Source organism: Homalodisca vitripennis, unplaced genomic scaffold (assembly GCF_021130785.1).
Source record: "Homalodisca vitripennis isolate AUS2020 unplaced genomic scaffold, UT_GWSS_2.1 ScUCBcl_385;HRSCAF=2256, whole genome shotgun sequence".
In the NCBI taxonomy this organism is placed as follows: Eukaryota; Metazoa; Arthropoda; class Insecta; order Hemiptera; family Cicadellidae; genus Homalodisca; species Homalodisca vitripennis.
The window spans coordinates 1,527-73,615 of record NW_025776500.1 but is presented as its reverse complement, the minus strand read 5'-3'; the positions used below and the strand labels follow the sequence as shown (position 1 = coordinate 73,615).

General features: G+C 35.7%; 1 protein-coding gene across 1 annotated transcript; it reads left to right on the top strand.

Annotated features, from left to right (window-relative positions):
* Positions 1-43,745: 43,745 nt before the first annotated feature.
* LOC124370640 (SH3 domain-containing protein C23A1.17-like) lies at positions 43,746-69,331 on the top strand (the record flags this gene model as incomplete). Its single annotated transcript, XM_046828927.1, has 5 exons — positions 43,746-44,072; positions 44,281-44,416; positions 44,481-44,763; positions 57,237-57,435; positions 69,136-69,331. Coding segments are annotated over exons 1-5 (1,099 nt in total), but the record flags the coding sequence as incomplete, so codon positions are not given.
* Positions 69,332-72,089: the final 2,758 nt, after the last annotated feature.

Here is a 72,089-nt window from a genome sequence, read left to right as displayed (position 1 = left end):
TAGCATTACTTCAATCCAGTCCGTGCTGCGTCTCACGACGCCTACTCCTGGCTACTAGTCCCTTTCTGCAATTTTGTCTTTTAGAAGCTACTGCGCGTAGGCTGCAACGGCTGACCAGTTTTCCTCTTTTGCAATCATATAGGTCACCAGGCTTGAGGGGGATAGCCTGGTGCCTATGATCTCTTCGATGCTGCTCCTATAGTCCTTCCACCGAACACACTCGAAGAACGTGTGTTCGGCATCGTCGATCTTGTCTGGGCAGTATTTACACGTTTGCGTGATGCACAAACCCATCTTAAAAAGATAGGTATTAAACTGTCCGTGTCCCGTTAGTAGCTGGGTCAGGAAGAAATCCGTATACCCGTGTTTTCGAGAGATCCAGACATTGATGTTAGGAATCAGGCGCTCCGTCCATCTGCCCGTCTGCCCCAGCGTCCATCTGCCCTGCCACTCACGCAGCGTTTCCTTTTTTGCTGCCGTTCTTGCCTCCTCAGAGTTGTCACCATTTACTTTGGCGTCGTAGAGCTTCGCCCTTTCGAATGCCAGCAAGTCGATTGGCGTGGTTCCCGCCAATACCAGTACAGCCGCCTCCGAAACGGTGCGGTAGGCACAGGTGACTCTGAGCGCACCTCGTCGTTGCACCGCTGCTATCTTGCGCCGGTAGGTCTTCTGTTTAAGGATATCCGCCCATATCTCCGCTCCGTATAGCAATATGGAGTGGACTACCTGTAAGAGCACCCTCCTTTTTCTGGTTCGCGGTCCTATCGTGTTGGCCATGATCCTCGACAAGCTGGACACTACCCTGTTTGCTTTTGTGCACGCGTTTTCGAGGTGTTCTCGGAAAGACAGCTTCTCGTCGAATACCACTCCCAAATAACGCAGCGCCCTTGTAGATGTCAATGTTGTTCCGCTTAAGTCGACGGTCAATGGCTTAGGGAACCATTTTTGTCGAGTCAAGACGACGATCTCAGTCTTCTGCTTGGCTAGCTTCAGGTGGTGTTTCTCAAGCCAGTTTTCCACGGCGTCGATGGTTTCCCGCACGAGTAGTTCTGCCTCCTCGGCACTGTCAACCACTATCGTAGCCGCTACGTCGTCCGCAAAACCCGTGAGCTTCACTTGTTTTGGTAACGGTATTTCAAGAAGCTCATCATAGTTGGCGTTCCAAAGATCGGGCCCCATGATTGAGCCTTGCGGCACACCGGATGTTATGTTGTATTCCTGCAGGCCTTCCGTTGTTTCCGCTATCAGCGTTCTTTCGTCAAGATAGTCCTCAACTATTGCCAGATTTTCCGGCTTCGCGTCAAACTTGTGCTCCAGAGCATCTAAAATGTCGCCCCAATTCGGACTGTTGAGGGCGTTTTTTATGTCCAGTGTGAGGACAAGACACACCTTGCGTGCTTTAAGGGTACCAGACGAAGCTTCTCTCTCTGTCCCTATAACTTCCTGGATCGCACCGACAGTCGATCGTCCCTTTCGGAAGCCATGTTGGTTTAAGGCAAAGCCTCCAACACGATCGTCGTCGCTGCGGAGTCTTCCTTGTATGAGCTTTTCAAGCAGTTTACCGGCTATGTCTAGCATGCAAAGTGGTCTAAACGGCGATGGTGTTTTAGGGGTTCCCTTCCCTTTATCTAATAGGACCAGTCTCTGCCGCTTCCAGACCGTAGGACACGTGCCGGTTGCCAGGCACGCATTGTAAGCGCTCAGTAGGATGTGTGGATATTCCAGGCCTACAATCTTGATCACCGAGGCTGGAATGCCATCCGGGCCTGGTGCCTTTCCAATCTTAATGGTTTTTGCTGCGTCTTGCAGTTCCTTGACTGTAAAGGGTGTTATTTCGCCGGTTTTCATATATTGTCTCTTTCTTTGCGGTGGGTGTTCGGGAAACAACTCCGCTACGATGTTATTCATTAAGGCCGGAGACTTCGGCACTTCTGGAGGGGCCTTCCCAAGTCGCTTAGTGACGATTTGGTATGCTTTACCCTAGAGGTCATTGTTGAGGTCATTACAGATCTCTTTCCACAGCATCGCTTTACTCGCTTTGATGGCTTTGTTTAAGGCTTTCTTGGCCTGTTTGTACTCAATCGAATATACCTCTTGGTCAGGGGAACATTTCGCTGCTCTCGTTGCTCTTCGACGCAGACCATGGCATTTTTTCCGAAGATCTGCTATCTCTTGAGTCCACCAATACGCTGGCCTATATGAGCCTCGCCTATTCATCCGTGGCATAGACGCTCCCATTATTTTTTAAAAATTTATTTTAACGATCTCCAGAACTCAGTTACAGGTCACATTGTCCAATATGCCGACGATACAAGAGTCGTTGTACATGCTAAATCAGAAACTGCACTCTACCAGAACATTCCTCAGTCCTAAATAACCTTAGCATTTGGTCCCGAAAAAAATCCTTGTTTTAGAATATCGATAAAACAAAAATAGTGTTTTTTCGTCTAAGGACCAAGTCTGATGATGCCGCTATCCCGAATATCAATTCCATGATGAAATCAAATGTCGTCAGTTTCTTGAGAACGTAAACGTTCTCTGCTCCAAACTCAGAAGCTGTCTAAATTCTTTGAGTTACTAATCCACATCCTTGACCAAAACATTTTGCTGGTAGTATACTTCAGTTACTATTACTCTCTTTTAAGGTAGTACGGCATTATGTTCTGGGAAACCGCTGCTGTCTTCACTTGAGAGAGTGTTTAAATTATTGATGGGAGAATCGAATACTTTAAAGAATCGAATACAGTGAATTCGAATTCACCCCTGTATTCGAATATGAATTCGAATACTTGTATTCGAATACTTTTGCTCAGCTGAGCGTTTTTAACAGACAGGTCTAGACCTGTCTTACTTGTTTGTCACGAATTCATCACTGTATTCGAATATGTATTCGAATACTTTGGCTTTTGGTGCCTCGTATAAACAAGTCATACCCATGATGTACGAACTTCAGAAGAAATATCTTTGTTTACCTGCTACTTCAGTTCCGTCTGAAAGACTATTTTCCACAGCAGGTCCTGTCACTAATTACCGTAGAAATAAACTGAAGCCAGAAAACCTCAATAATATTTTGTTTTTACACAACTATATAAAATAAATATTCATATTTGTTTTTATCGCTTAGAACTGTAACTCAGTTATAATATATAATATATATATATAATATATATATATATATATATATATATATATATATATATAATATATATATATATATATATGATATATAAAATGTATTTTTAAATTTAATAATTATACAATTAATTATACTTTTTTTAAAGTATTAAAATTTGTAATTATTTTTTCAAATTATGAATCTCCCCTAAATTATTCATTTCAAAGTCTCCATATATGTATTCATTTTAAACCTCATATGAATACGAATACAGCTCTTGGATATTTTATTTGAATACTATTTGTCAGAACAAACGAATACTCCAGGTTTGAATTCAATTCTTCCAGAGAAATTGTATTCATTTCAAAAGTATTCGAATCCATTTTGATGTATTCGAATATGTGAATACTCTGGCTGTATTCGAATACTATTCGATTCTCCCATCACTAGTTTAAATTACAGAAGCGGACAATACGAATCATCTGTGGGCTGGGATGTCGTGACAGCTGTCGAGATGTTTTCCCTGTCGAGGGTCTGTTGACTATTTTCATATACGGTATTCAGTCTGTTTGTTCACTTTTAATAATCTTTCAAATTTTCCAACTCTAGACCTAGATTCTAAAATAGGCATTAGAGTAATCTTGTAACACCTGTGTTTCGAACTAGCACACTTTAAAAAATCAATATCATGGACCCAAATTGTTCAACAGCTTTCCAGACACAATAAGAGAATGTGAAAGTGCAACGTCGTTAAAAACATCTCATGTTATCTTTATTGATATCTTAAAAATCTTATGATGCGTTATTTTAATTCTATTCTGATGAAACAGAAATACTCGGTGCTACTGAGAAAGCGAATCGGTTGTTAGTTCTACCGTTCATTAACAGAGTTTGCGGCCTATGACGACGAGCCCATCGTAGAGCGCTACTGGTAGTGAAAAACTGAACTAGCACTGCCAGTTGGAAACAGTATACCACGCTTGCTAACGGATATATCATAGAAAGACCGGACTCACAATAAACGTTTAACTTATCCTAATCACAAATTTGTTTTCGTTGTTATACACTTCAGTTCCAATCGAAAAGTTATAACTTTTATTATTTCGTGTTCATATATAATTGAACTATATATAAGCCACCTAGTTTCTAAAACAAGTGGGAGAATTAGTATAACAACAAAATAATTACAGATTAGTTCTTTCTTATAATATGTGTTATTACATAGATAATTATATACTGTAATTAAATTTTACAATAAAAGCCGTTACTGTCATATAACTGTGTTTTTAAACCATTTTTATCTTTAAAGTGAAGCAAAATATCGATATTCAGACGATTTCTTTCATCTCTGAATCTGATTACTTAATAATTTTTATTAAAAATTTTATTTTATAATAAAATAAAAATAGTAGTATTATTTCATGATATGTGAATTTCCTAACTTGAATAAAGAAATATGTGTAAATTATTGTTCATAAATGGACCATTTAGTTTATTACAGACCATTGCAACTAAAACAAACTATAACTTGCATCATACGAATTTGTGACTCAATTGGCTGTACTGTACGGATACTTTACATGCTATTGTTTTCCCTATATGTTTAATATCTCTTCCCTGGAGAGGTAATTTGATATTAAACCTATAACTATTGCTAACTAACTTGCTCTACGTACGGTATGTAATGATCTATCAGTCATATTGATTGATTTTTGTCATATTATGAGAATTGAACATATTTACGGATATTTAATTCTGTTCTAACTACCTATTGAAAAAAAGTACTGTCTTTTCCAATGTTAATAAAACAAATAAGCAGAATACTGGGTTTTTTCTCAGAGTACAAATAATGTAGAACTTTTAAACCGCTAAATAAGAAAAAAAAAGACAAACGAACACCCAGATGGCACAACTTACTTTAAATCATTTATTGGAGCATGATAATGAAATAAAAAGTGCTATTGATTTATTAATGACATTTAAAATGCTCACAGACAATTTTAAATGTATTTTTGGTTTAACATATTTGATAAATATGTGTTGACTTTAGCGACCTTTTTGCAAACTAATTATAATTCCTAAAATATAAAGTAAGAAATAATTAGGATACACAATTTGGTTATTTTTTATGGTTTAGTAAAAAATGTAATTAATGCATTTTATTGGATGGATGAATTTTTGAACTTCAGTATTAATGATTTAACACGAATTTGGTTTAACTCCGTTATTTGTTCCTAAAACAAAAAAACTGATTCTGAAACTGACCTATTCTAAAATCAATTTTAAATACTGATTTTGATATGCATACCAAGAAAAATAGTCTTAATAGTTGAACAGGGTTAGGAAGTATTTCTGTTTCCGAACTGTTATTCTATGGAATCATAATTCACATGGGACTGATACTGATACCTCCACGTTGATGGCAGACGAAATAACCTTTGAGATAATGCCGATAACATAACAGAGTCTAGTTACGAATAGTTTCCGAACTGTTAAAAAATTCAGTTTTGGATACGGATAAGATTCAAGGATAATAGGTGTTTTCTAAATAAACTAGAATTTACTGTCAACAAAATTTATTCATTTTAACCAAGTAAACAATTTCAGCTTTCAACAGATTAGTATATCACTATACGAACTGCTTAATTATAAAGTTTAAATGCGAATCTATTGAAAAGGTAAATTTATGAAGTAACCGGGGCTTATACTAGGTGAGGATTTTGATTCAGGAAAATCATTTGATTGATTGCACTTAATAATAAAATAAAATCGGCAATCAGATCCTTTTATTGTTCAAAAATCTTTTGCTACTCTAATTTATTAAAAACATTATATTACGCCCTAATTCACTCTAGACTTCATTATTGTATACGATGTTGAGGTGAAACTTTTAAATTACACATAGTCAAGTTAAGAATTTCACAAAAGCATTTTATTACACTAATGCTTATTCATCACAGAGGTGAATATGCTCATTTCCTTTATTTTGTCATTTAAAAATATAGCCTGTCCCAAATTTATTCGCCTGCAATATATTACAGTTTTTTTTATATATATATAGCAAAAGTGGTACCAGTGGTCTTTTCTATAAAACAAGAAGTAATAATTAAGGAGTATACAGACTACCAACTGTGCGTAAAATTGTTTCTAAACAATCATCTCCCTTTCTTATATTCGTGACGTAAATAATTAATTATGAGGCTCTGATTGTAATTTGCAATGCGGTGTAATAAAAAAAGTTAAACAAATTAATTAATGACAAGCTATCCTGATCAAAAAGGCAAAAAGGGAATCTCATGACCGACGCGGATACCACACCAGGAACAGTTTTTGGTGGGTGAAGAGAAGATCGAAGAAGGAGACGAAAACATCGCCTTGTGAGGCGAGAACGGTACCACTGAGCCACTTTGACTCCCCACCAGACATCGTTACTTTGTAGCTCATAGCGTGCCAAAGGCGTAGGTTCGATTCTTTGCCGGGACAAACACTTTTTGCTTCAAGTTGGCCCTCATTTTATTGGCTAGAAAATTATTAAAATATTAAAATTTCTGTTGTTGTTTATTTATGCGTTTAGATATATAAACAAGTTACAAACAATAACTTCAGGTTTTTATGAGGTTAAGAACGAAAGGAATATTGTTTTTTTGGCGCTTTTCAACCAAACTGCAAAGTTGAAACTCATAACTTATGTAGTTTGTTTACAAGTGTACTGTTTTATGATTGTGTGATTTTAGATTAATCAGTGTATTTATATCTTAACTTTCTCAACAGTAGATTAAGATATTCGACTTTGCCCTCGTTATGGAGCTCTTATATCAATCTTGGGCGAGTAATGTTCCAAACCACTACTACAAACGTCTGACATTTAACACAGAATTTATCAAGCAGCTTTTGTTAACGTGCCAGCTCGTTTGGTTTTAACGTGCCAACAACCGCCATACTGGCAAGTCGTTTGTAAATTATTTGCTGTATATGTCTAAACGTAGAAATAAAAAGCTTAGACAAGTTTTCATGTACGGTAACTCGCGTTATTGTAGCTTTACTATTTATTTTGTAGTCACCTTTCAAATTTTGGTATCTAAGTGCGTTTTGATCCGAGAAGAGGAGCCAAGACCAGCCCAGAACACAACATATCTTACCTAAAACCATTGTCAATTGAGAATTAATTAACTATTAATTATAGTGGTTCCTAAAGTATGCACAGTGTACCGATTGAATTAAATAGTAATTTTGGGATAACTGGATTACCGGTGGAAGGAGTAGGCCCAGAAGAATGATAAGGACTGGACAGTACAAAAAAGCCTATCAGCGAGGCGCGCATCGCAGATGGGAGAGTTTGATAACGAAATTGAGAGGTGGGGTGAGGTAGACGTGCCGTACCTCCCGTCTCAGTTGATCTGTAGTAGTGGTAACGATATAAAGCATTTGAAAGTGTTTAGAGTTGTTTCTTGCTAATCGTTATCGAACCTGCGGGTAAGTAACCTTTTTAACTGGAGTCCAGTCAATATTCATTCTTAGTTATTTTGAATAATCTTGGGGAAAGAAATATTGTGAAAATTAAATTTAATGGGAATTTAGGAACTTGTCCTTTTGATCTGTGCAATATAAAACTTGTTGGTGCAGTAAGCACATGTATATACAATTTTATGTAAAAAAACTAAAAGAGTTTTGTGGTTGTTACTGATGCTTTCAGGAATTTAATTCTCTAACACTGAAGAAGGGAATTTTAATTCTCTAACACTGAAAAGAAGTAATTTTAATTCTCTAACACTGAAGAATATCTTTAATATTCTCTAACACTGAAGAATATCTAATATTCTCTAACACAGACGAACTTTTATAATACAACTATTGTTGATATTTAAAGTAAAGTAAAGAAATTAGTAACAGAATAAAATTCAATTTTGAAGATAAATTAAAGTGAAGAATTGCCAGATCAGATTAGAGTGTGAAAGTTTTGAATTTTGAAAATTGATAAAAGACAAGCTGTGAGAACTGTGTACTTTTTTTGAGTGACGAATATATTGCAAGTTTGAACTTAAAATCATCAAGAAGTTTTTATTATAATTTTAAATCCAGTGATTATTTTCAAGAAGAAATTTTATTTTAGTTTGAACTTTATTAATTTCAGAAGATTTTTGTTTCCTTTTTGAACCTTCACAAAATTAAATTTCAAAGCTAACCCCTCATGTGCCAGTAAAACGGTACAACAGCATATCATAAAACATGGCCATCTCGCTGAAAACACACGAAACATTATTATTTGAATTATCACAATTATTATGCATACTTTTAAAATGTTAGTACAATATATACCAATTAGTTAAAATAATATTTTTATTGGATTATTTTAATTTAAATCTCTAAATTGCGTGTACTATTTGCGCCGATGGTCACAATTTTAATTAGGGCAGTTTTATGGTCAACCCGACCGATACAGCAGACGGCGCACTGAGATGTCAGTTTCTATTGATATAACAATAGGCCGGCGAAAACCCGCCGTTAAAATTAAATAGTTTATAACTATAACCATACTAAAGTGCAGAGTAAACTTCATACTGAAGGTCAACAATGTATGTTTAGTAATATAGATCCTTTAACCTCCTGGCGTTTTAATAAGTTAAAATACGTCATCAATTTTTAAGTATAAATTATAATATATCTTGTGTTGTTATTTTTGAAACTGTTTTTTTTTTCAAAAATAAACAAGTCGAGACGATTTTTTAAGTATAAATAATAATAAAACTTGTGTTGTTATTTTTGAAATGTTATAAGACATCACGATTTAGGCGCATTATTAGGAGTTTAAACAGTGCGAATTTACTATGACATTTTAATAGCATATATATATATTGCTAGTAATTCCTGAGTTAAAAATATCAAAATTAATCGTTGTGGTTGATTTAATACTTATGGTTGTTATAACAGAATGTACTTGGGCCTATGCGTAAAACAAAAAGGAGGCACATTGACTGTCCCTGAAAAGCGGTCAGAACCACAATTATGTGTATGTAATTTGGGAAGGGACTCTGACCACCGGTGCACATTGACTGTCCCTGAAAAGCGGTCAGAACCACAATTATTTGTATGTAATTTGGGAAGGGACTCTGACCACCGGTGCACATTGACTGTCTCTGAAAAGCGGTCAGTACAAAAATTTGTATGTAATTTGGGAAGGGACTCTGACCACCGGTGCACATTGACTACTCCCAAGGCGGCTTGCCATGAAGGTTCAAAGTAATATCCTCATCCTCTTACATGAGCACTGCATCGTCATAAACTGATAGAGCACTTCAGCAGTGGGATATAACCTACTATAACTTGTTCGTTGGCTCTCCAAGACGATCCGGCAATATGAAATTATGGATTCAAGTTTTGTATATATAAATACAGTACATGCATTTTTTCATATAAAACCATACAAAAACTAAACAACGCGAGAGGATATATGTAAAATATGCACTTAGTAACAAATTAGTTTAATTTATAAAAGAGCCACAAAATTTGGTTTAATAATTAAGGAGTACTTTTTCAATACGGTGATCCCTGTATTGCCAAATGCTTCAAGTTGGCCCTCATTTTATTGGCTAGAAAATTATTAAAATATTAAAATTTCTGTTGTTGTTTATTTATGCGTTTTAGATATATAAACAAGTTACAAACAATAACTTCAGGTTTTTATGAGGTTAAGAACGAAAGGAATATTGTTTTTTGGCGCTTTTCAACCAAACTGCAAAGTTGAAACTCATAACTTATGTAGTTTGTTTACAAGTGTACTGTTTTATGATTGTGTGATTTTAGATTAATCAGTGTATTTATATCTTAAATTTCTCAACAGTAGATTAAGATATTCGACTTTGGCCACAAACTCTGGTTTAATAATTAAGGAGTACTTTTTTAATAAGATTATCCCTGTATTGCCAAATCCAGGGAACTTATGAGGGAAATTGTACATTTTGCTTACGTTCTTCTAAGCAAAATTTCTGTTCAGTCAAATGGGATCATAAACATATGGTTTTGTTGTGAATATATATTTTTTTATTTATACATTCAAGACATAAGTTGATAAAATTGTTATGAAGTTCATAAATATGTAGAGCCATAAGTTAATATAAACTCAACAATAAAATTGTGAAACGTTTAAGTATTGTTGGATAAAAACCAAATTAAAAAAATCCTAATTCTGGAAGCTATAAACAATCTTTACAATTAGTGTATATTAAACAATATTTACTATATAAAACTTTATTAAATTACAATCAATATTATTTAATTTACTATTTCACTATCAATAAGTTTAATAGATATTTTAGATCTGAATTGTGCCTTGTATTTCTTTAATCTTTTAATCCTTAATATACTCCAAAGATAAATTAACATCAAGTTTATTCAGTTTATACAATCATTTTTAATCCAAATTTATAATTAATTTGGATAAAATTTAAAATTTTTAAATTTATAACCTAATAAATAAATTAACCTCTTTATACTTTTTAATCTTAATTATTTTACATTAATTGACTGTTTAAAAATTCTTTTTATAGAAACCCGTGTTAAAAAACAAATCTTATATAAATCTGAAAAATTCATAATGTTTTCACAATACAATTTTAAGTACATGAATGCTGAGTATTTTAGGATTTTAAAAAACATCACAACTTTAATGTTTAGCTCAAGAGTGCATTTAATTAAATCAATTAAATGTAACAACAGCATAACAGTTGTAGTATATTTCAGATAGGTATTCTGTCAAATGAAAGGCATTTTACATAAACATACATGAAGAGTAATTTGCTGAATGATGCATTTGGATAAAAATACAAAATAATTACTAACGTAATTAATTTTCTTCTACGTTTAATTATTTTTTATTTTGTTATAATTATGAAATAAATTATAGTAAAAAGTTACTTTAGTATAAATTATTTTATCCGTTAAGTTAGGAAATAATATTGTTCTATCTTCAAGATCAAGTGAAAAAGATTCTACATAACTTTTGTATACATTAGATCAGTAAAAATAGGGAGCGGTTATCTAAGACGTAGGGGTTACTCATACGGTCTAAAAAATTGCATAAGGAATCTCTCTATGGCCGTTGCCATTTTTTCGTCAATACTATCGACCTTGTACTGACCGATTTTCCTCTTTATTCTGTTTGATATCCTCGTACAGAAATGAAGCTAAAAATGGAATCAGTTCCTCCTTAAAAAGGAAAATAGAGCTGGAGCATTAGACTAAACAGCGCTCTGGAAAGGTCTCACGTAACTTGAATTCTCTCGATCCCAATATTCGATATTCCAGGAGCCCATTTGCATCGTATAAGCACACAACTTAGTTTATCGTAAAATCGGTAGAGTAATCTCATCAGACACAAAAATTGAAGTTAAATGACATTTAGCCAACTCTATAGAAAGAGAATTTGTCATTGAAAGTGGTGACTTTTATTCTCTTTGTCTCATAATCTGACGCGGGTATAATTATTATTTGTGTGACGGTTAGTTTACTTACAAATTTGAAGCTAAGAAATATTTTCGTGAATATTTTCCCTTTCGATACCTTCTTATTTAGACTAAAACTAGTGTGGCTGACGAATTATCTCTTTCTTAAGTTAAATCTCTCTGTCGATTTAACAAAATACCATGTCGTGTGCTTGGAAAATGAAAATTGGCTCTCCACCGTGGACGGAATTGTACTGGTACTGATACCACTATTTGAACTAAAGATTTATATTTTAAAATTACCACTTTTGATGAAGTTTTTATACTTGCAAAATAACGTCTGAAGATTTATTCTCACACGCCCATTCGATTTTACAAGAGTTGGCGCCGGTGTCATCGTTGAATTCGAGGATTGGTGAAGTGTAGTTAGAAGAACGAAAAATGTCATAGTAAAAATACTAATACTCTACCTACAAACTAAACCTGTGTACAGCTCTGAGGAAAACTGTCCTCTTACACATGCTATTTATTTTTGTAATTAATAGGCAACATGTCATTTTAAATAGTTAAAACATTGGTAACAATCATGTACAGGTTTTACTTTTAAGGAACAAAAACTACTTTCAGGGCGTATTTCAAATAGTCAACAGTTTGTTTAAAACGAAAAGACTGTCTGTTAATAAAAACTATATCTTACAATCTTGTATTTGAACTGCAGAGCAACAATAAGATAACAAATGTAGCTATGCAATCTTATCTCCCAAGGACTGTTTTCCTGATCTTCGACATATCTGTAAACAAAATATCAACTTGTCTCATGTTTACAATCCGGTTTTGGTTCTGAGGTAATGGTCTCTATTGGGTGCGAAGTGGCGGGGTCTTCATACCCCAACACATGTGCCAAGCCAGAGCGTCCACGAAGCACACGCACAGCCACCTACTCTCTTCTTCAGTGCTGTACTTTTCGTGCGCGTGCACCTGGGAACTGCCTGATCCAACTCTTGTCTTCTTTTTACAATTCCGATCAGGCTGAGCTGATCTGGCGGGCTTTCTATAAACTATCCCACAATTTTTAATTTTCTTTTCCTACTACTCTCACCTGTCGGGTAATCTTCCCAACAATCTATCTTAAACTATTCTAATTCTAGTTTCCTTCTGTATCCAAGCCAAGGTGGAACAGCATATGCCGAGGGCTGCGTGATCAAGGGAGAGCTTGGTCGTAAATATGCGAACTCTGGATACCTGGCGACCTCCAGTGTAAACCTAGCCTTCCCCAAGTAGAGCGGGACAATGCTTGGGGTGACCTTTAGATCTCCGCTACTCGTGGGAACACAATGAGTACAGAAATTAAAGACAACCAAACAAAACCAGAGAGCTCTTGTAGCACTCAAAAAGTGAATGAAAATTCACGAAACAAAGAGGGATTGATGATGGGCTCTGACCCTAGCAATCCTGAACAAACCCAAAAAAACAGGCGGACTTCCTAGTAGAAGTACAAAAGCCTCCGACTCGTTCAGAGTCGAAACCGATGAAGAAGATGCTATACTGGAGGGCGATCACCAGAAGGAAGAGGGAGCAAAAGTCGAGAGACAGCTCCCAGTACTGCCTAAGCTATGTGGAGCCGCCAGGAAACGCATGGTCTGGTTTCGGAAAAGGGGGTACTCCCAAGAAGAAGCCAGGGAATTGGCCTTAAAACCAATCCCATAAAAAAGAAATAAAAAATTAAACAAACAAAAGGAGGGAAAAGAAACCGAGGAAGAAGGAAGAGGAAGAAAACAAAGAACGAAGGAAATCAAGGGGAACACAAGGAGCAATCTGGAAAACCCCAGAAACCTTCCTACAAACAAGCGGTAGCTGGTATAAGGGTGGGGGTTTTGCACTCCAACTTTCCCGAGACCCTACTCACAACAGAACAGATGGAGAAGATCCAGAGCTTCATCCTGGAAGCTATCGTGGAAGAACAGGAGGGTCCCTACTCTCCAAGATTCTACGGTATCAACAGGAGACAAGGGGTTCTAATCTTCACCTGCGAAAATACCGAAACAGCTGAATGGCTTAAAGGAAAGCAAAACTCCCTCAAGCCTTGGGAAGAGGCCATTCTAAGGATTGTACCAGAGGAAGAAATCCCTCGTGCGAGAATTGCGACTGTCTATCTTCCTGATAGTACACACGATACTACCGACAAGATGATGAAGCTCCTAAAAGGACAAAACAAAGAGCTATCAGTCGGAGAATGGAACGTTCTGCGGAGAAGCGACGAGGGGAAGTCTGTCCTACTCACCCTGGCAGTCGACTGCGCTACAGCGAACAAGCTTGAAAAGGAAGGTCCATGGATCGGCTACAAGTTTGGAAAAGTTCAGCTTAGACTGAAAAAGAAACACCAAGGAAACATAGAACAACCCACAAGGGAAGAGGGGACTTCAGAGAAATCTGAGACGGTCACCACAGGAAAAAGCACCGCTGAAGAGATGGAAGTGGAGGAGGCCACGAAGGTGTCAGAGCAATCTGTACATACCTTACCAGAAAGGTCTACTCCACAAGCCAGTGCAGCGGTCGAAGATGAAAGACCAACCTGTTCTCTCTTCTTGAAGAGGGGACCTTCTCTCAAAGGACCATCCGTTTCGGCTCGAGGAAGAAAAGGGGATAAAGTCTCCAAGCAATCCAAAAGAAGAGACGGGGATGGACCACCTGGGGGAGGTGGAAAAAAGGCGTAAGTATGCGCCTAATACAGATAAACCTACACCATGCAAAGGGCGCAACTGACATCTTGGGAAGAAGGTTTATCTCAACAGGCCTGGATATCGCCCTAATCCAGGAGCCTTGGATCAATAGAGGTTGCATCAGAGGACTGAAAACTCAGGTAGGTAATCTCATTTATGATCGAACAATTGAAAACCCCAGAACTTGTATTCTAACTTCAAAACTAATAACAGCCTTTCCGATTACAGATCTAATAACAAGAGATCTGGTGGCGGCTACAGTGAAGGTGGCTTCACTGCAAGGGGACAGAGAGGTTACTGTAGCCTCAGCCTACTTCCCCAACCCGTCAACAAGCTGCCCACCGAAAGAAATAGAAAGACTATTGCAGAGACAGAGGCTCGGCCCTCATTCTCAGCTGCGACTGCAATGCTCACCATACGTATTGGGGAAGCACAAACATAAACAAGAGAGGTGAGGAACTTCTACAGTTTATGTTCAGCAATGACCTAGTGTTAGAGAATAGAGGGTCAAGCCCAACCTTTATAACTAGAAATAGGAAAGAAGTCCTAGATATAACCCTATCTACAGGACTCAAAAACATAAATATTGTAAGGTGGCACGTCTCCAAGGAGGCCTCACTATCGGACCACTGTCCAATTAGGTTCGACATAGAGGAGATAGGGGAAAGATACGTGACCCACAGGGTTCCTAAATCTACCAACTGGAGAGGTTACAGAGAGTCCCTAGCAAAAGAGTTGGAAGAAATAGGACCATTTCAGAAAAATGAATTTGAATTAGAAAGGTCAGCACAAATAGTAGAGCAAGCTATAATAAAGGCCTATGAGAAAAACTGTCCTCCCAGGCAAAACCGGTTGAAGAGGGATGTGCCGTGGTGGACTGGGAGGTTGGAAACATTAAGAAACAAAACGAGGAAACTATTAAAATGGGTAAAAAGGACAGACGATTGGCTCCCTTATCTACAGGCCCAAAATGAATATAAAAAAGAACTTAGAACGAATAAAAGAAGAAACTGGAGGAATTTCTGTAAAAATATTAACAGTCTTCCCGAGGCATCCAGGCTTCAAAAAACTCTCCAAACGGAGCATACTAATCCAATGGGGACTCTAGTAAAGGACAATGGAGACCTATCAATGAACAGGAAGTAGACCTTAGAACTACTTCTGGAGACACACTTCCCGGGGGTCAGCTAACTCGTAATGAGGATACTTATTCTCTATATGGGGGGGATCCAGTCGGGAGGTGGCAATAGCCAGACAGTTGTCTAACAGACTATTTACACACGAAAGAATTAAATGGGCGATAAGATCGTTCAAGCCATTTAAATCTCCTGGGGCGGATGGAGTTTTTCCAGCCCTTCTTCAAGAGGGGCTGGATATTCTATTAAATACCCTTAGCATTCTGTGAAGCAGTTTCGCCTTAGGATATATACCAAAGAACTGGAGGATAGCACTAGTGGTGTTCTTGCGAAAAAATGACAGGGATCCAACAAAACCCAGTTCGTACAGACCCATAAGCCTAACCTCCTTCATGGTGAAAACTATGGAAAAAATAATAAATAGACACATAAGGGACGTGATATTACTGGAACACCCACTTAGTCCCACACAACACGCATACATAGAAGGAAAATCAACCACCACTGCTCTCCACAGTTTAGTGAGAGAGGTGGAGAATACCTTCGAAAAAAAGGAAGCCCTAGTCAGCGTCTTTATGGACATTGAAGGAGCTTTCGACCGAGTAGCATATCAATCCATGAGGACTGCGATGGAACGTTTTGGAGTTTCCCCAGACGTAGTCAAATGGATAGTAGCCCTCCTAAAAAGCAGACAGGTGAAAGCCAAGTACGGGGACGAATCGGCTGCGATCACGGCCCAAAGAGGCTGCCCCCAGGGGGGAGTCTTATCTCCTCTCCCTGTGGGCGATGGTAGTGGATGATCTCCTAAGAAAAGCAGAGAAGAGGGGAATAAGGCTACTATGTTATGCGGACGACCTAGTGCTTATGATTAAAGGGAAAAACATAGGCAGGCTGGAACGCCTAATACAAACAGAACTGAACTTCATAAGCAACTGGTGTCATGGGGAAGGTCTGCGGATCAACCCATCAAAAACTAATATGATTACCTTTACCAGGAAAAGGAAAATTCCAGCTAGCAAAACCGGTCCTGGAGGGAATCAGCATTAACCAAACAAAGGAAGTGAAGTATCTGGGTTTAATCCTGGATGAGAAGCTCACTTGGAACTCCCATATTAGAAACAAGACATCCAAAGCAATAATGGCCCTCGGGGCCTGTAAGAGACTCTTTGGATTTAAATGGGGACTTAAACCCAAAATGATATATTGGATCTACGAAACCATAGTAAAACCAATGGTCACATATGCTGCTCTAGTGTGGTGGCCGAAGGTCGAACAAACAACAGCTGCAAAAAGGCTACAGAGTCTTCAAAGGTTAGCTTGCTTAAGCATCACGGGAGCAATGAGCTCCTGCCCAACACTTGCAATGGAAGCGGTTCTGGGTTACACTCCTCTTGGCCAGGAAGTGATGAGAACAGCCGCGATGAGCGCAATGAAGCTACTAGGAACAAAGGTAATAAATGCTACCTCCCTAGAAGGCCACACGAAGATATTGGAAAATTTTCCTGAGGCTGAAATGCTAACCAAAGTATCTGATACTATGGTTAAGAAATACTCCTTTGAAAAAACCATATACGGTCTCTATCGGAAGTAGGGAGGAATGGATTAAAAGGGAGGCCTACCCTAAAAAAGGAGTCCTGAAGTTTTTCACTGATGGTTCACTCCTAGACTCTAGGGCAGGATATGGAATACATGGACCTGGAGTTGACATGGCTGTGCCCCTAGGAAGACATGCCTCAGTTTTTCAGGCGGAGGTCATGGCAGTAGATTCGTGTTCCAGAAGACTCACACAGTTGAGGACAAAAGGATTATCATACCTAATACTCTCTGATAGTCAGGCTGCACTGAAGGCACTAGATACCTGTTCGATTGATTCGAGAGCGGTCTGGGAATGCAGAAATGCTCTAGCAGAGCTAGCAACAAATAACAGAGTAACACTCGGTTGGGTGCCGGGTCATGAAGGAATTCATGGGAATGAAAAAGTGGACATCCTCACCAAAAAGGGAGCAGAATCCATATTGGTGGGGCCTGAGCCAGGTTGTGGGATAGCCTTCTCCAACATTAAAGCTCTGGTTAAAAGATTGGGAAAAGAGGACAAGATACAAGAATTGGAGCAGAGCCTCGGGTTTAAAGAATATCTAAAATGTTTATCTCTCCTTATGCAAAAGGGTGGATAGCTCTCCTAGACCAGAATAAGGAGGATATAAGACTGATATTGGGAATGTTGACAGGACATGGCCCACTGAGGAAGCACCTTTTGAAGGTAGGCCTTAGTCGGAGCAGCGAATTTAGACTATGTGGAGAAGAGGAGGAGTCAGCAGAGCACATTTGGTTGGATTGTACTGCCATCGTAGAGACTAGGAAAAGATACTTGGGAGCATATCTCCTCAGCCCCAAGGACATCAGAGAACAGGAGCCCTTAAATCTAATTGGTTTTTGCAAAAGCCTCGGTTTTCGAGGGCACAAATTAAAGTAAGGGAGGCGCAAAGGTCCTTTTAGGACTAAGTGCGGGGACAAAGTGTCCTCTTCCCTCAGAAGGAAAAAAAATGTTCTCTATTATAAAATTATAATTAACATGCCTTTGTTGTTTAGTTGGGAACTCTTAGGGACAATTTTTAAATAAGCTGGTGCTATTACCTAAATACTCGCCAGATGAAGGAATGGACACAGCGAACCAAGAACAGAAGATGTATTTGTTACACCGAAATTTTTACCGTAATTATGACATTTATCGGAATAAAAATCGAAACTGAGCTACATATTTACTATTTGGTAATGTTTCCTTCGTTGGAACAATATAACTAACTCATCCTTGACTTCAGTGAAAGGATGAATTGACAACATCCAGGATGAGTATATTCCAATCGATTTATGGTGGTAGTTATTTTATTCCAGCTTTTCTAAAGCCATAGCCCTTTAATATATTATCCTTGAAAGCAGAGAAAGTAGAAAGTTTTTTTATCAAGTCCGAATAGAATTACGGTAATTCATTGCAGGACATTTCATCAATTTTGTAATAAGGGGCAAATAAAGAGTCGAACGTATCTAACAACTCCATTGTGGCGGATTTCCAAATGTTACCTGACCCCGGGATTGTGAGCCAAACGACGTTATAAATATTGTTTTTTCTACGGATAAAAAACACCGATCACAAGGCTCTGCGCTACCCTATTGATATACAACTGTCGCTTCCACTTTCTCTGAGAACAGAACTAAGGCTTAAATAAATCTGGAAGGTATCGTGATGCATATAATAAAAATTGTGTTATACTAAATTTGCACAAACCACAGTTTCACAACGTCACACACATATCACATCATTCCTCACACGTTTATATTGAGTAATAACAGAGTTAATAAGTTAATGAATTCGATATAATTACTTATTCTTTTTATATAATGGATTCTGTATTTCTTAATTATAATCATGGCATGCGCAACCATAAGTTTCTTTTTTGTGTCGAATGCAATGAGTTCTTAATTAGCCAGAATGATTTGTTATAAGATTCGAGACAGAACTCGTTGACGACACTAACACAGAGGACAATCGACATCTACACAACACACGCTAAATAACTACACAGTACACATACGAAAATAACACGATAGTAATAATCCGGACTGTTAAGAAACGCTGATATACAGAAGAGCTAACTTTGTAACCAACGCTAAATACAGAGACCCTCACTCCCCCTCCCAACATGGGGGGTCCTTACTCTGACTGAGCCCCTAGATGAAACTGATGAACAGTTCGTCATTGATTACTAAATAAAAGTATGGAAAGAAAACATTATACCGCATATCCTAATAATCTGAATACACTATAATATGGTCTGAAACCATAATAAAATAATCTTAAACCTCTAATGGGACACTCTGAAGTGTTGAATAACTGTTAGAAGTTCTACATTTTTTGTAATAAACAAAACAGTAAAAGCTGAAATACCACAAAATCATCATTATGACATTATTCGACATGTGAAGTTTTCTCAAACAGCTTGGACTGGGCTTCTAATAACGGGTGAATGGACAGTTTATACTGAGTGTGATTACTGAGGTTATAGAACTCACAAAAGTGAAAACCAGGTTGAAGAGGCAGTTTCTTAGGAATCAGAATGGTGCTAACTGGTCAGAATATAAAAGAGTCAGAAACACACTGAATAGTGCTATAAGATCGGCAAAGAAGAGATATTTTGAAGATAAACTGGTCAATTGTAGAGACTCTAGTATATTCTGGAAATGCTTACGGCAGAATGGTATAGTGGGATCAAAAGATAAAAAACTGCCTCTAAACATGAATACTAATGACATAAACAAGTACTTCACAGAGATGGGCACGTCTTGCGAACCTGATGAAGCATTGGAGCAGTTTTGTGATACGAACAGAAGGGTAGGACTAACTAACGAGTTAAAGTTTAGGATAGTTTCACACATAGAGGTGGTGTCAGCAATGAATGAAATTACCTCTAAGGTAGTAGGAACAGACGACATCGGTATTGATCTATTGATGCCATTACCCACCTTGTAAATATGTCCTTGTCAAGAGATGAGTTTCCACAAACATGGAGATGAGTATAGTCAAACCATTGCCGAAAACACAGATACCAACAAGTGTTTCTCATCTTAGATGCATATCAATCTTACCAGCCATGTCGAAAATAGTGGAAAAATTGGTGGTGAGACAAATTGCGGATTTTGTTGATGAGCAAAATATTCTCCCGAAACTCCAGTCTGGGTTCAGGAAACATCACGGGACATGTACTGCACTGGTTAACTTATTTAGTGACTTGTTTGAGACTCGGGACGGAGGCCGGTGTAGTTCACTAGTCATGCTTGACTACTCCCAGGCTTTTGACTCAATCAGCCATTCTTTATTGCTTGCAAAGATGACGTTTCTTGGTTTCGGGGATAATGCACTAAACTGGTTTAGGTTATATCTTGTTGAGAGGCAACAGATGACGAGGATGGGTACGATGACTTCTTCTCCTCTGGTGAAAGCTAGGGGCGTCCCGCAAGGAAGTTGTCTAGGCCCGGTACTCTTCACATTGTACACATCAGATCTGGACAACTGTGTGCGCTACTGCAAAGTCCATATGTATGATTGCCAGTTGCATATGCCATTTGGGTTAAATGGGTTGGAGGAGGCTATTGCTAATGTAAATTAGGATTTGGAGAGCATGCGAGTGTGGGTCGGGGAGACATGGTCTTAAACTGAACGCTAAAAAAATGCACGGTTCTCTACTTAGCATCAGCAGCTCAGGTACAGTGTATCAAAGAGAGCAACGTGCAAATCAGGATTGGCAATGAAAACTTGAGTGTAGTGACACTGTAAAGACGCTTGGCGTTGTGCTGGACAGTGGGCTGGGTTTTTTCTGACCATGTGTCGTATGTTTCTCAGAGAGCACTGGGGAGACTGCGAGGCATGTATACGCTGAGATCCATCCTTCCGGAGTCCGTTAAGGGTGCGCTCTACCACTCTGGTGAACGCTGATGCAAGGGTTTTGGATCTGCCTCATTTTAGGTTCATTTTTTGAGCTATTACAAACATATTGATGTCATTTAAGTGACTAAATATTTGTATAGGTGTATTAGTTTTTGAAATCTCAATTCCGATTCAACTTAAGCTGCACATCAGGTGGAAAGTTTTTTTAAAAAAGGGTATTTTCAACGTTTCATAAAATAAAAACGCGAATTTTTATTAAAGAATAAAATACAGACATTCGTAGATTGGAATATAGTAAGAGTAAAACTGCAAACGGTTTATTAAAAAGTTCTGAAGTTAAGGTACAATAAGGCAGACATGAAAGGTCTGCAAGCGCTATTCAACGCTCTGTCAGGTGGCGCGCGTGGCGGCTACAGCCAGAAACTGTAGGCAACTCTCCCACCACTACCTGTGGATATTTCCCCTCACCTGCTTTCGCTAGGATATAACGTGTGGCCTTTCAGTGTTGGTGTTCCTTCAATTTGTTGATTTATAATATCTACCCCGCGCGGCGCCGGGTCTTTCCATCGGCCATGGACGAAACACTACTTACGCGCCACCGTTGCGCGCCCATGCTATGAATGATCGTGTCGTGTGGAAGCTCTCATATACATCTTCATATCACCGAAATAGTGTTGGCGAACTCTTTCCGTAACAATAAATTCGTAACGTTTAACAACTACCTCTACCTCCTGGGGAACAATAAATTATTGAATAATGTCAATATTTTCAAAATATGAGTGACATACCTCATTATGAGGTATTTTGTTTAGTGCAATATTATAGTCTAACTATAATAGGTTTTATTTGACTTAATGTATGATTGCTTCATTTGATTGTTAAACAAATCTCATTACAAGAGCAGCTATTACCCATTACAAAATAAAGGAATTACAATTTTAACATTTTAATTAAAATTCCACTTTTTACAACAAATGCATATTGCCCAAATTAGTTAACCCAAGATACCCTCGAGGGCTTCCTGTGAGAGACAGACTAGATAACAGTGCAATATAATGCACCTTAAAAACTCTAATGATTAGAATTTCAACTATTTCGGACTTCAGTTATTGAGGTAAACGTGGTATTTTTTATTGAGTTAGGACGACGATTTTTTGTTATCATTAAACTGTACTCCACTACCTATATAATTATCGAGAAAAAATCGCTTATGGTCGGTAAATACCGAAGAAACGCTCTCTACAGATTCAAGTTTTGACGATTTTGGATTTCACTGGTTGAGTGGTTGAGGTAAAAGTGGTACTTAGAATTTTGTTAGGACATTAATGTTATGTAATAATTCTACGCCGACTAATAAATATATAATTATCGAGTAAAAAACAAAAAATAATCACTTCCGATCGGAATATACTAAGGAAAATGAAATAATACCTCAGTCAATGAAATCCAAAGTAGTCGGAACTTCTTATCAGTAGAGTTTTTTCCGGTGTATTATCCGACCGGAAGGGATTTTGTCAAATTTTCTTCGATAATTATATAGGTTTCAGTCGGCGTTCAATTGATATCTAAAATCAATGTTTTATCATAACTCTAAGTACCACTTTTACCTCAACGACTCAACCAGTGAAATCCAAAATCGTCAAAATCTGAATCAGTAGAGCTTTTCCTCGGTATTTTCCAACCGGAAGTGATTTTAATGTTTTTCTCGATAATTATATATGTATTAGTCGGCGTACAATTAATACATAAAATTAACGTCCTAACATAATTCTAAATACCACTTTTATTTACCTCAACCACTCAACTATCGAAATCCAAAATCGTCAAAACTTTAATCTATAGAGAGCTTTTCGTCGGTATTTACCGACAGAAAGTGATTTTTTTTCTCGATAATTATATAAGTACAGTGTACAGTTTAATGATAACAAAAATCGTCGTCCTAACTCAATCGAAAACACCACGTTTACCTCAAACACTGAAGTCCAAATAAGTTGAAGTTCTAATCAGTACAGTTTTTAAAGTGTATTTTCCGACCGAAAGTGATTGTCTATATTTTTTCGATAATTATATACACGTCTACAGTTTAATGAAACCTAAAATCAACGTCGTAACTTAATTCTAAGCTGTCATTTTACGTCCCCAAGACGAATTTGAACGAAGTGGTCGCTAATTTAAACTGTTCGCCGTGTTACGGTTCAGGTTACTTTGCGATTTATACTTTTACTCGTTTGATACTTTATGATTTAAACGAAAGGACAATTATATTATTAACAGCGGTCAATTTAATCAATCAATTTAATTTTTATAGACAAGAGTAATGATAACTCTCCTTTTTTTCTCCTGCTCTATGCTTTATTTTTTAATCTGTCTTAAAATTTCGGGGGGGGGGGGGGGGGTTCCGGACCCCCTGGACCCCCCCCTTCGCTACGCCACTGAGAGCAACTGATATAGTAATTCATTTAATTCACATGTATACCTATATTATCCCTTACAGTCATGGAGACTAGTGGTAAAAAACAAACTACACAATTAAATATAATAGATAGGTCCGTATGTGTTATTAATTCCAATGCAACATTAATATTTTTGCGTAATGAGGGTAATAGAAATTGTATTTTTATAACTAAAATGAGTTGTTTCCAAAATTTGAAGAAAGATGTTAGAGACATTTAATTCATTTTGCATCTAATCCAGTATACAGGGTGAGTGGCTCTTGGTGTGACAACATTTTTTGGGTTATAATGCAGTGTAAATGTGATACAATGGTGGTTATAAAAAAGTCTAACTCCAAAAATTAGGTCTGAAATTAATTATTTTCAGTTTTTCTAAAAAAAACCCGTGTTTTAGTACGTAAATCTGATATTTCTCAGCAAAGTATGTGAGCAAACTGCATCATTTTTAGATTTTCCGTTAAATTTTCAATTTGAAAAAGATATCGGTTCAAACGGTAAGAAAAGAAAATTAAGCTTCAGGTCGATTCAAATGGCACAGTTGCTAAGTTTAAGAAAAACTAAAATATAATTGAACCCCATCTTTTTACCACACACCCTGTACACAAGAATGTGTCAAGTCATATTAAAAACTTTGCCATTTAATAGGCTTTAATGGTATGCCATATGACCATAGTTAAGTATTCTGTTATCTACTTTTATCGGTTTGAATATTAAAAACACGCAAACTACAAAAAGATTAAAACAATTTAATAACAACTGTACTTAATTTTTATGTTTTATAAAATGCCTCATAAAACAAGGAATTGAAGATTACAAAAAAGTAAAGCAGTTTAAAATAATTTTTGTGAATGCTAGTTACAGATTAATGGTCACATCCTTTATCAATCTTTTAATTCCTTATCTTATCACTTTATACAGTATTGTACATTCATTCCTTATCTTGTTTTGTAAGACCAGTGTCCGCATGAATTACTTCTACCTCCAATAAACTATTTTTCTGCTCAATTTAGTCAAGTGTAGGCTGTCATGGAGTTCACTACTGGAGAATACGCTGATATGCACTTTATTTACGGATTTTGTGATGGAAATGCGCATTGAACTGCATGACAGATTTACGTACAAAAACACGGGTTTTTTTAGAAAAACTGAAAATAATTAATTTTAGACATAATTTTTGGAGTTAAGACTTTTGTATAACCACCATTGTATCACATTTACATTGCATTATAACCCAAAAAATGTTGTCACACCAAGAGCCACTCATCCTGTATATACTCAGTGTAATATACTCAGGTAAATTTTTATCCTATACAATTTGCTAAGTAAAAAACTGTAATTTCTCTCATGTTGGTCTTGTGATATTTTGCTTGATTGTAATTTTAATGTCTTGTTGTGACTTTGTTTTTTGTTGCTGAATTTTGTTATGTAACTATTGTTCAATTCTGTAAAGTTTATTGTTGTTACAAAGTTATAATTACATTCTAATTTGGCAGACGCACAGAGAGTGACATGTAGCTGTGTGTATTAAGTCGTAAATATATGAACTGAGCTCATAAAATATGTAATTTTGTAATATACTGTTGCTGGTAGCGTGGTTAGTTAGTCTTAAAAATCTTATGTGATCTGATAATTCTAAAAACATGAAAGAATGATGATTATATTTACAAGAAAATGTGTGGGTTTACATTATGTATCAAAGAATTAATAAAATTATGTTAGGTTTGTTGATAACATTACAATTATTTAAATTTTCTATGGTTTTCATAACAATTCCTGCCTTGCCCAGTTTTTTCCACGTATTCCAGATCGGTAGACACTCTGACCTGACAAAATCACTGGAATGATTACGTTTCTGTTCGTTTTCAAATATTTCAGTAGACCGAATTTAAATTAACAAAAATTAAATATATTTTACTAAAACGTTTTATTGCATAATAATAAAAGTATGTTGTACCAACGAGTAACGGTAGGAAAAGTACCGGTTACAGTTTCATACTGATTTAGCCGATCTCCACACTACGTAGCGCGAGTGCGTTGTTACGAGCCGAACGAATTTTCTTTCGGCAAATAGCTGAGATCCTCCGTAGTCCCGATACTCGGTCCCCTCGCTCGGCAAATGTCGGAGGCGCTCGGTAAGTTCCGATCCCTTCCACAGCAACTACTCATTGCCCTCCCTACAACCGATTTTGCCAGCGCTCCAAGCGGATTTTTGAAACATCGTACTGTGATTTCTGGCCTGTGGTAGAGCGCACCCTTAAGCTGCGTCTTGTCCTGTCTGTCGTGTTGCCAATTTGTTATTACTGTTTTCCTGCATACGGCAATAGCATCTCAAAGGAAGACGCAGAATGAATTCAAAGAATGTAAAACACTGCAATTCGTTTTGTATATGGGCTCTGTCGAAGAGATCACGTGTCACCCTTTCGAGATGCTCCAGGACTCATGACCATGGATGCCGTGTGTAGGATGCAGACTTGCTGCCTTATAAACAATGTACTGTTCCAGCGGGAGCCACGGTACCTGACAGAAAGGCAGTGCAGTCGTGCCGAGATCGTTTGCCGCAACACTCGACACTTTGTTAAAGTGAAGTTGGAGATTGGTCGAAGGGGGTTTTCCTATTTTGGTCCAAAGTTGTACAACGGTCTCCCTTGTGACTTTAAATTGCTTAAAAGTCGCCATTTTGAACTTCAGCTAAAGAAGCACTTCTTTTCACTGTAGTGAACGTTTTATACTTTTAACTTTGTACTTTTAAACTGTTTTAAAAAGTTTAGTGTCTAAAATATATTGTATTATGTTGACGTGAGTTATTATGAAAAACAGATATATCTGATAATCGCTTGAAATAAAAGGCATGTTTATTAACTAATTAATTTATTATTTAAAACTATAATTTCCATTTAATTATTTTGGTGAAATTATAAAAACAGTAGAAAAGAGGTGATTAAGGGATAGGAAGTGAAGTGTAAGATGTTGTACATTAATGTAGTTTGACTCACCCCGCTGTATGATATCATATGAATAATAATAAAATGGGCTTTTGTTAAATTTAATCAAAGTAATTTAAGGGGATTTATAACACTTTGTTCAAAACTAACTAAATCTATACATCCTAAGCGTCAAAGATCAAAATGGTTTGCTATACTCTCAGTTTGAAATTGAACAACTCTGGATGCGACATTGGCATCCCAAATGTTGTCACATTAGCTTCCAAACACCCTGGAATAAAACTAATACAAGACCAATTTGCAACAATACGGTCACATCAACTCAGTTTGCCTAGTGTAATTAGTATAAGGTTGTAACTGATAAGAAGCTCCATTATTATGATAAGTACAAGTGTGCTAGTACAGAACAAGGCTTGTCAAATCCGGGTCATGAAGGTGACAGGATTTTTTCAGAGACAAAAAATCAATAACACTACGTTTCGCAATCTGTAATCTGTTCTCTTACTTAGGTAGATCTGACCACCAAATGTCCGAAAAAATCCTTTTACCTTCCATCGTAAAAAACAAACTTTCAATAAATTAATCCGGGTTCTTGTTTCTCAGCACATGTTGTATCTTAACATTAATATAATACTTTACATTAGAGATATAAACCTACTCCATGTAATAAACAAGAGGTTCAACTGTACATGATTTGTTAAAAAAGGGAGATTAACTCTTAATCATTGTAAACTTTATCTGTTGATTAACCATATCATGTACTCGTAATAAATACTAAACAGTATTACACTCACACATGTATTTCACACTAAAACAGTAAATACAACGGCACTCATACATTCAATTAACACTAATTTATAATCCTGAATTGTGATTTGGAGAGAATATGGATGGAATTCAAGTGTTGGTATTTGTGCAGTTCAACAAGCTCTGTATGAACATCCTGCACCGGTGGAAGTGCACTTCCACTGATGCAGACTCGACAGGATCTGTGGCACCGGTGTGCTCATTGTTGTACACAAAATAATGAATAAAATATAATTTTGAGTATATTGATTCATAGTTGTACAAAAAAATTTCACCGATACCACAAAATCTGAGGGCCGTTCATTCCTGGAATTAAATTGCATAGGTAATGAAGGGAAAAGGAGCCCTCACCCTCTCCTACCAGAAAGAATATAGCTGTACATGAATAAATGTGTGGAGCGCCTACATTATCTACGTAAAGCAATCATTTCACACTACGCCGAAAATGTTATTTTCTATCGAAGTAACAGCTACAGTCGCGTTAAAACCCGGATGATGCTTCTTCTGTCCATGTTGTTTCTACCATGATTATTTAATTAAACCAATATCACTTAACTGTATTTTGGTTGGCTGGCAAAGACTGTGGTTGATAGTGGTATGGTTTTAGTTATGAAGTTCGAATACAGTATTGCATACAATTTTTCTAACGGGACTGTCCTAGCTGTGATACCTCATGGTTCCGAAAATCTCATAATCAGTTTTTGAATAATTTTATCCACAGTATAACTGTTGTTGAAACGTTGGTACAAGGCATTACGGTCGCCTAAAATAATTGTTTATTCTGTCTTTATAGAATGGGGCGCCGTTTAGGCAACAGCGCTAAAAAGTAACACATATCGGTAAATGTTACTTCTATAGTATTATAGAAACATACTTTAATATTATACACATAACTTGAGTTGATTGTATATATGATATCACTAATATAATGTGTCTGAGAAATTTCCTACTTTACGAACTAAATGTGTTTTTGTTTTCAGAAATACAATCTATGTAATACTGATTTTATCATATGTTTGCATTAGTTTCTTTTGGACCCTAGGACTAAACGAAATTCCGATCTGAACATGCGTTTACCTTAGTAATTCCGTTGTATCTAAATTTCAAAAGATTCTCTAAGCTAAGATTGACATTGGTATCTAGATCAGGAAAGGTAAATATGTTCGTTAATCCACATTATCCATTGTTATATAGTAAATATAGACATATAGCTCTTCATGCACTTATGAGCTACACATAATACATGAAGAGATACGCTGTAACACAGTATGTTATCTATCTGTGTCTGAAGAGACGAAACAACGTCGAAAACCGCTTCACTAAGCATAGCATCTACTCCTTTGCTCAAGTAAGTTTTGCCAAGAAAGCCGAAGCGCTTAGCACAGTGGTGGTACAGCGTACTTAGTTCTCTTCGACTACCATCCCAGCCAGTGTACGAGACTAAACTCTACTACTAAGTATAATGGTTGAACAAGCTCTCCAAAGTTAATATTTGGTACCCCAAAAATAAAACGTAAACGAGCCTCTTAAACTCCCCCCCCCCCCCACCAATTTCTACTCATAATAAGTGCTTGCACTAAAATTATATACAGCCGCCAGGCGGAGTTGAGGCTCACAAACCCTCTCTAACACTCAACTTCATATCATATACAGTTAATCAACAATACTTGGATACAGACACATGTAAACTTTTAACATACTTAACTTTATAATAAAATGTAAACCACATTGCTTAGTTCATATAAAGTAACTCGTGAACTTAATTATATAATTTTTGATGAAAGGTAAAGAAACAGGCTAACAATGGACAAGAGAAAATAAAAGGATATTAACACATTCAGCCGCTCCAACACATTATCTGACCCCATACACATACCGCAAGGACCACCGCCCGTCACCCCACAGTCCCCCAGTAGTAAGTCTCAGATCCTCGCCCCGAATCATGCACGACCCTCAATATCATCAACTGTCATCAAGTCTACGTTATCCTGCCACAAGTGTAGATATCCTGACCATGACTACGAGTTTCATGTATGACTGATAGTGTTAAGGAGCGTATATTACACAATTAAAAAATATAATACGTAAAAACAGAATGTAAAAATAACACTATGGGGGTGTTATAAAGTATAGAAAGGACGGTGGAGAAGTGACGGACTTAGAGGGGGGGGGGGCACTGACATTATTCTTGCATGAGTTAAGTTTCTATCTCAGGTTACCCCCTCGGTTGACTGGAACTTCACAAATTAATTCATATTTAACGTGCATTGCAACTGAAATTGTTGCTCCACGTTAATTCGTGAATTTTGACAAATTCTGAGATCTATCTTCAAAGTTTCGTTAGCTCTCTCATTACCAGTAGGAAGTGGTACGGGCTTGTTTATACGTTTTCGCCTCACCTTTACTCAAAGCTTTACATTTGTCGGATGTGAAATATAGTCACACGATGATTTAATCTTTGTTATTCAAGTTAAATGCTCGGGTCTTCTGCCTGTTTTCTGCAATTTTCATAGTTCAGTATTTATTATAGTGAAGGGGCAGTTTATATACATTTTAAAATACCATGATATAACTAACCGGCCAGGCCAAAACTCAAGGTTCTGCTCTATGCCAATTTCTCGAAGAAACATTTGCAGAAAACAGGGTTAATCTTCGAACGATCGTCATAGAAAAACATGTTAGTTCCTTGACTCTGACTATAATCAATATCAGCGTAGAAAACTATTAGGAATGAACCGACACGCCAACTCTAATGATTGTGCCTCAGCAGCGACATTAAAAAATAAAATGCTAAAAGGTGTCTTATTTTGCCTGGAAATGTAGGACTAAGAAACCCTCTCTGGCACTTAAAGTTTGAGGTTCGAACCACCAAAAAATGGCCGGGCAAGCGAACTGCTTGCAAGGACAAGGTAGCTCAGCGGTCACCCGTCCAAGCAGCAGCGACGCTCGACGTTGCTTGACTTGGTTATCTAACGGTAACCCAAAACACTGCGCCCATGTGTGTGTTTCTTTTTTAATCGTATCTCAGAACCCGTTGAAACAAATTAACATAAAACTTAGCTGTTTTATTAAGCTATTTAAAGTAAAAATAAAAAATAAATTAAATACCTATTATCACTTTCCATTCCACAACGACGGCATTTCAAATTATTCAAACTTTGATATCCCAAAAATGGCTAATCCCGCGTATAATTTCAAGAATATTTATTCATTGTAAATTTAATGAAAAAACTAACAATATCAATTTTTATCGGTTGATAAATAAAATAATTACATCACTTTTAGTTGGTGAGTGTTTATGCTTTTTTACATTAGAAAGAATATTTTGATGTACAAGTCCTAACTGTTAGTTATTTATTGGTTTTCGCATTATTAAATCAAATCAACTCAAATTACTCTTTATTTTCAAATATAAAATAATATAGATAAGCAGCTAACAAACTGCTGTTTTGTGTGTGTGTGTGTGTGTGTGTGTGTGTGTGTGTGTGTGTGTGTGTGTGTGTGTGTGTGTGTGTGTGTGGGTGGGTGGGTGGCTGTGCGGAAATTACCTAGAAAAACAGCTGTTTTCTAGCTAATAATACAAAGTTATCAAATTATTTCCTTAATGATAGTATTAAATGTGGTTTCTTTTTAAGTTTATGACGTGTTGTAAATAATCTTTTGAATTTGGTTTTGATTGGCGTTCACTGCCACTATTTACTGTATTAAAATATTAGACTTTTATAGGTGGCTATGTTCAGGAAGGAGGAGTACGCTTTTTATGGGCTATAGCTGTAGAAATAATAATAATTCCTTTTGCTGTTAATAATTTAAAAAATTGGGAATACAAGATTTCGGACATTTACCATCTTTATAGGTTATAAAAGGTATAAAACCTTTTTATAACCTATAATGATGGCAAATGTCCGAAATCCTGTTATATCTGTTTTTTTATGTCTGAATTTATTGTGGTGAGATTCAAATACGTTAAGATACTGAAAGTTAAATTAGATTCAATATAACTTATAACAAAATATAACATATAACAACAGCTTTAAATTATTAAAATTTTAGTATTAACATTAACTTGATAATAAAGTGAAGAGAAATATTTGTAATAACTAACAACTAAGTAATAGGTTAACACAAGCAAGTGGGATGTGTAAACATTAAATAATTACATACTATATGAAATGTCCTAGTTTACATGCACATGAGAGCATTAACTTAGACATATACATCATTAACCACTGATCGTAATTTGGTATTCACTTCTGTTCTCAGTCTTATTGAAAAAATATGATATGTCATAATTCCTCAGATAGTTGCAATACTTATTGTCAAGCTGTTTTCATTACAAAAAGTGCTTAGATATCAGATAAAACCAACAAAATGTCCACGAAACCTGACACAGCCAGAAACTAAAACCCTTACTGAAATTATTTAATCAATTTGAACTATTTTCTTCAGAATGTTGCACACTTTCTCCTCTAAAATTATGGCCACTCATTAAAAGATATGTGATGTAAGTTTTCCAAAAAAACTATTATTCATTTACAAGTGGTACAATTATTGTTAATAAAAGTCGGAAATAATTAAATAAATAATGCAAATAATTAATCTGACTAAAAGAAAAAGTAAATTAAATAATTTGTGGACATATTGAAAAAGTAAGAAAACAAACTTGTGTCTACTTTTGAACATGACAACTTAATAAACAAAGTATTTAACAGATATGTCTTTGGATTTTCAAAACTATAGACTAGGGAGAGCCTGAGAGGAGATTATCTCTAGATTTCATTGAAACTGGCATGAGTAGTCTCCATGGAATGTTTGACAGCTTCGGTTTGCCCAACCATACAATAACCACACACGAGGCACTTGAGACATAAATCGTCCATATCTACGAACTCTTGTTCGGAATAACCACCAGAAGCAAGTCTTTCTGCTTCATTCAGTATATTCTCATCCGATGTCGGGAATATGGTCTTTACTCTTCCTGTACTCTGAAACACAAACTTTGGCATATTAGGTGGATTTGGTTTTTCTTTGTGACAGGTGAGAAATGATATTCTAACTTTATGTTTTAATATACCCTACTACTCCACCTGTAGCGCCTACAGACAATATAGGTTGTTTAGGTTTTATGAAGATATAGTAAAATAAACTTGTTAGTTTATGCTAATTATTATATTACTATTATAAGACAGTAATTAATTCACCAAGGGTTGGTCAACAATACACTGTAACAACAATGACGGAATGTGGCATAAATTACAACAAACACATGTTGCTAACACTACTTGGTGAAGTTTGTATAGATTATTTTAATATTTTTTATCAGAGGATGATATCCCGTACTTCTTTAGAAATCAAATTCTATGTTGATTTAGAGTCTAACAAGAATTCACAAGGAACATTCCCTATTCCTTCCTATTCCCGCAGTTGAAAACATCATTAAAGGGAAAGTGATTTGCAGATGCTGAGGCTGTCAAGGAAATGGATACGAAAACAATTAAAGAACTTTCACAAAATGATTTCCAAATTTGTTTTCAGCAGCTTTATGGACGTTGGGGCTAGTTTTTTTTATTACACAAGGAGAGTATTTTGAGGCAAAATAGATTTGCAAGTTATTAACTTTGTTCTATTAATATATTTAAACCAATTCAAGGAACTTTTTGACTAAACCTTTCAGAAGCAAATTTCAAGGAAATTTCTTAAGCCAATACGATTAAATGAGTCTTCATTACAATTTATGAGAGTAGTATTGTATCATTTGTGTTCTACTACCTGAAAAAGATAGTAAATGTAACTCATTAGTTTGCCTACGATACCGCTATATTTATTCAGAAGAAGCATATTATTTATGTTAAAAGCTTTATCTCGGTAAACTAATCTTGCTGATGAAGCTACTTCCTTAAACTATTGATTTAACAGCTCTTTAGATCTAAAAGGAAGTCAAATTGTTCTTTACAGAGTAAATAGTTTTGACAAAAATGGTGTTCTATGACACAATTTTATAAATCTTACAAAATATTAGTACCAAAGAAATATGGCAATAACTAAACAGATCAGCTTTATTATCTTTCTTTTAAACTTGAACAACTTAGGTTCCTTCTAATGAACAGGCGATCATATTTTTTAAAGAAAGTTAAAGTTAAAATTATTATTGTAAACATCCGTCTAGTTTTGTTTGCATAAACCAAAATAACATTAAATTCTTGAAGAACATATCTGGAAAATATATTTAAACAAAAAAATCAAATAATTAATAAGAATTAACAACAATTTACAATAATTAACAACAGTTATCAATAAAAAAATTAAACATCAGTTGATACCTCACTTATTTTATATTATTACATCCAATGGATATGTTAAAATTAAAGCAGCATTCTCTAATATTCCATGTTGGCTTGCTTGCTCTAAGCACTTTCTAGACTTATATAACATGTACTCGCACAGTAATTCTGATAGTTGGTTTACATCAGCCCTTCCCTCTGAACTCTCCTACTACAATGTAAAAATCTATAACTCTGCAACCTGCAGGATGTGTATCGTAACTTTTCAAAGTCGCCAAAAAGTGTTTCAAACGAGTTTTATTTAGTCTAATATTAAAAGTAAATGTTAACTAACGCAACCCTTAAATACTTAAGCTATCATCATATAACTATAAACCATTCTAACAAGTATAAAAACTCATGAAAATTATTATTTTGAGTTCGGTAAATTCACATAATTAAAATTTTAGTTTTATTTAAACAGTTGTTGACACATTAAACGTATATTCAATATAAAAACTCCACCACTATACATACATTCTAGTTCTGACTTCTGAAATTTCAAATACCTCCTAAAGTAAGTGGTGGATGTCTTGACTAATTACTAGCAATTTTGTAGACTACTGGTGCATACAAACAATGTTTTTCTGGATATAACCCTTAATTATATATACGAATAGATGGCACATATAAAGGGGATGGCTGACTCTGTCCAGTGTGCCAGTGCGAGTATTGGTGTTCCACCGAGAGGAACGCCATTGTTGATTACGTCATACTTATTACATGATACTAACTACATCACAGCAATGTTACTCCCCCTCAATAGCACCAGCCCTTACCCAGTCACCATCATACTTCGACCAGTACATTGCTCTGTCAGCAGTGGCGTAGCGAAGGGGGGGGTCCAGGGGTCCGGACCCCCCCCCGAAATTTTAAGGCATATTAAAAAATAAAGCATAGAGCAGGAGAAAAAAGGAGAGTTATCATTACTCTTGTCTACAAACATTAAATTGATTGATTTAATTGATTAAAGTGGCTGTTGTTAAAAATATAATTGCCCTTTCATTAAAATCATAAAGTATCAAACGATACTTTTGGGGTCGGCCTTTCGGATAGTGTAGTGTAATCACGGTATTTCTATAGGGCGCAGTCACGTGACGTCGCAAAGTAACCTGAACCGTAACACGGCGAACAGTTTAAATTAGCGACCACTTCGTTCAAATTCGTCTTGGGGACATAAAATGACTGCTTAGAATGAAGTTACGACGTTGATTTAGGTGTCATTAAACTGTAGACGTGTATATAATTATCGAAAAAAATATAGAAAATCACTTTCGGTCGGAAAATACACTTGAAAAGCTCTACTGATTAGAACTTCAACTAATTTGGACTTCAGTGTTTGAGGTAAACGTGGTGTTTTCGATTGAGTTAGGACGACGATTTTTGTTATCATTAAACTGTACACTGTACCTATATAATTATCTAGAAAAAAATCACTTTCGGTCGGTAAATACCGAAGAAAAGCTCTCTACAGATTCAAGTTTTGACGATTTTGGATTTCACTGGTTGGGTGGTTGAGGTAAAAGTGGTAGGCTACTTAGAATTATGTTAGGACGTTGATTTTATGTATTAATTCAACGCCGACTAGTACATATATAATTATCGAGAAAAAAAACAATAAAATCACTTCCGGTTGGAAAATACCGAGGAAAAGCTGTACTGATTCAGATTTTGACGATTTTGGATTTCACTGGTTGAGTCGTTGAGAAAAGTGGTACTTAGAATTATGTTAGAACATTAGTTTTAGGTATCAATTGAACGCCGACTGATACCTATATAATTATCGAAGAAAAATTGAAAAAAGTCACTTCCGGTCGGATAATACACAGGAAAAACTCTACTGATAAGCAGTTCCAACTACTTTGGATTTCACTGACTAAGGTATTATTTCATTTTCCTTAGTATATTCCGATCGGAAGTGATCATTTTTGTATTTTTTCTCGATAATATTATATCTTTAATAGTCGGCGTTGAATTAATACCTAAAATCAATGACCTAACATAATTATAAGTACCACTTTTACCTCCACCAGTGACATCCAAAATCGTCAAAACTTGAATCTGTAGAGAGCGTTTTCTTCGGTATTTACCGACCGGAAGTGATTTTTTTCTCGATAATTATATAATTAGTCGAGTAAAGTTTAATGATAAAAAAAAATCGTCGTCCTAACTCAATCAAAAATACCACGTTTACCTCAATATCTGAAGTCAAAAGTAGTTGAAGTTCTAATCATTAGAGTTTTTCAGGTGCATTTTATTTCCGACCGAAAGTGATTTTTTTATATTTTTTTCCAATAATTATATACTCGTCTACAGTGTAATGATAAAAAAAATCGTCATTATAACTCATTCATAAATACCTCAATCAGTAAAATCCAAAGTAGCCGAACTTCTAATCAGTAGAGTTTTTTTCAGGTGCATTTTCCGACCGTTAATTTGATCTGTACCTGAACAACGCTCGAAAATTGCCCTCCTTTTCTAAAGGGTTTTCGGCCGTCAGTGGCCCAATATCCCCGAAGGGGTATTTCATTTTCTCCACAGAATATAGTTGTGTCAATTATACCCTTGAGTGAAGCTCTGTTTAGTTCTTTTTCTTTCTTATCCAGTGAATAGAACATCACTTTGGTGCCTTCTACTCGGCCAGAATCGAACTTCGTAAAGTTTCTGTAGGTATACAAGAAAATTTGTGGTACTAGAGTTGCTGTGAGAGTTGAATTTGTCTATTACATCTTTCCACTTTCTATACGGCGTAGTTACTGAAGCTCCATATTTTTTGTATTTACCTTTTACTAGTGAACTCACTGGCAAATAACACACAAAACGTCCCCCGGATCTCCCGGTTTCGGACCCCCCCCCCAACGAAATTTCTGGCAACGCTACTGTCTGTCAGCTCTGTTGCAATCCCTTCATGCTCACACTCATGCACCTTATTCACAGCACCGGCGACCGGCCATAGTACAAGCTCAAATCTTACATGCGTTTTATGAGCAAGGCAGTAAGGTGACTAATTTTCTCTTGTAATGCCTTGAGATAATTAATATAATCAATGGTCCTCTTTAATATTCAAGAATGTAATGTATTCAATAAAATGGACAAAAATAATCAGTTTTTAAAATGTAATTACAGTTGAATATTATACATAATTTAAGGCACTATATTGAGGTGTGGGTTATGAAAGAGATTTTATGACAAAATATGAATATTTAATATTTGCCTTATCAATAAAACACTAGCGACTTTCAACTTTCAAAGGACACTTTAATGTCCTAATACTGTAATAGGACTTTGGCACTCAAAGAGTTAATATTTAGCAATGGGCGTAATTTTTAAGGTATTTTATACCACCAAACCACAGAGTGGGCCTGCCCCCTCTCCACTCCAAAATGAGCTCTGTCTATTGTCTAAGGCGTGAATACATATTTTCAATAGAACTGTGAATGTGTTTTATTGAGGTGAGAGGCATTACAGGCCTTTGGTTATTTTGCATAGTAACCAAAAGGAGTGTTTCTTTTTTCCAGGGAGGGATGCTCCTTCTAAAAATTTAGTGTTGTGAAAGGTTTATAAAAGGGTCACCTAAATATTTGCTCTATTCGTTCACATAAATCTATTGGTATAAAAGGGGTAGTTAAAGCAGCATCAGCAATCAGTTATGGACATGACTGTTCTATAAAGGTATTCAGAAGACAGATGACCGTTACAAATTATAATTATATAATTATAATTATACAAATTATGTTTTGTTACAATACAGATGATTTTTCATAGTTAAATAGTAAGAGGACCCTTTTAATTTTAAAAATGCTATTTCATTTCATTGATCTTAATTCCTGCATTCGAAATTTTCTGGTAAATAATCTTAAAACTAATCATGAAAAGACAAATTACATCAACTTCTGTTTACTTGGGTTGAATACTTATGAAACCCCAACAGTAATGATGGATAACATTGTTCTGGAAGAAACTGATTCTGCTAAATTTCTAGGAATACACCTAGATAAAGGGTTAACATGGAAAGTTCACATTGAAAGTGTATGCGCTAAATTGGCAACTGGAACTTTTGTCCTTCGAAATTTATCAACGTTGTGTACGTCCAATGTCTTAATCATGGCTTACTATGGATTAATATTTCCATACCTGTCGTACAGAATTTCTCTGTGGGGCAGTTCTGCCATATCAAACTTGGAAAGAGGTTCGAATCATCGCAAAATTGAACAACAAAGAATCATGTTGAAGTGCCTTCAGGGAGCTCAACTTGCTACTCTACCCATATTTTAGAGACTTCATTTTACTGTCGAATTCAGTGTATATTAACACAGGGCAGTGATATACATAGATACGAGACAAGAGCTTGGGAGCGCGAACAGCAGCATTTGAACGCCTCCCTTCTCAAGCTGGGATCAAATTCATTAACAATATCCCTGAAACACTAAATTTAGAAACAAATCCAAAAAAATTGTAACCCCAATTAAAATACTACCTGGTGTTTTGTGCTTTTTACTCAGCTGGCGAGTTCATGGAGCACACTTGGGATTGGTATTCGCGGCGGTGTTGCAATCCTGGGAGTTGATCCAACGAATTATGAATTTTGTTTCTTTGTATGTGTATGAATGTGTGCCTGCGTGCAACTGTATGGAAAGTCGAGTGAATGGATTTAGATTTGAAGATAAATACTGTAAAAAATTGGTATTATTAACTATTTCAATACTATGTAACGTATATTGTCAATGCAATAAAATATATTCTATTCTATCAGCACCTGACTAGGGCAGTATATGGCTAAAGATCTTAAAACATAAACGCCAGATGCTAATTTAAAACAAACTGAATCAATGTGAACATTCCATGTCAAACCTCGATAAAGGTATATTCAATGGAATTTGGAGGAGTAAACTTCTAATGTGGAGTCTCCCTGCATGATAGAAGTCCCACACTCTAAGTCCATAGGTCGCAGGGCGAAATTCAGAATATTAGATTTTGCGGAATTTGTTGTAAGGTTGAGTCTGTGAAAGTGTTGGACACAGATATTAAGGTGGAGCCTGTGAAAGTGTTGGACACGGTTGTTAAGGTCAACAAAAGTTTTTTATTCCAAAACTTCTTTTGGTTTTTTTTTGTAAAACAGAGAGTCGTGTTATCAGCATAATGGACAAGATTCCTGTACAGAAGTGATGACTCGAAGTCATTGTCATAGACCAGCTAAGTTAGGGCTAAACATTATAAATGTTGGGAAAAATCAGTAAAAACTATCTTGAATTAAACATTGGTTTATGATTTTATTAGATCCTGCAAGTTTAATAAAAACTATACTCATTTGAAGACAGTATACTACAAACCTAAAACAAAGGTGAAAAATAAAGGCTTTCATTAGTACTGCCGTATTTGAAGAGAAATTGCAAATAAATACGGTTTTTTTTTCTGAAACAACAAAACCTTTTACAATGCTTCTTTAAATAAAGTTTTAAAATGAATCTTAAAAAAATAAAGTTTTAAATATGACTCTTCAGTTACATCCTGCAAGGTTTCAAGGAACAATCTCTCCCGAGAATAAAATATTGTTATTTATTTTGTACTTTCTTTAGCTGATAATAATAATAAAGTCTTACTAGTTTGTAGTTAAATTAAATTAAAAATGTAAAATAAGTCCAAATGTAGCTCCCAATACTGACAATATTTTTAAATAAATGTTGCTTGTTTAGTCTTATATTATAAATGCTGTTTTTAGGCTAACAGAAAAACACAGCTGTTACTGTTGTAATTCTTTAGTAGTACTTAAAGCTAGACAATAACATTAACAACACCTCCAACAACAGAAGATTCATTACCAACAAACAGTTCAACCAATAACATCAATCAATGAGTCTTCTAACCAATCTGATGTCGCTGTTTAAGAAATACCTTGTACAAGCATCGATCCACAACAGTGAATGAGACCCTTGTCACAATCCAACATTTGCTAAAAAATTCATACATATGGGCCAATATTAGCCTAAATGTGAATACCCTATAACTGAAGGAAGAAAATTTTGCTCAAAATAGTACCAAACATATTCGTGGAAAAACAAGACTCTTTTATGTTGTTTGTAGAGTGAACTGTAAAAAACTAAGCAAATCTGAAAATTCTTTTACCGTGGTTATAATAGGTAAAGGGCTACAGATAAAATTGAAAGTCCCAAAAACAGTCAAGCTTACTTAACAAATACTGCTAACCTTAATACTTTTAAGCAATCCAAATCGAGTAGCAGTGTTGCTGAACCAATACACAAACAATATTCTTAAAAAATTCATGAAAACCAAGATTATTTAGAAACAATTTGTCAATTCCTGATTTTTTGTGGAAGACAAAACATTGCTCTAAGAGGTCACGATGAATCTGATGGTTCTAATAACAATGATACATTTTTTGAATTGGTGACGTTACAAGCAAAGGATAGTCCCCTCATAAGGGTTGTTTAATGGAAAAAGAAAAGAAATTCCAATACATCACAACACATTTTCAGAATGAACTGTCATCAATAATAGGAGAAAAATAAAAAGCCAAATAACCGAACAAATTTAAAACTGCCAAATCTATTCCCTTATTGCCAATAAGATGCAAGACATAACAGGTTACACGAACAAGTCGCAATGTTATTAATCTTTTTCAGGATTCTATTGAACTGAAAACACTGATTGAAACCACACTTCTCTGGCCACACTTCTTAAAACAGTTTTTACATCAATGGATTTGGAAATAGAAAATGTACGCACTCAATGTTATGATGGAGCTAGGGCCCATACAAAGGGGTGGCGGCTAGACTGTTAAATGACAATCCGTTAGCTATGTACATACATTACCACGCATATGTATTGAACCTTTCAATTCAAGCAATTTGAAACGCATTGTTCATAATTCAATCATTTTCTTTTTAAATCTACAAATAGACACCCAATACTTGAGCATATCAGCAAGAATTCTATTCATCTTCATGGAGGTGGAAACAAGTTGAAATCTTTAAGAGACACTAGATAGAATTGCAGAGTGGAAAGCGTAAACACAATCTTCTTAAAAGAGTACTAACACAGCTCATCATCTTATCAAAAGCACCGTAATTTGGGAAGAGGAACAAAATATCAAACTGGAACTAAGCAAACTGTGGAAGCCTACTACAAGGTGACAGTGCTCAATCCAGCTGAACTCATTGGTACTATAAGGTAAAGGTAAAAAAGTTTAAATGTTTCCGGAAATAAGATGTGAGGTATTAACAAACAAAAATCTAAAAAATGTACTACCGAAAACATTTAAACTTTTTTACCTTTACCTTATAGATCTTACAAAATGGCTGACTGACTACAGTCTATGTGAAGTGGCTGCCAGTATAAGTTTTATTTAAGTATGTAATTATCCAATATATAATTACTCACATGTGCTGAAGCTTACCTGGTCACTGTAAGTCCATTTCTAATGTAACATTAAGACTAATAATATCACCACAAGAATATAACACTCACTCTAAAATACCCAAGGAACTGACCACATTCTTGATGTGAGGCAAACAATTAAGATTAACAAGACTTCACTAACTTATAAGATTCTTTTTCCTCATAAAACTTACTTGCATATAATATGAATTCTTTCAAGTATTATAAAGAAGGAAGTTATAAGTAATACATAAGTGACCATATGGCAGCAATGAAGATCCAATAGTGTCAACAACTGCTGACATTGACAGCCCAGCACACTCCATCAGCCAACACTGATCTACCTCACTCACACAGACCTGAGACATTCAGTATCAGTATTATCACACCTCTCATTGTTGGTACTGCTTGTTTTATCAGGCAAGGCATTTGGTTGTCACTTAATCAAATCACCTTATACAATTTTGACAACTTGGAGTCTGCCAAACCAAGTTATAAAAAAACATTATTAATAATAGCCAGCAGCAATCAGTCAAAGCTGGCCTAAAAAACTGTTTTATTTTTTTATCATATGACAGCAGTAACCAGCCAAAGCTAGCCTAAAAAACTGTCCACTTATACTTTAACAGAGGACTCATTTTTATTAACAATTTTAACCATTATTACTGGATCCAGGCTGGACCATTCCTGTAGTGTAGACATTCTCTACCTTATACTTTTACGGTGCAGCAAGAGTAAGCCTAACTAGCAGAAACGTCTAACTACCCATGCAGGATCTGCAACATATGTGTAAAATACTCTGCTATATGCTTCACCGGACCTTGTAAAAAATGGCACCATTCAAAATGTATAGGGCTATTTCAGAGTGACTTTAGAAAACTACTGAAAGCAGGCAAAGAATCATGGCAGTGCAAAAGTTGTGTGCAGCGACAACCCACAGAGCTGCAGGGTCTAGAGCTCATAATCGAATATCAAGAGGATGCAAACCCACAATCAATATAATTTAGGAAGAATACTTTGAATGCGACCCCATTAATACTTCATACGAAGTTGAAAATCATTTTAATATTTCAGAACAACCGCCTTCTGTTTTAACTCAAACAACAATAAATAACTCATTAAGGGAGCTGGAAAACAGCTTCACTGAGACCAACCTAGAAGAAAGTAATCGTGATACAGATAAGTTGGCCATGGCAGCTAAAATTGGATTTGCTCTCCTAGAAGAAAACCAATCACTGATTAAGGCGAACCAATCTCTAAGGGCAACACTCTGGAGGAAATTGCTGAAGAGACCAGGGGTAAGGAAAATAAATACCAAGTAAAAATTAAACAAATGGAAGAAAACCCCTGCTTGCAATTTATAAAGAAGCTGAAAAAAGAAAAACATATTACTCAGAAATTCAGAGGACATTTGAGGAACATGACAAAGAACAGCAACAAGTTATTAGCAGGTACAGTGAGAAATCAATAACCTCAACAAGATTGTATTAAATCTAAAAAGAGAGCTAAATAAAACACAGAACATTAAGAACAAAGATGTAGAAAGTATGAGTAATTAAGAATGTCAAACAGATATTTACACTTCTAATATGCAATCCTCAATATTATTTGGGACACAGATTAAAGTACAAGAGTTCGAAAACTGCTTAAAAATATAATGGATGGATTAGAAGCCCTAGAAAACAAAAAAACATGAACATTTTGCAAACATAAACAAACAGAAAAAAAGACCAGAACAGAAATCCAAACAGAATTCAATAAAGAAAATGAACCATTTTACAGTGTCTCCAACGTACAGGCTGCTAAGACTCTTCAGATGTTGATGTCATTAGCTTTGCTGCCTGCTGAAAGAATTGCACTTGGCCTCAGGGTCATAACCCACTACGCAGTGCTGCACGGTCTGGCAGCCAGATTCAGAATACTGCTTCGGTAAGTTTATCAGGATGTTTGGTATTACAAGCTAGGCCTTGGTGTTTCTCGTGTGCTCAAAATCGGTTTATTGTTAGATTTCCTATATAATTACTCTGCTTCCAGCAATTTTCAAAATCTTTCCTTAGAAATTAGCACAACTTAAGCCTTTTCGAGTAATTTTTATGCATTTTGGTACAGGTATTTTATGTTTTGTATTGTACATTTTTATTTCTCCAAGATATAGTCACAACAATATCGGTATGACAAATAATTGTTTTCGATTGTAACAAACTATGTCACGGTAGAATTTATTTTTTTATAGTTTATAGAGTATTTTATGTATATTGCAGCTATATGGAAAATTTCTGGATGCGGATGGTCGGTGCAAATCGATTTAGCGTGTTTGGCGAGCCGCACCGGACCAACAACGCTCTGGAGGCGTTCCACAGCAGCTTATTAAGGACAATGGGGCCACATCCTGGAGTGTGGAGGTTCCACGGTAAACAGTCTTTTGCCATTTCATTAGACGTCCTGCGGACATATATAGATATACAGACAGATAGTAAATATTTATATCCCACCAGCAGACAAAAGAGAAGCTGTGCTAGCCTACTTGGTGATAGGTTTCAATGACGCTCAGCCAAATTCCATTATACAAATAATATCATAGATCTTATTCTTGTTTATGTAAAAAATAAAAGTTTCATCTAAAATTTAAAGCTTACGCTCAGCAAATGACAATAAAAGTGCGATACTCTTTTAATTTCAATCTTGCAACTAAAATAACTTTATGTTAATATTAAACAAACCGGGTTTTATGCTTTGAATTTTTATTTGCACTTTAAGCATTACTTCGGCATTTGAACATTTATCTTGTCTTTCCAATTTATGTCTAAATAGACAATGTAGTATTGTAATTATAACTAATAAAAACCAGAAGTCTACTCCTTTTTATTGTTATAGTAGTTATGGTCTTCCGTCTTCCGTTGCGGTCTTTATGCCTTCTCTAAGACATATTTTATACAAGTGTCAATAAACTGAGGTTGTTTATCTCGTTTCACAGATAACCTCAGGAAAATTGAAAATGCCCAGTGGCAGGACTACAATCGAATGGCGAATGGCGTACAGCATGTTCGCCAAAGAAGGCGTGCCTACGTGCGCCAAGACGCTGCAATACACCAGGCGTCAACCATGTTGATCCAGGGGAGATACAATGAGGCGCAGTTCCTAAACCGCGTGTCGCACTTTACCTTGTCGTTAGCCGACACAATGAGAGCTGAGCGAGTGCGGCTAGCGGCAATCCCTGGCAATGATGGGCGCCGTGTAGCAGCAGCAGAACCAGTGATGCCACCACCACTTCTGCAAGCTGAGCAAAATCGTCGTCCTGCCCCTGAGGTTTGTAAACTTACTGTTTTCGTTGTAGTTAATTTTTGACACCTAAGGAGGTCATAATTATTACAGCAATTTCATATTTCAAATTGGCTTTAAAGGTTTGTGTATATTATATTTCAAGAAAACTAATGAAACTAGAACCCCTTTCTTTCCTTGGCATACTTTTGCATATTTTAAAAGTCATTCATACTCATTCCATTGTATGTTACAGATACAGCCACGAGCTGACCTCCCCGCTGGAGATAGGGAACTTCCTCCTCCTGCAGCAGTAGTGGTCCCACCGCCTCCTCCTCCTGCAGCAGTAGTGGCCCACCGCCTGCCCCCCACCGCCTCCCCCTCCTGCAGCAGTAGTGGCCCCACCGCCTCCGCCTCCTGCAGCAGTAGTGGCTCAACCGCCTCCGCCTCCTGCAGCAGTAGTGGCCCCACCGCCTCCCCCTCCTGCAGCAGTAGTGGCCCCACCGCCTCCGCCTCCTGCAGCAATAGTCGCCCCACCGCCTCCCCCTCCTGCAGCAGTAGTGGCCCTGCCGCCTCCGCCTCCTGCAGCAATAGTCGACCCACCGCCTCCGCCTCCTGCAGCAATAGTCGACCCACCGCCTCCGCCTCCTGCAGCAGTAGTCGTCCAACCGCCTCTGCCTCCTGAAGTGCAAGCAGCTGACTCTGCTGTTGCGCCACCCGCTCAGGCAGCACCTGGAAGGTACTGCGTAGTTTGTCTGATGGAGCGTGCTTCACACGTGGTCATTCCTTGTGGTCATGTGTGTTTGTGCGCTGAATGCACTGACAGGCTACCTGCCTTCCAGGTCATCCCTCATTGCCCTTTATGCAGGCACAACAGCACTGGGATTTATAGAACATTTTGGTAGCGTTATTTATTAATAATTTTTAGTAAGGTTTATATTTTTAATTTATAGTGACTGTTCCAATTTTGTTGTTTTATTTAGATTTTATGTTTCATTTTACTCTACATTAAGATATTGTACAATCTTTTTGTTATTTTGGGTACTTACTTAAAAAACATTGTGTCAATAATTGTTAATATTTTATATATAACTTTACTTATGTATATATTCTTATTTCTTATAGATTCTAATTTCAAATGTTTTTATAGCCTACGTCTTGATTGTTGTGTTCCAATTTTGTTGTATTATTTAGATTTTATGTTTCATTTTACTCTACTTTAAGATATTGTATAATTATTTTGTTATTTTGGGTTCCTGTTTAAAAACATTTTAAATCAATAATTGTTAATATTATTTTTATATATTACATTATTTATGTATAGATTCTTATTTCAAATGTATTTATAGCCTATGTCTTGATTGTTGTGTCCTACACTTAGACTATATATAAATAAATACATACTTATATAAGTTAATATGTATATACAATATTAATATGTATATTTTATATTAAATTCATTTGTTCCTCTATGTATTGCCATTTACTGCCTTTTACTCTTTTTTTCAAAAGTACTATTTTAGTACTGCCACTAAACGAACAGACTTACAGACTTGATAAGCGATTCCAGCTTATCCAGTGATAGGCCGGCTATAATGGTGGCATGGTGGCATTTTAACGTTTTCCCTATGAGAACAATGTTAAACTTCAAGCAATTTTACGAGCTTATATTTGATTGCAAAATTGTGAGGTAAATCTCATTACCCTCCGGGTGATACATGTTTTTACCTACGGTGATGGGTATATTTTGATTAAATGTGCGCATGTTAAAAAAAAACATTTTTTTTAAAAGCAAAAACTGTATTGTAGTATATTGTGTTGCATATCATTTTATTCTGTACATTCGAAGGAATCGGAAAATAATACTATAAGTGGACTTGCACTAATATGATGACCCATTGTACTCTGCTGAATGTTCAAATTTACTTTTGCAAAAAAGTTTTTTTCAAATTCTCACAACGAGTACTTTATTATACAAATAAAAATTAAAAATGTGGAATAGCCATTTTGCTCACCTTTTTATGTACATTCCGAAAAACTACACATAAATGGCTCAATTCATTAAAAAACTCAATCTATATATACAATAATGACTATGTACACCTCTTTTTCTGAGCAAACTTCACTGTGATTCAATATCAATGACATCTTCTGGTGTATAAGTTCTCAACCACACGGGATTGGAAAATTCTTGAATAGGCTTATTTGGATTAGGTGTATCATCTTCATCACTATCACTATTATTTACAGTATGATGAGAAATATCTACTTCAGAAGATTCTTCAAAGTTTGGAACTTATTCCTTACCGCTGCCAGAAGAATGACACATCTGAATCAAGTTCCGGCACATCTATATCACTAGTATCTTCCAAATCACTTATTTCATCATCTAAAAACATCTCTGATTTGATCTGAGCCTAAATTGTTATCCATTGCCACTAAATACAGCACAATTCAAAACAATAACACAGTAGACACCATTACTGTATGGGTGTAACAACAGCAGAAAACAGCTGGTTCAAATCATCGATATATCTACCGCCAAAACAATCTATTAGATTCCATAGAGAATATAAAAGAAACTCCAGAATTTCATGATTACGGCACTATATCAAACATTAGACTTCAACGAGAATTGTTGAAGGAACTAGCGTTGCAAAAAGCGCTTACATTAATAGTAGCGCTCGCGACGATATCACCCGGGCGGACGATATAATCGTCGCGGCCGATACTATTATCACCGCGAGGGTAGACAAAAATATGCATCCAAACGCTGTTTTAAAATTTTTAATTATACAGTAGAATCCCGCCTATCCGAGGTAAATGGGGGACCGAGACTACCTCGGATAACGAAAATATCGGATGATCCAGAGACAATGTAAAATAGGTTATACATAACAACAAACATGTTGTATTTTAAAAAAAACAGTATTACTTGGAGACAGAGATTCAGAATTGGGAGTAGAGAGCTCGATGGCGCTATCGTTTTGCAACACTGTGATGATCTAAATGAATAATACAAACAAGTACTGTGGGGTTCGTGCACTTTTTGAAAGATGTAGTATTACAATGATGTAAAACTTTTGATGCATAGACTATGTATTGATTGAGTATATTTGCAAATCATTTGAAAACTACCATGAAACCAGAGTCATTGATTTCGGCACTTATCGGTGTGATCAAAAAAGATTATGAGCCACTAAACCTAAGTCTAGTACAAGATTGATAAACCGAGTACTCTGTTAATTCTGAAAAGAAAACATTATGTATTCCCTCAATGTAGATTTTACAACTTGAGAATGTCCATTTGGTGGAAGAGGCCGTTATTGTGACACGAATGAATAACAAAATTCATGTTTGTCTACATAATATTATGCACGGGCTCAGCCTGATGCAATAGATAGGATATGCGGGTCCGCCAATCCGGATATCCCCGCCAGGCCTCGGCAGACCCGACTGAGCGATTGCTGAGACCACTTTGGGGTTGTAAATACGCGTGCGGGCGGCGCGGGGCCTGACTGTGACATTACCACAAACCTCGAGGTGCAGAGGCTCTGTTCAATTGGCGATGTTACACAATCATCTCCTGCTCGTCTGTGCAGCTGGCCTGCCTCAGTGGCGTACCGAAGGGGGGGGTCCAGGGGGTCCGGACCCCCCCAAATTTTAAGACGTATTAAAAATAAAGCATGGAGCAGGAGAAAAAAGGAGAGTTGTCATTACTTTTGTCTACAAACATTAAATTAATTGATTTATTTAATTGAAGTGACCGTTGTTAAAAATACAATTGTCCTTTCGTTTAAATCATAAAGTATCAAACGATACTTTTGGGCTCGGCCTTTCGGATAGTGTAGTGTTATCACGGTATTTCTATAGGGCGCGGTCACGTAACGTCGCAAAGTAACGTGAACCGTAACATGGCGAACAGTTTAAATTAGCGACTACTTCGTTCAAATTCGTCTTGAGGACTTAAAATGACTGCTTAGAATTAAGTTACGACGTTGTTTTTAGGTGTCAATAAACTGTAGAGACGTTTATATAATTATCGGAAAAACATTTAAAAAATCACTTTCGGTCGGAAATAAAATACACCTGAAAAACTCTAATGATTAGGTAGAACTTCAACTACTTCGGACTTCAGTTATTGAGGTAAACGTGGTATTTTTGATTGAGTTAGGACGACGATTTTTGTTATCATTAAACTATACAATGTACCTATATAATTATCGAGAAAAAATCACTTCCGGTCGGAAAATGCTGAGGAAAACCCTCTACTGATTCAGATTTTGACGATTTAGGATTTCACTGGTTGAGTGGTTGAGGTAAAAATGGTACTTATAATTTTGTTAGGACGTTTATTTTAGGTATTAATGCAACGTCCACTAATTATCGAGAAAGAAAACAATAAAATCACTTCTGGTCGGAAAATACCAAGGAAAAGCTCTACTGATTTCACTGGTTGAGTCGTTGAGATAAAAGTGGTACTTAGAAGTATGTTTGAACATTGATTTTAGGTATCAATTGAACGCCGACTAATGCCTATATAATTAATTATCGAGGAAAAGTTGAAAAAATCACTTCCGGTCGGATAATACACCGGAAAAATCTCTACTGATAAGAAGTTCCGACTACTTTGGATTTCACTGACTGAGGTATTATTTCATTTTCCTTGGTATATTCCGATCGGAAGTGATTATTTTTGTTTTTTTTCTCGGTAAATATATATTTATTAGTCGGCATTGAATTAATATCTAAAATCAAAGTCCTAACATAATTATAAGTAGCCTACCATTTTACCTCAACCACTCAACCAGTGAAATCCAAAATCGTCAAAACTTGAATCTGTAGAGAGCTTTTCTTCTGTATTTACCGACAGAAAGTGATTTTTTTTCTCGATAATTATAAAGGTAGTCGAGTATTAATGATAACAAAAATCGTCGTCCTAACTCAATCAAAAATACCACGTTTACCTCAATAACTGAAGTCCGAAGTAGTTGAAGTTCTACCTAATCATTAGAGTTTTTCAGGTGTATTTTATTTCCGACCGAAAGTGATTTTTTAAATGTTTTTCCAATAATGATATACTCGTCTACAGTGTAATGATACAAAAAATCGTCATTATAATTCATTCATAAATACCTCAATCAGTGAAATCAAAAGTAGCCGAACATCTAATCAGTAGAGTTTTTGCGGTGCATTTTCCGACCGTTAGTTTGATTTGTACCCGAGCAACACTCGAAAATTGCCCTCCTTCTCTAAAGGGATTTCGACCGTCAGTGGCCCAATGTCCCCGCAGAGGTATTTCATTTTCTCCACAGAATATAGTTGTGTCAACTATACGCTTGAGTGAAGCTCTGTTTTGTTCTTTTTCTTTCTTATCCAGTGAATCCAACATCACTTTGGTGCCTTCTATTCGGCCAGAATCGAACTTTGTGGTACTAGAGTTGCTGTGAGAGTTGTATTTGCCTATTACATCTTTCCACTTTCTATAAGGCGTAGTTACTAAAGCTCCATATTTTTGGTATTTACCTTTTACCAGTGAACTCATTGGCAAATAACACACAAAACGTCCCCCGGATCCCCCAGTTTCGGGCCCAAATTTTCGGACCCCCCCCGAACGAAATTTCTGGCTACGCTACTGGCCATTAGCCCTCTCTCATGCACCGCATCGTCCGCTCTGGCTGACCGAGTGACACAGATTATAAACGCTGAATATTAAAAATAACTACCGTGAGCATAAATTATTTCATAACTTATGAGAAGGATAACAAGCTTTCACGTAAAATGCCTAATTAAGTGTACTCTTTTAATCCAATATATTAATTTTAAACATTATTATTTTTTTACAGCCAAATAGATTTCTACATTTTAATCATTATACAGAATTTAACTGACTATTCCGTTAATTAATTGACTATTTCCTTTAGGGATTTTCTACATATTCAATATTTTGAATCATTGGTATTAATTCCATATTCGACTCCCCTAAAACTATACAGTACATACTTTGGTTAATCCTCACCAGCTCCAAACTTTCTGCGATTATCATGGCTTTATCTGCGAGGGATATTATAAGTACTATTGCTCCAACTAAGACAAGATTGATCTCTACTACTGTATGTATTGCTTTATGTAATATTGTAAATATGGATAGGATTAGTGGGAAACCGCCAAAAGATCAAACTATTTGGTACTTTATTTATTGGTATTAGGTAACAAGTAGCTGGAAAATGCATATAAGCTACAATAATACGAACGTTATGATCTTATCTAATCCTAACAAAGTAGTCAGTGTATCATAACTTAATTAACTGGTTTTATGTGTCTTGTAACCTTGGTTGGGTTTTCAATTCTTGAAAAATCCTATATCAAAGTATTGGATATAAAACTTAATTCATTATTTGTAATAGATAAAAGTTGAGAGAGTAACATAATAAAATATGTGCAATCTATGATTGCAAACATGTAATCTTTTTCCCCATTAAAAATATTTTACTGATATCACACTACAATTAACAATTTGTTACGCAAAATACTACGGTTACAGTAAAACCATATTAAATTGTAAATTTTGTAGTGAAAGGAAGATTCAAATGTGGTATTAATTTTAGAAAACCATTCTACTTATGTTTTGTGTTAGTTCGAACTCATTTTTTGTTGCGCCGTTCTATCGTTTATAACTAAGAGGGTGTAGATTTATTATGTGTTGGGCCTAATAGATGACAAGGTAAGTTCTTGAACAAACTGAAGATAAAAACCTTCTATAAAGTAATGTTTTCGTCAATATAATACACTTAGAATTCCTTTGTATAATGGTGTATGAGGTTAAAGATGTTTCATCGTAGTATTGAAATTATACGAGTAACTTAAAAATAATTAACATTTGGGTAAATATCAATTACATTAGTTAAGTACTAATCAAACTTTTAATTTAAAAGTAATTCTATAAAATCCAAGAAATAATATAACACAATATACGAAAATAATATTTCCTATTTACTGTTAATTTTACTAAATTGTTCTTTAGAAGCAGACAATTTGACCTCTTAAGTTTTTGTACCTATCTTAAATAGCTATCTCATTTCACTTAACGTAAAGTGTAGCGGAGTAGTACCGTTAGCGGAGGGAGGAGTGTGGAGCCAGGCGACTGTAATTTACTGTCGACAGTAGGAGGAGCCAGCAGCCATCGCAAACTTGTATCCCTCCATGACTGCCCCCTCCTCACGATTCGGCGTTGACGGAATGGGCTGTTTTCGACGTTGGCGGAATGTAGCTGATTCGGCCCTGGCGGATTGGTATGAATTCGGAGTTCGCGGACAGTTGAAGATTCTACTTTAAATTTTCCTATAGCACCGATAAATTCTATTATTCTTCCGTCAACAACGAAGAGTTTCTACATCAGTCCGTGAGCTCCGAATTTATTCGACTCTATAGGAATCTTTAATTTTCGCCTCTAAAAGACACATGAATCCGCCAGGACCGAATAATGAGACAGTCCGCCAACTCCGAATCCTCCTAGATTCCGTGAGTGGCGAAAAGTAGAATCGTCCGTGAACCTCGAATATTTTATATCTTAGTCCGATAGCTCCGAATAATTTGCTCTGCAGTCCGTGAACGTCGAATCATTCGGAGCAGACGGAAAGTATCGTTTTCGGTCTTGGCGGACGATTTCACTATTCGGCCCTGGCGGATTCGGTCCTCACGGACTCCACCCATTTTTACTTATGTTAAAACTGTTCTTGTAGAGCATAAAATAATAATAATAATAATAATAATGCTCTAAGACGGCTGTAAAACTTATAATTTTTTTTAAATATTATTGGCATTTAACATATTTAAGGTCGGAGGGGGGCTCTCGCACCCCAGCTTGCTGCTTGCCTGGCAAGCATGGAAAATGTCTAGTGCTAACTTCCCCGCCTAGATACACCTAGATCATCTAGATACGCCTATTCCCCCATCGGATTAGTAGTGAGAAGTACTGATTACATCAACATGGCTTTAACTGAAGTTGCTGAGTCTGAGCACTGTGATTAGCACTATGGTCGTCGACATTAGGGATATATGGATTAGAGTACAAAAAAAACATACATAAAGTACGTATGTAGATAAAAGTCCATTCTGTGATTTATAAAAATACAATTATAATAGGACTAAGTCATGACGCATTATTTAAAAGAAAGTGTTGTAAGTTATTTATTGATTAAACATTGCTAACCTGCATTTCTCAAATAGATAACTCTTGAGTGTCCAGTGTTTTAGACTACTGTTTCATACTCTTTTACAGACAAGCAAAATCAAGAGACATTCTTATTAGAGCAGAACTAAAATGTATTAAACTCACACACATAAGACTCTTTCAATTTGTGTTAACATTAATAACATTAAGCGACAAATTAAAAAAAGTTTTATATTCAATTCCATTACAACTATGAATCCAGAATTGTTGTGTTGTGGATTTAAATTAGTGAATCACATTATTCTACAAAAAAAGATTTATACTTGATCTTGCTCCTAGGATTTATTTCTGAGGATGGACATACATAAGAACAATGAGAATACCGGGGATATGAAGCAAGGAAAATATTAGACAACCCAAAATATTCCTCCTTTTGTTTACAACTATATGATATTGATTATGTATATATAATCAATTCTAATGTTTTCATTAAATAAATAAAATGCATTTAAAATGTTTTAAAAATAAGTTTATTAGCCTACTAATAAATTAGATTATTGAACTATGAGTTAGGTACTATCACATATCCTTGATTACTATTACATAGTAATTCAAAGTGTGGTAATGAATTTAAATCTTATCAACTGTTACAATGTAATCAAATATTAAAATAACAGTTGTTTTCAATTAAATAAACCTCAAATTCTCATTTGTAACTATAAAAAAGATTGAATGAATATTGTAATAGCAACTTCTATAGTATAGTTCATAAATCTGTCACAGTAAAAAATCTTGTACATTTGTGATGTTCTGCTGTTTGACTCTACAACTTGAGTCAGGAGAAATATTTCTTCTATTTGTAGTTTGAGTTTATGTGGGAAGGTTACTGTGACAGTGATATCTTAATTATCTTAAATACCTGCAGAAATTATAGAATGAGGAACAATGTGTTGAAAGTGTTACAGTCTGGACATTACATTAAGAATATTTGGTCTTGGGTCGTAGGAGGTTCAACTCCAATTAATTTTACTGCAATAACACAGAATAGCATTCTAAATTAACTACATATAATTCTCTATCATGTAACACAAAATGTATTTAATAACATTATACATTTCATTTAAAATATTGGATTTTTTTCTATTAATACACACGTTTTATTAATATAGTATTAAAAGAAAATGTTTTACAAGTGTTCTTGCAAATGTTAAGTACAAAATCCTTCCTTTTGAAAATGTGGCACTTTGAACACAGTAGTTCCTACCCGATAAAGTTTGGGTTTAAAATTCCAGGTTTGGTTCTAGAATGTTTTTAAAGGATTTTTATAATTGCCTGCGAAATAAAATATAAAATGTATTTCATACAGATTGATATGAAAATTACAAAATAAATATACTAGATTGCAAGAGGAACAATTTTGATGGGGGTCAAGAAGACTTATATTTTTCCACAGGGGACAGAAGGTAAGGCAACTGCAGTCAACTGCTTATTCCTTATCTTGTTCCTTAAAAAGTTCTTAACTCGTTTCTTCTTCGCTAAAAACGATCTTTTAACAGTAAATGTCAGTAATACTGAGTTATTTACATAATAATAATTCTTTAATAAAAAATTAATGGGAAATATTTGGGGGGGGAGGGGTCAGAACGCCTTGGCGCGCGCGCGCACACACACACACACACACACACACACACACACACACACACACACACACACACACACACACACACATACACACACACACATATATATCTGATAATATATATATACATATAATATATTATATATATATATATATATATATATATATATATATATATATATATAATTCTTTTTAATGGGAGAGACTTCCTTTGGTACTAAATACAACTAGCAAAGGGAGAGGTGTTGGTGTAGGGACAGAGAATGGAGGTATCTGATAATGCTGTGATGCTCATAGCAGTGAATGGGACAAGATTTATATGGTACAACTAGCAGGAGGAGAGGTGTGTGTAGGAACAAAGGTTTGAGATATCTGATAATGCTGTGATGCTCATAGCAGTGAATGGGACAAGATTTATATGGTACAACTAGCAGGAGGAGAGGTGTGTGTAGGAACAAAGGTTTGAGATATCTGATAATGCTGTGATGCTCATAGCAGTGAATGAGGCAAGATTTATGTGGTACAACTAGCAGGAGGAGAGGTGTGTGTAGGGACAGAGATTGGAGGTATCTGATAATGTTGTGATGCTCATAGCAGTGAATGGGACAATATTTATATGGTACAACTAGCAGGAGGAGAGGTGTGTGTAGGAACAAAGGTTTGAGATATCTGATAATGCTGTGATGCTCATAGCAGTGAATTAGGCAAGATTTATGTGGTACAACTAGCAGGAGGAGAGGTGTGTGTGTAGGGACAGAGGTTGGAGCTATTTGATAATGCTGTGATGCTCAGAGCAGTGAAAGGGGACTGACTGTGACATGGAGTTATAGCCGAAGGCAAATATATTTGATTCTTATGCATTAAAATTGTTTAATGTTTCAACACTTTAAACATTGTTATTTGTCTTACTATGTTATTTTGTTTGATATTATCTGTCTATAATTATTGTTTATTGCGAAATATTGGTTATTATAAAAAAGACTGTACATTGAATGGGCCTCATGATGTAGTCTATTATTGCCCTTATACTGATACCAGGAGGAAAAGCTTTAACGATTCTGCTAATGATCAAACATACAGTCTAGTGTAGGGGAGAGCGAGGTAATATCGTGCGGCGGGGCAATACCGTGCACTGTATTTGAAGTTCCGCTGGAGGACGTAAGGAGCGCTGGGAAGAAGTGCTGCTGCATAGCGGAGGAAACGCGAAACAGATAGACAGTCTGGGAGCTTCTAACTTTGAGCACGTGCGTGTTACGAGCGTTTTTATTGTTTCGCCAACTTTTCTTATAATTTCTGCGACTAACTCAACCTGAGGTAAGTGAAACATTCTATTAGATACTATATTCAAACTAGTAATTATGGATAGCCTATATCATGGGCTATTATTTAATACCAAACTCAAGTCCTCAAGTGTACTTATTTTATGTTAGGGTTGAAAGTTCTGCGTCATGTTGTTTTGGGGCAATTCCGTGCACCTTGCATGGGGCAATATCGTGCATGGTGCAAGGTACGGTACGGTATTGCCCCGTGACGAACGATATTGCCCCATACAGTATTACAACATTTCAAGTCAACTTGAACATGAAAAACTTAAGGTGAATATGAAGGACCTTTGAATGGATGCGTTGCCCAGTATTCCAAAGTATTAATTGCCTTATCACAAAGTTGCATCAGATTATATATAATGTTACTTGTATAGTATTTATTATTATAAATAATATAAAACTATATTAAGGGATATATGTTTTTCAGATGGTGAGAAAAAGAGCGAGGATAACTGACAGAGGAAGAGGAATCCATCAATGACGTCATGGAATATCACATCAAGAAGCATCTAGACGGTATGTAATTCCACTTTCTACGCTGAGAGACAGGCTAAAAAGTGGTGATTGCACTAAAGTAAACCTAGGTAGAAAGCCAGTTTTCTCTAAAGAACAAGAAGAAGACATTGACAAACAAGTTCTATTATTATCAAAGGCTTTATATGGAATATCTGCCGTTGAACTAAGAAGATTAGTATTCGACTACGCAGAAGCAGATGAAATTCCACACACATTCAATAAATCGTCAAAAATGGCAGGTCCAGATTGGCTTGATGGCTTTCTTAAAAGAAACCAGTCAATCAGCGTGCGAAAACCAGAGGCAACTAGCCTGAATCGGATCTCAGCTTTCAATGCAGATGAAGTCAAACTTTTTTTCTCCAACCTATCTTCGGTGATGGACATCCATAAGTTTGACGCTTCGAGGATTTACAATTATGACGAGACAGGAATATTCTACCGTCCAAAAACCGGGAAAAATATTAGCACCCAAAGGAGCCAAGCAAGTCGGCTCTGCAACAAGTTGGGAAAGAGGGAAAAACATAACGGTATGCTGTGCGGTCAGTGCTAGTGGAACGTATGTGCCTCCGATGTTTATCTTCCCCCGCATAAGGATGACACCTGCACTAGAAAGAGGGGGACCACCAAATTCCATGTACCAATGTACAAAAAACGGATGGATGACAGAGAATCTTTTTCCAAAGTGGTTGAAACATTTTACAGAATTTACAAAGGCATCCAAGGACAACACATCTTGTTGATTATGGATAACCACAAGAGCCATGTGACTCTAGAAGCTTACAACTTTTGTAAGACAAATTGGATAGTCGTCGTCACACTACCACCGCATTGCTCTCACCGGCCTCAACCTCTAGACGTGACCATTTACAGCAGCTTGAAAGCGGCGTTTAATCAAGAGTGTGATGATTTTATGAGGTCTAACCCGTATCAGAAAATAACACCCTATGACATATGTCCAATCTTCACTAAAGCATACACAATAATTGCTAATACCAAAAAGGCTGTCTCTGGTTTCAGCAAAACAGGAATATTTCCTCTAGATCCCACAAAATTTAGTGTTGACGACTATGTGCAATTGCATTCGGAAGAAGAGACAACTCCAGGTCTACCAGTCGTTGAGGATGATGGTGCCACAGATTATAAGACTACCTAGCTAGCCATCCGTGGAACTTCGCGTACAGCCACCGAGCTAGCCGTCCCTGGAACTTCGCATACATCCACCGAGCTAGATGTCCCTGGAAATTCGCATACAGCCTCTGAGCTAGCCGTCCCTGGAACCTCACGTACAGCCACTGATTTCTACTTAGATGATGAAGACGAGGACTTGGAACTTCATGCAACAGTTAGTCTACCTTTCGAAAAGATTTCACCACTACCCGGCCCTCTGAAACTAAATAAAAGTGCCAGACAACAACATTCGTCTGTTTTTACTGTGACCCCAAACAATGAAAAGTTGGAGAATGCTGCAAAGATTAAACAAGAAAAGTTACAAAAGAAAGGGAGAGTGCATCAGCTTTACGAAAATCAAAGATTAAACCTAAAGGAAAAAGCAAATATAGGAAGGGTGGTTCGAAGGTGGGCCATCAGCAAGTTGAAAAGAAGAAATGCCGTCGAAACCTCTCTTTTGAATCATCATCAGAAGACGATTTGGATCCAAAGAAGCTCTGTCAAGATGACGAGATAGATGACATAAATCTTAAAGATTTCAATGGAACGCCAGTCAAGAGACCAACTGCAGAAAAAGATAACTCCGTCTGTGTACTGAGCCGGGGCTCAGTTTGGATTTTTTTTTGTCTTTTACCTTTCCCACCTCGGCCACTCTTGTCAGTCGGTGGGGGAGTCACTCCGTCTAAGTATTGATTTTCTGCATGGTTGGACTGATTGGTCGAGGTCAGGTGGTTGACCTTGACTGTTTACCGACCAGCTGTTCACCGGCACTGGCTACTTTCGGAGCGGTCGGACACGTTCGGCAGAAGCTAACTGTGTCTCTGGCTGTTCACCGGTCGTCCTGTTGCCCATGGCTGGCTAATTCACCGACTTTCGGCAGGTAATTGTCTTTTTCACTCTCTTTACTTATTTAGTTGGCGGTTTTTTTTTTTCTCTCCCACCCAGACACATATTTTCGTAGTTTAGTTATAAGTAGTTTATATATTATTTTGTAACTTGTGTTCCTCGTGTACGTTTTTCATGTCGCTAAGTGTTCTTTCCTGTCTTTCGTACGTTCTAATATTTGTTAATTTATTAACTATGCCAGTTTAGTTTACTATTTTTGCACTAGTGCTTTCTAACTGATCCGTTCGGCGAACGGAAATTATTTATTTAGTAATCACCTTGTTTTTATTTAGTGTAAGCGAGACGGTACAGACTTTGCAAATTTTGTTACCTCGTGTTTTGTGTTGCGTGCAAAATTGGGTGGCAACATTCATGATTTTCATTTTATTATTTAATTAGTTGATTGCCTTATAGTAGCGTGAAAGGATTATAATTTAATTATTGTTATTTGGGAAATAATGTACTGTTATTATTTGTAAATTACATAATTATTATTAGGCCTACCTTACAATTAATATTCTAGAATGATTAAAATACAGTGAATTATTGTTACAAGTAAAATGTTACCCCAAGCTGAATAATTTAGTATGGCTGTTTTAGCCTATAAGTAATTGTTTAAATATTTGAAAATTTGTTTTGTTTGTAATATTTAATATTGTCACCAAGTAGTGTATCTTATGATACTTGGTGTCTTGAGTTATTTTTGTGAAATAGTCTTTTGATACTTAAAAGGTACTGTTAGTTACAGATGGCTATTTTTTTTTTAATTTTTAAATTTAAATATTTTATATATACTTTGGGGCAAACATAATTAAGTTTTTATTATTTCTCGGGTTATAGTAAAATTGTTCTGAATATTTACTGGTTATGTTGGGATTCAATAGGGTCCCCGTGAGTGCCGTCAACAGACTGGTGCGGCGAGTCTGCCCGAACAACATTGAAACAAAAATTGAATGCCCGCGCCCTGCCAGCGCTACTGTACCGGCATCCAACCGGAGCGTCTGTATTCATCTTGAACAAGGTTGGATCCAAAATGTTTTTTTTTCCTTCTTTTTATACCACTTGAGAGGATTGGGTTGTATGGAGCGCTGCCAGATGTTAGATCTGGAGGAGGGCCAGTATATTAGCCAGTATTTATTTAGTTTAGTTACATGAACTGAAGAGGAGGATTTCATCTTTAATTCGGATTCGTGGAGGCAACTAAGCCCCCGCCTCCTTCGAAAATTGGCTTTAAATATTTTTTTTTTAATTTTCGGCTACCAACTTGAAACCAAATTACTTTTTAAAAATAGTGGGCCTAGAAATTCTACAACCTTTTCACTCCCCTCAGTTCATAAAAAATTACCTGTTAAAAATTTTATATTTACTACTGCCGTACCTGAAATCATGTTATTTATATACCAAAATTCTATTTATTGTTGTTATTTAGTTTTTAAGTTACGCGGTGCACCGTGGGTTGCTGCAGTTAATTGTATTTTGCATGAAAATGTTTGCCACCTAATAATTATATCATGTACTCGAAACCTTGTCTCTCTTCCCACTAGTGGCATGTGATTTTTTTATGCCTCGCTCCGAGTTTGGGAGGGGCGCGCTTCCGAGACCTCCTGTCTATTTTCGCTAACTCGGGACAGTACTCTGTGGGCGAATTCGGCAAAAACAAAGAACTTTGGTTCAGGTGTGTTTTATGTAGTGGGTGGGTCCATTCTGAGTGCAGTGGACGTGACACAGCTGAAATTTCATCTGCGACTTTTGCCAGCATAATTAGTTTACATTATAAAATTAAAACAAAATAATTTGATGTTAAAATAAAACAGGGATTAAAATTTCTATGTTTTTTCACAATCCTTGGAATACTGTGGGGTTAATACCGCCCTGTGCGGTGTAAGGGTTTTGTAAAATGGGTTTAACACTCAAACCTAGTTAAAAACTCCAAATATGAAGCAATGAATTGGTGTAAAAATTAAATTTCCTTCAAAATGAGATGATTTTCTTTTTTATTGAAGTATAAAAAATAAAGATATAACATAATAATGCTTCCGTGTACGGTATTACCCCGCTCTCCCCTACTAGTCCTTGTATTAGTCATGGCAGTGTTTTAGGTTTTTGTATTATTTAAGTTGTTTGTGAAATACTGATTAGGTATTTTCAATGCCTCATTATTCTGTGGCCATCTTCACAAAGTTGACATTTCCCAGGAGGATCTGCGCTGTATATTGTGTGACAGGCAGGAGGAAACTGTTGAACATCTGCTCTTTCATTGTTCCCTGCCACCAAGGATGGTGAATTTCCCTAGGTGGACCTGATCATTTGTTTTCGGCAGTTTGTAGATCTGCTGAAACTGTAAATTGGCTGGCCTCGTTGCATAATTCTGGTGTGCACAAAAGTCTCTTTAAGTTGAAGTACATGGCATTGAGTGCCCCTTAGAAGAAGAATGGTGAAAGATTTAACCATACCGCTTTAATATTAAAGCTTTGTTAAATATATAAAATAGGTTTAATAAGAATTCTGTTACATTCATTGATGTTAAAAATATTCTTGCCAGCAAGACAAGAATCAGGGCTTCCTAACAAGTTTTCTGGATGGTCTAATAGGAGAAGATGACATCATGGAAGTAAAATGTCCAAAAGCAGAAGGAAATAACATTGGAGGAAGTTTTAAAAAGAGGAAGATAATATGATTAAAAAGAAACACAGTTACTATATTAGGTATTGATATTTAAATAAACAAATAGAACAGCATACCGAAGGTCCTGACAAAATTAAAAATATAGTGCAGGGACAGAAAATCTACCATTTTGCTTTTTGAACCAAAATTCAATAGAGCTCTTGAACAGGTTCCAGGTTATTACAGTTTTGTTTTAAAAAGTTAATAGTTCATATTATTTGATGTATGTTTATAAAAGATTAATAAATAACTATTGGAGTTTATACCACATATGCACACGCGCGCGCGCGAATTTGCACACGAATCCATGTACGAAGAAGAACATACACTCATACAATTTTGATAACTTACAATAAACATTATAAATCATTAGATTTTAAAATTAAGATAAACTAGCAACCTATTTTAGAGAACATAAAACAAATTATCATACATATAAGATAGAAATAAATAAACTATTTTAAATTGAATCATAAGATAAAATAAAGTAATTTCTTTAGACCAAATACCACAGGATACATTAAGTCTTAATATCAAGGAGATTGTTTATGCAAAGTAAGTTTACAACACCTGGAGTTATAAAGTGAATTTAGATCAGCTGGTGACTACAATAATGGAATTTTATTCTATTGAAAGATGGCTTAATATGAGACTGATAATAACCTTTTTTCATCAAAGTTAATCAACATTAGAGTTATTAAATACAGTGATACTTTTTATTATTTGTATTAAATTGGTGAATCTCGATTTTCGAATCCAAGAATAGAAAAGACATTTACTGATAGAATGATGAATAGATGATGAAACACTTGAACATTGGATGGCAACCAGAACTCTCACATCTGCAAGGATTACTACTACCAGTATTAAATCTACACTAAACCGACAAGGATGATTGGAAGATGAATAAGTGACAATGGAACATACTGTAATGTATTGTATATGTATTACTATTTTTCTTATTAACATTTATATTCTTGTTCATCAATTATGTTGGTATTACAAATCATGCGTTTATTTAATAAACGTTACATTGGCGGAGCAAGTCACGCGATCCTAAGAACCAATCACATCAAAGCATCATCCCTCTCCAACAAACTAGAGCCTTTCTCTTTCACTCCATGCTCTTCCAGCAACCATGTAACACCACGTATTTCTGTGTCCGCTCCGCCGGTGTAAATTGCAATGTCTATTCGAGTATTATTTCACTCCTTTACAGATTAATAACACTAATGGTGCAGTGCATCCCTAGCAGTTGCTAACCCTTAACAAGTGCTAGGTTTTATTCACTTCTCCCACTTTACATCTACTCCAGTCAACAACATCAGTGCATAAAAGTTTGCTAATTTTGAGGCTAAAATTAATGAAGTTATCGCTTACTAAAAAATCGTTTTTGTCTTGGTGATTTAAGATTTTGTACGGTATTTTCTGATGTTGGTAAATCTACAAAACAACTCTTCAGTGAGGTATCAAATTTTTAAAAACGTTACGTGAAATTTGTATACTAGTATTATGAAATATAAATAATGAGTGTTTGTAATTACTACTTCAAACTTATAAAATATATACCTACATTGTTTGGTATATTTTGGAACAAAGAAAAGTTTGGAGGGAAATTTGGGAAACGTGGAATTTTTGGTTCTAATTGGGGGAAACTGTCAAACCTTCCATTCATTTCAATTTTCATTATATTCGTTGTGTTCGTTTGTTTTGTTTACATAGAAGGTTGTGTGTTTGTTATAATCTGTCTTCTTAGAGCTCAAATTAGTATATTACTTTTATCATCACTTTGTAAAGTGCATTACAAATATTAATAACATAGTTTAGCACACCCTACGAGTTTTTCTGCCAACATTTTCGTGCTGTGAAGTTATCACACTAAGTGTTGTGAATTTTGAAGAATTTAGATTTCTATCTGCAGACTGTATTAGGAAGATAAGTATTCAGTATCTGGTGGTGGAAATTTTGAAAAACCCGATACAATGTCACTTAATGTCCTCCAGGTTGCTTTGCAGAAAATGAAAGAAAGATGTCAACTACTACAACAAAGATTAGTAGTTGTAGAAGATGAAAATTTGTGACTTCGTATTGAAAACAAAAAAGTGGGATCACATGAAATTGAAGCTTTAAATGACTTACAGGAACATATTGCCCAGTTGTCAGGGCAACTCTCACAGTTAACTCATTATATTTAAATGGTGGCAACAGAAAATAAACAGCTGTGGACACGTCTGTCCAAACATATAGAAGGAAACCACTCCCATGGCAGTCATCTGACAAAAATATCCGACACATCAAACAAACATTCTGTAGGAGAATCGTCAAAACAAAAACATTCAACTAATATTGTCGATTTATGTGAAAATGAAGTCGATAACGGTAAGCCAAATAGTACATTTCTAATAAGGTAAAACAAGTTTATGTTAGCATAACCTATATCATCACAATTATCAGTTACAAACTTATTAAACGTGCTCTTAACCAGTACTACTAGATAAATAAATTGTGAAGGCCTATGAAAATTGACTATTTAATGACCGTAATAGGCTATACATTGAAAAATGTGGCTGCAGTATAATAAGAGGCCACCACAACAATAGAATCATATTTGATTATTTAAACTATAGAAACAAAAATGTTGACATGAAGTCATATATATTTTAAATTATAATATAATTCAGCTGTTTTAAATCTAAAATATTAATAATTTATTCATGAATAAAAAACTAACTAGGCTATGTTATGTGTATCTATATAATGAAACAAACAAAACAGTTAATATTTAGTTACTTTTTACTGTCTTTAATGATTACTGTGTGTGACAGCTAGTGACAACAAATATACTAGCGGCCATTACTCAAATACCATATAAATAATTATACTTTGTTTGAATTAATTTGGAACAATATTGCTATTTAATAAATTAAAAAGAGCTGATAAACATTAATTGTAAATAACCGTAATTAAAATGTTTTTGTAATTGATAATTTGTTACCCTGATACAATTGCTGTGGAGGCCTCTTACTATATTGCAGCTGAAAATGTATTTCAATCCACCAGTAAATGGATATAGTTAACATACAAAAAAGGTTAGGACCTAATATTTACAAAAATCGAAACCCAGGTATAAAAATTACTTCAAATAGTATACTTCCACATTCAGAAAGACGTTTTAGTACTGGGGTTATTTGAAACATGTATTTTTTATCAATTGGTTGCTTTACATGATCAGGTGTTTGCTATTAAAAATGTGCGCAACACAGTTTACAAATTTAATGATCGTAGCTCATTTTGTTCATCTTTCGCTCCTGTGTCACCTCTTGTCATGCAATATTTGTTATCGTTTATTGTTGTATAATTGTGTTTTTAATAATATATTTTTTCTGTAAAATAGTGTTAAATCATATTTAAAAAATAATCTTCAGAGTCCAGTTCATAACTTTTGTAGTGTCTAGTTTGTATTTGCGTTATAAATATTACGTTAAAGGTGCAGGATGTTGAGTATTTTTTGTTGTGTAATTATTCCTTAACAATTTAGTAAAAGAATTATGTTGATGGAGTGTCTAGAGTCAGAAAAAAGATTTGGTAAAACTTTGTAAAAATAGGGCGTGAAATGTACCACAGGTGGACCCAGTTTGCATTAAAAATTACCTATATTAAAGATGAATCTACCTTTCCAGGATAGACTTATCTATATACAAGTTAGGCATGTAAACTAGACATTCCACTGTAAATTGTTGACATTTGGTGTTATAATTTGTGTAGGGAACACTCCTTGAAGAAAGGACTTGCTTAGTAAATTAATCAGTTGAACCAGAAGTTCATGTTGACAAGACTTGTGATGATATTTCATCAACCCCTACTGAAGATTTGATTAACACAGTTGATGATGCATCTCATTTCCTGCACTTCCTAGTAGATTGAAGATGTAAAAAGAGGAGATGTGGTCGTCTTTTTTATGTAGCTAACATTTCTTCTTATTGACACATATAACCTAAGAGCTTCCTCAGTGGCACTCACAAAAAACCTATTTAAATATAGGCTCAGTACAGCTAATAGTTTCGTTCTTCACTTTGAGAGACCATAATGAATCTGTAATTGGATTTTTGGAAACCCGTTCTGAATGTATCACCCTTCAGATAGTCTTATTCTTATTAGATAATTCTGAAATAAACTCCTCATTGTGAGTTTTCTGAGGCTGAGATCATAAGACTTCTTCTTTGCAAGATAGTTGGCTTTATCTTCTAATCTTCCAGTGGATTTTTAATTTTTCTGGGCCTCAAAGAATACCTTCTTATGTTCATTTGTTTCATGATCGTAAGAAAAGTTTTGTTTGAATGACCGGTTTTGTGGTTTGGTAGTTGCATGCGTGAATCAATGCAGCTGTTACGAAACAAATAATTGATGTGAATTGCTTTTCCACATATTGTTGTCAATTGCTAAGATAGGACGTTTTAAACCAATTTAGATCGCTTCTGCCTATTCCCATTTTTTTAGTTTGTTTAGCTATAGGGCATGGGACATATTGTCAAAGGCATGTGCTAAATCAAGGAAATTAGGCTACCTTTTTATTAGCATCAACTGGGTTTATAATATTTTCAGTATATTCTATACTAGCTGTAACAGTGGGATTGTAGCCAAATACAACTGTTCTTGAGCTAATAGTTTATTAGATTCTGAAATTTTAAAATAATTGATTATAAGCAATATGTTGAAATAACAGAAAATTTCTTTTTTGTCACTTTTTAAAGGTCAGGATGATTTGTGATATTTTTAATTTTGAAGGAAAATAACCTGAAATAAGGAAAAAAAACAAGATTTAACCAAGTGTTTAAATATTTTTTTGAATCTGCGTACACAATTTGTAATTAACAACAAACACCAATTGGAATTTCATCTATAGTGACATCATATTTTCAAAAGAGAGAACAATACTTTTTTCAGTCACTGGATTGAAGTTAAATGTATTACTTCATATTTCAAAACTTGTAGGCCTATACAGGGTGGGATAGACCACCCGTCTGTGAAATATAGCGGCTGAACCGGAAAACCTACCTTCTTCGTCATCAGTAGATAAATTGTAATCAACGTTAAAATTTGATAGGAATTCACACTTAGTATATAGTAACCTCTTATACAGAAACTTATTTTTAGAAAGAGTACTTTCTTTGGTAGTCATGGATAAAATTTTGGATTTGCTAAAAATTGTTAGCTAGGCAACAGTAAAACAAAAACTGTGAGACTATACAATATTGATATTTTGACAACCCTGTACACAAGAGGCGATAAATTAAAAACTTTTCAAAATGTTCAGTGAATACGTTAAAAATGAGGAATGGCTTGACCAACTTTTGCATTTGAAAATCTTAAATGACTCCTCTCCTCAAAAGTGCTATGTTGGGGTATTTTTGGGTGTTAAAAATTGTTTTCAAAAATTCTTTGAGATCAAAATTTGGAGGTTTTTGTGTAAATGAAGAAGGTAGGTTTCTTGGCATAGCCGCTATACATCACAGATGGGTAGTCTGCCTCACCCTGTAGACCTCATCATTCACTTATTATTTTGACCTGAAATTTTAAGCATAAGGTTATCCCAAAATGTGTTGTTTTCATTTCAAGATGACCAAAAACAGTGTAGCAGAGTGTATTGTTAGTTCGTGAGCAGTAGGCTATTTGCTTCAGCCGGAGACAACTTAACCAGAGTCCTTTTAAAAATTCAAACATTCGTGTTAAAAAGTCAACTTCTGTGGAGATTTTACTACACAAAAAACTGCCCTCTGGATGCTGAGTGTATGTCTTATTGATTGAAGAGGGTATGATGTTTATTCTCTCAAACAGCTCCTAGAACCTTGTTCCTGATGACACCTTTAAGTCGGTTTTACAAAGAAGCCTTGGACAGTTTGTGTAATTAATCAAACACAAGTTTGTAGAGAAGCATGCAATAGTGAATCATCACTTGGACATCAAACTCTATCAGTCCCATTTCAATTGCCAATTCTGGAACTTCTCTGAACCCTTGTTGCATTCCCCTCCTCGACTCGCATGGACTTGTTCTCAACATGTCGAAGCATGATGATATGTTTTATCAGATACAGTGATCACACAACAGTTAAGAACTCCATGACATCTTTAACAAATAAAATAGTCTTGATTGGATTTCCATCTGGACCACATCCTTTCTGTGTTTTACTTTTTTTTGGATATACATCAACATGGTTATCAATGACCACTCTCTGTTTGTCTAGTTAGGACTTCGGCTTATGAATTATTTACAGGCCATTAAAAAGTCTTTAGTAGAACTTTGAGATTTTATTCTAGAAATCAACTTGGACAGTAAAAGTTTCTTCAACAGTATGGTTTTGTTGTACCCATTTACTGTAGTATTTACGTAATAGCTTGTCAAGTTACATTTATTACAATTTTGTATGGTCTTTTGTGAAAATTGCATTTTACTGGTTTGAAAGGCGATTTTTAAATAATTTTGTGGTTGAATTTCATGGAAATTTTAGCAGAACCTAAATTTGAAACATATCTGCAGGTTTCATTATGCTAGCTCTGGTTCTATTGCTCAAAACTCAACACACTGTTGGTCTGTCCAATAGTTTGGTTTTGATTTATCTATCTATTAACACAATATTTCGGTGTTAGTATTCTCATGTTTAATAGGCTCTAAGAAGGATTATGAACGAAGCTTACCTTAAACATTAGCTATAGACTGTAGACCTAGATTCACCGTCCAAGTCTGCTTCGTTGCCATCTTCAGTTGAGTAAGATGACCGTATTTCACTTTCACTTGTGTTCTCGCACTTAACCTTTTTGGTATGCACAAAGATCCTCTGAAATTAAACTCTAGTTACAATATATGTTACTTTTGGATAAAATATTATGAAGTTAGTACCATGTAAAACACCTACCCACAGATATCTGTTAAAGCCAATAGCCATGTAAATTTAAAATCCTGTAATTAACGTAAACTGTTATCAGCTATGTGTTATTAAGCATAGCAGTTAGCTTAGATGGTAAATTAGGAAGATAGTGTATACTAGTGAAGTAATATTTTTGTATGTTGTGATGTCTTAAGTGAAATATTTGGCAAAGATTTCTCTATAACCTGCAAGTGTACAAATGAAGTAAAAAATAAATTCCTATTCCTATTAAGGTGTAGTTTTCATATGAATGTAAGGATGAAGAACTAAACTTTCTCCACAGTAAAAGTAAGTGATGAAAATCAGATGGAGTGAATTGTGTTGTTAACATGGTATTGTTTCAAGTTGTATGATTATTTTCTGTTTATATAGATATGTGTGGATGTGCGTGTGTGTGGGCTGTCTTTTTTATTAAATTAACTTCCAAACCATGTATGATTCCCAAACACCGTTTTAGTTTACTTTACTGAATGATCAACTGAGAGAGGGTACCTGAGAATAGACTGAGTCAAGTGCAGAGTGAGTCTACTTTAATTATGTCTCGCATGCTACTATTGAGCAAATTTGGTACAATTATCAGTGCAAAGCAATTGAAGTGAAATTGATATTTTAATCTTAGGTTTGTAAAACTGCTGGTATGTAACTTTATCTTATTTTTCAGTATGAAAAAGATGGAAGTTTGGAAGAAAATTTCATTGAAGATTATTAGTAGCATTATTGGAGAAAACATTGAAACTGGAGCAGCAGTGTGACCAGGTAGCAGGCATTATGAATTAAGAATGGTGATGTTCATTGTTTAAAATTTATTGTTGATGATGTTTAAATTTGAAAATAACAGAATTTCAGACTTTAGCCATTGTTAATGTTACAAAAGTATATCATTTAAGTTTCGAGGATTGAAATCTATCCTCTTTTTCAGATGTAGAAAAACACTTAATACATAGAGAAGCAAACACAAATCAAAATAGGGCAATACAACAATACACAAGCCAAGGTTAAAACACATCTAGATGTATGTTTCCTTCCCTATTAATTAATTGTTTTTTGTGACTCCCGAAGAAGAGGATGTCTGGATTGTTGTATTCTTGTAACATTTAATGATGACAAATGTCCGAAATTGTGTTATCCTTTTAGTGAATAGGTTTAAACGTTACAACTCAGATAATTTTTCATTCATAAGGAAGAAAATATTTTAAATAATAAGAATAATAATTTTTATGGCATATTTAAGCATGTAGCATGCATTATTACACGATTCTGGTTCAGCCAGCAACGGTATTTGATACCAATTTAGTTCAAATCATACTCTGGAACATTTTGAATTTTGATATCATGGGGGATAAGAGTGGGATTGTTTATACGGGTGAACATTAATACATTTTTGCAACCAGTTAGAGTCTATGGTCCTTTATCCATACACTATCATTGATTTCTTGTCAGCCAGCAATGGCATTTGATTCTCACCTAACTGACATGCGGATAACAGAAAAAAAATGTCCTAAGAGTGAACAGGACTACGTTTTTTACAAACCACCATTTAGAGTCTACGGTCCTTCATCCGTACACTATCATATGATTCTTTGGGTAGCTGACAATGGCATTTGATACTCATGTCACTCAACTCTTCCTCTGGAAAAACCTTGAAGTTATTGCTGTCACGCAGGTACAACTCTTATAGTTGAACTTCAGTTGTGATTGATTTTTTTGTTCAGTCTTAAATACAACCCTGAAAATTCTTATCCCTAAGAAATCAGCTTTTGAATAAAGTAGTGATGTTTTCGGTTTGACATTAGTAGCACACTGGAATGTGTGATTGCAGATGTTGGCTTTGCAAACTGGAATGCTGAGCTTAGAGGATTGTAATTTCACTCTGGGGACAGGCTTGACCGAGCAAGAAGAGGTAGGGCAGGATCTGCGTAAGGTGATGGAGAATATGCGGGAGCAGAAAGAACAGTTGTTAAAGCAGCAGGCCGGCCTCAGAGCCACCTTAGCGACTCTCACTGCATTGGTCAAAAGTAAGTAGGCTACTTCTTCCATTCACCTTCATTTTTAACGTCGAACCGAATCATGACAGTGATCCATACTATACTGAACTTGATTAAAGTAACTAAATAATTGTTTTTTATTTTTTCACTTCATTTTGCTCTTTTAATAATGAAAAGACCATTAATGAACGGCATTACTGACCGGCATGTGTTCCACAAATTTCTATTCAGACATTCTGTTCACTGGTATCTTATGATTTGTTAGCATATTCAAGTTTGTAGGTTTCAGAAGTTTTGGTCTAAAGCATTGCAAATGAAATCGATTAAGTTTTTAAAACAATAATTAGTTTTACTATGAAAAATCTTATAATATTAAATACAAAATTTATCGATGGTAGCTAAATTTTGTAATATACCCCTTTACTGTCTGTGCATTAGTGAACATTTCCTGAAACACTAGTTCCTTAAAAGTGTTTAAAGTCAACACTTTGAGAGGAAAATTAAAGAGTTTATACTTTGTAATAATCATCCTTTATCTGAGCTATATTAGTACACCAAGGAACTTTACGGAGGTAAAAAATAATGTACCAGTGTGGGGAGGGGGAGGTGGGAATGCATTTTGTAGTTAGTTGTCAATATACGCACCTATTAGAGTACCACCACTATTCAGTATATTTGTAGGTGCAATGCAGTACTTGAGATGAGTATGTGGTGTATAATATAATGGCTGTTCTCCATGGGTATACATGCCATCTATCACAGTTATACAGAGGTATTGGTAATGCCTTACAATAGCAATGCCTTAACCGAGATGTAATATATCATATAACAGAGAGGTCATTGTCATATTTCCACTTTTATCCTGTAAACCTGTTTCCTGTCTAGTTTGCGTAATGTATTTGCTTAAGTTTTATAATATATTTACAAGTTATCTTTTATATGTATTAAAAGTATGACACAAAAGAAAATGGATTTTGGGACTTTGGTAGAACCTTTTTGGCAGTGACACATCCGAGATTTGAGGATAGGGGGCAGTCAATTAATTTTTCTTATCCTTTTCCACGTCTTAGACGGATATATTATAATAGATGACTTTGACCAAAACGCCAAATACAGTTATATCCGTTATTATAGATTATGTCTCTTGGAGAGTTGTTTAGTTCACAAAAGGCATTCGAAATGCCTGGCGCTCGCTCCGTGCTTATCGCGGTTGCCAAGGAAGTATTTATAAACGACCTTCACTCTGCAGGTGGGAGGTGAGCGCTCTTTGACTAATTTTGACTGTCTGCTTGTCAGTTCTGCATCTCCTACAGAGCCATAACCAAACATATCCGTGGCGTTTATTACTGCTTTTTTCGGTTGTCACAAGCGCACCTCTACTATCTATCTCGTTATTATTCTTTATCTTGTGGTAGTGTTAAACTTTCAGTTTAATTACATTTTGAAATGAAGTTACAATTTATTTAAAATAAATAGTTTTGTAAATAGTTCTTTTTTATTTTTATCAATAGCTACGCTAATTTTTATGTAAAATGCCCTGTTTTATACGTTTTTGGCTTTTACCTTTTATGATTTAGCTATAATAATAATTAGCTTTGCATTTAAAGAAACAAAATTTGTTTACTTGTGTTGGCATTATATTGCTTATTTTTGTTTATTTATTGTTTATTGACATTCTTTTGCACATTATTATAGAGATAAGGACAAGGGTCATAGAAATACTTGTTAAAATTCAGTGGTTAGGCATTGTCAGTCCATTGATAAAATTCATCAAGTTGGTAGAAAGGATGTTCTTGTAGCCAGCACTTCAGGAGTTGTCCAAACTGCAGCCTGCTGGTATTCTTCAGGTTTTTTGGAAGGGCATTCCATAACTTGGCTCCAGCGTAGGTCGGTTTCCTTTCTGTGGATGTCAGTATGTGTGCAGGGTGTTGGTAGCTAGAGGCATGTATGGTGTTGTAGCTGTGAATTTGGGCACCGGTTCTTGCTGCTTCGGGTGACTTGAGGTGAAGAAAAGAGACTGCTTCCAGGATGTAAAAATTCACTACAGTGAGTATTCTCAAACTCTGCAAAGGCTTAAACGACAGGATTCTTTAGGCTGGAGACCCTTTAGAACCCTGATTGTTCTTTTTTGGTGGACAAGGAGCTGCTGCAAGTTGCTTGTTGTAGTGCCCTCCATGCCGCAATTCCGTACCGGAGGTTAGATTTATAGAGGGCGTAGTAAGCTATCTTTGCTGTTACTATGTCACTAATATTTTTTATTTTAAGGATTACATACAGTCCAATCAATACGGTCATCAATTAATATACGCAGGTACTTTGGAAGTAGTAGTTTCCTCCAGATTTGGTAGTCTTCCTGTTGTTTCTTTGTGTTTTCCTAGAACCAGCTGTTTCGCTTTATTCTCATTTATAACAAGATCATTTCCTTGCCTGTATTATATTGCCATGTTTAGTGTGGTGTATGCTGCTATTTCAAGTTGTTTCTGGTTCTTTTTGACCAAGCAGAAGGACCGTATCGTCAGCATACATCGGTGTATGGCTATAGTCTTGCATGTAGCTAGGGAAAGTCATTTGTGTATAAAATAAATATAAATAGGCCCCAGTACAGATCTTTGTGATACAACCGCGATTAATGATCTGTGGAAGTGATTTTATCTGTTGTGTTAAATCCGTTGCTGGTGTGGTTTATTTCAACAATTTGTCTTCGTTCTGTTAGGTAGCTTTTTATTCAGTTGTATGATTGTCTTTCCACTCCAAGATTTGTCAGTTTGTCTAAAAAGATGTGTATGGC